Genomic DNA, 61,578 nt, shown 5'->3' on the forward strand with positions numbered 1-61,578 from the left:
CCGAGGCAGCCAACGCCACCTCCAGCACAGCCACCATGCCAAGCACCTGAGAACACTCAAGCCCCAAAGAGCGGTTGGGTTAATCACATCACCGTCGAAGAAGCTCAATAGGATGGTAGCATTCTTGTGGGTACGTTGCTCGTGAACTATCATCCCGCAACCATACTTTTTTATTCTAGTGCATCTCATTCTTTTATCAAGAAAGATTATGTCATGCATCATAATCTTGCCATCCAAATATTTCCCACGCCTTTCCGCATAGATGCACCAGGAGCCAATCTACACGCCTACCAATTTATTCCACTGGCAAAGATTCTGCTCGATGAGGTCACTATTCTTGTGAGCTTAATCATGATTGATACTAGAGGGATAAATTTCATATTAGGGATGAATTGACTAACCAAGAACAGAGCCCTCATCGATTGTGCCCGAAGGGTTATCACACTGAAGGATTCATCCGGTGTTTGAATTTCCCTCAACCTTCATAAGGGTGGTTCCCAGCTTTATGCCTTGGAGGGTGCCCTGGCTGTAGAGATCGATGCAGTATCTGTGGTGTGTGAGTACCTAGATGTATTTCCAGAAGAATTATGGGGAATGCCGCCTGACCAAGAAGTTGAGTTTGCTATTGAACTAGTACCCGAAACGGCCCTGATATCTAAAAGATCGTATCAGGTGCTTCCAAATGAGTTGGTGGAACTAAAGAAACAATTCAAAGAGTTATTTGAGAAGGGCTTTATACGTTCGAGCTCCTCACCTTGGGGATGCCCGACTCTTTTCATCAATAAGAAAGATCAAAGCTTGCGGATGTGTGTTGATTATCGTCCGTTGAATGAGGTCACCGTCAAGAACAAGTACCCTCTTCCTCGAATTGATATCTTGTTTGACGAACTCTCTGGAGCCCATTTCTTTTCCAAGATGGTAGGTTGATTACTTAATCACACGTCGAGATACTAGTGAGGCATTTAGGGCAAACAAGACAAGCATCACCTCGCTAGCACTCATTCCATATCTGAAGATTTCATGTTTCATAATTATTAGTTAGTTTCAACCAATTTCAGATTATCATGCAGATGATTGCTTTGCAGTACTATTTTTTTCAAAACTCATGCAAAATAGTTCATCAAGATGATCAAGGATTGGGAATCTGAGGCTTGTTCAATGCCTAAAAATTGAATCAACGGATTCGATAACATGATGTTCAATTAAGGTATTCCTTATGTAACTAGTGTTTATGTCTTAAGGTTACACCCCCGAAACCTCAAACAAGTCATATACGGACTCTAAAAGGCTTCCTAGATGTTTAAGTATTTTATTATTATTATTAGAACTTAAGTTGGGAATAAAATACAAATAATAATAATTTTCCTATTTTCTAGACATTTATTAATGTTTAGAAAATTAATTCCACATGTCTAATAAGCTTTAAAGATTTTTTTTCTAGAATTAAGAAATTACTTGTGTATTTTTAAAACATTTATTTACAAAATAGAAATTAGAAACTAGGAAAGAGTAAAGGAAAATCTTATTTAATTTTAAAATGGGATGGTCTATATTCTGGTTGAAAGTTTGGCCCAATAGGGTCCAACCCGAGTTGTTCCTTAGGACCCAACTCGATTGGCCCTTCGGATTGGGTTGACCTGTTAAGGTAAAACAAACTGGCCTTGCGGACCGACTCGGAATGGTCTATAGAGACCAATTCCGTTGGTCCCCAGGGTTAGCCTGGCTTGCTAAGGCCCATCACCATCTGCCCTCTCCCCCCCCCCCTGCTGCCTTTTTTCTCTTCCCTGGCTTGGTGGTGGTCCTCAGCCATGAGGCCTTGGAGCCATTGCCGCCTATGCCGGTCGGCTTCCCAAGTGTTAGTTGCCACAATGGAGCTGAAGGAGCTCCTTTGTACCTCGTGCTTAACTTCATTAGCCACATCTCCTTCCTCCTCATCTACGGTGGGGGATCGACCTTAGGGCCTTGCATCGCCGCCACGCTGGTGGTGGTCCAACTACCATGATGTCGCTGTTGTTGCCATGAGACCATGTCACTGTTGTTTCCATGAGACAACAAGGGCTTGACCTTAAGTCACTCCGACGACTCATGGTGGCCGTCATCCATGGAGCTTTTGGTCCCCTATGGTTTGGTCTCTTGGTTCCCTTTAAACTGTCCGAATCCCCTTTGCTAATTATGCCCCAATTCACTCAATAATGATGCAATGTTGATGATCTATATACTCTGTGATGCTCCATGATATTATGATGTGATGATGTGTTGAGTGATGCTATGATGTTTTGCATGAACTAGATGAACTTGTCATGTTTCAATTCGAAGTAAACTGAGAGCATTGTTGCCTAATTTGTTTGATGTGATTATGCTAAAACTAAGCAAGAATGACACTATGCACTTGTTAATCTCTAGCTAGTTGCGATCCTTTTGTAAGCCTATTCCTGCTAGTTGCTCATGATCAGTTAGAGATTGATTTTAATGGTCCTTTAATCATGGCAGTGTGAGATGACTTGATCTATATGCTACACTTCAACTCCTATCATGCTAGTTGATCAAGAATCTCCTATGCATACTAGTACAAGCACGTCATCATCATGTCTTTGTGCCTGTTCGTTCACTCTCTTATGCAATCTCTCATCCTTGAACTCACCTCACAAAGGAAGTAGATGCAAGATGAGAGAGATGCTTGATGATGCTTATGTTCTAGCTCCCTTGATTTTCCTCCTTCAACCTTGATCCTATCGTGGCATTGCTTATGCACTAGCCATGATCATCACAAGAGAAAGAGAAGAAAGGGAGATGGATAAGCTCACCCATGACCTTGGCCAAATGGAGATGGTGGCTAGCCAAGGGGGCCTCCCCCTCTATTTATGCTTGAAAAATAACATGCTTTTAAATGATTGTTTTTGTTTTTTGCATGATTGAGAAATTTGATGGTTTGACACATCACCATTGCATGGCTAATGTCATGGTAATTGTGTGACACTTGTGTAGTTATGTGTCACGGTAAACTTGGCTTTCAAGGAAAGGGTAATTTGGTCTGTGACCTATGTGGCATATTTGATAATTTGGGCTCTTTGGAGGCTAAACTTGTAGAACAATTATTAGAAATAATTCTTTTTGCTATTGTAAACGGGCTTGCCCATGAGACCTTAGGCTACGTCGGTATGGGTTGGTTTCCATCTTGATTCATATTGGTTTCTGCTTTTCCTAAAGCTAAGGGTTTTTTTCGCAAAGCAAACTTGTCTTGAAAAATGTTAAAGGACTATTGGGGCACGAAAACGTGCCCTAGACAGAGCACGATGAGAGCCTCTTCCCTTTGAGGTGGCTCAAGTTTGGAGATGAACTGAGAGCCAAGAGGAGAGGAAGAAATTGAGAGAGAGTTGTGGGAATGAATCCAGAGAGAGTCCAGCACCCCTACATGCCCCATGGGAGCTTATTTTACAGAGACAGGGGCAAAAGAAATTACCATCCGGACCCTAAAATTATGTTACAAATTTGTAGATATGAGGCTATTGTTGGCCATTTGCTTATTTTACATGGGCTATATCTATTTGGGAATTATAGTAGCCTTTGTATACCATTGTACACCATCGGGGTACCCACAGACTGGAACTTTTTCCCCAACAGCACCCCCTCATCCGCTGGTTCTGAGGTTCTGAGGGGCAGCAGATGCACAAAGAATTAGCTCTAGCCCCTTTGAAGTCAAGATATCTTGGGTGGATTTTTGTCATTGCAGCGTGGACATCTTGGGTCAAGAGCGGAGAGTGAGATCTCGATGGAGTCGCAGACCAGGGACAACGGTAGTTTAGCTCGACAGAGTTGCACCACCAGAAGCGTCATTGCGGTGGGGCTCGATGGAGGCAGGGCCGTCCGGAGCCCTGCAGCGGTGGCCTGAGGTCGAGTCGACGGCAGGGCTGAGGGACATAGTTCAAAACCCCCTCAACGGTATATGCGGTGAGGCTCAATGGAGGCAAGGCCATCCGGAGCCGCACGACAGCAGCCGGAAGCGAAGTCAACAAGCGAAGCTGAGGGAGATAGTTCATGACCCCTTCAGTGGTACATGCAGTGAGGCTCGGTGGAGGTAGGGCCATCCGGAGAATCAGGATGGTGGATGAAGGCAGAGTCAATGGCGATCCTGAGGGAGGTAGTTCGCAACCCCCTCAATGATAGACGCGGTGAGGCTCGATGGAGGCAAGGCCGTCCAGAGCCCCGTGGTGGAGGCCAGAGGTGCAGGCAACGACGAGGCTGAGGGTGGCAATCCACTACCCCTTCCATGGTAGACACAGCGAGGCTAGACGGAGGAAGGGTTGTCCAGAGCTCTGCGGTTGTGGCCAGAGGCGGAGTCGATGGAAAGGCTGAGGGAGGTAGTTCATGACCCCTTCACTAGTAGCCACAATGAGGCTCGGTAGAGGCAGGGCCGTCCAGAGCCCCGCGGTGGTGGCCGAAGGCGAAGTTGACAGCGAGGCTGAGGGAGGCAATCCGCTACCCCCTAAACGGTAGATGCGACAAGGCTCGACAGAGGCAGGGCCGTCCGGAGCTACACAATGGCAGTGGCTGGAGGCGCAGGTGACAACGAGACTAAGGGAGGCAATTCGCACCACCTCAGTGGTAGAGGCAGCGAGGCTTGATGGAGGCAGGGTCGTATGGAGCCAGCAGCATTGGCCGAAAGCGAAATCAATGGCGAGGCTAAGGGAGGCATTCTATGACCCCCTCAACAGTAGACGTGATAAGGCTTGACGGAGGCAGGGCCGTCTAAAGCCCCGTGGCGGTGGTTGGAGGTAGAGTTGGCGGCAAGGCTGAGGGAGGCAATCCGCTACCCCCGCAATGGTAGACGCGACGTGGCTTGACAGAGGCAGGGCTATCCAAAGCTGCACGGTGGAGGCCGTAAGCGAAGTCAATGGTGAGGCTGAGAGAGGCAGTCTTTAACCCCCTTAATGGTATACGCAACGAGGCTTGATGAAGGCAGGGCCGTCCAGAGCCCCACGATTGTGGTCGAAGGCGGAGTCAATGGCGAGGCTAAGGGAGGTAGTTCGTGACCCTCTCAGTGGTAGACATGGCGAGGATCGATGAAGGCAAGGCCATCAGGAGCCCCACGGCTATGGCTAGAGGCAGAGTCAACAGTGATACTGAAGGAGGCAGTTCACGACGCCGTCAGCGGTAGATGCGGCGAGGCTCGGCGGAGGCAAGGTTGTTTGGAGCCCCATGGCAGAGGCTGAAGGCATAGGCGATAGCGAGGCTAAGGGAGGAAATCTGCTACCCCCTCAGGGATAGACACAGCATGGATCGATAGATCTAGAGCCGTTCGGAGCGCCACAACGTTGGTTGGAGGTAGAGTCGACAATGAGGCTAAGGGAGGCAATTCGCGACCCCCACAATGGTAGATGCGGCAAGGCTCGACAGAGGCAGGGCCATCCAGAGCCCCACGGTGGTGGCCGATGACAGAGTCAACGGCGAGGCTGAGGGAGGCAGTTTGTGATCCCCTTAGCAGTAGAAGAGTTTAGCGAGATCCCACAACTTGGGAAGGACTAGCCAAGCCTTTTGACTCCTTATAAGAATTAAAGGTTGCGAGCCATTGGTTGGCCTAGCTCGCAACCTGTTTCATCGTTGCATAGTGCTTACCATTTTGACTTCCTAACTCCCCAGCCCCCCTCACGTTTTTCGGCCGCGAGCAAGCGGAGGGCGTGTCTTGTATCGTATGTGCAGTGTGTATCACACGGAGCATCATTCCCCTACCCCCTCGTGTCTTTCAGTCACGAGCGGGCAGAGGGAGCATCTTATCAGTGCCATGAATGTCGATGGTGTGTGTGAGGAATGGTGATATCCTAAGAGGGGGGTGAATTAGGACACCTAGAAACTAATAGCTCCAAAAACTTTACAAGATAAATATTTCTCAATTTGTATCTAAATGTGCTCTAAGTTTATCTAGTGTGTCTACTCTATCATTCAAGAGGATTGCAACTTACTCTAGCAAGGTAAATTGTAAGAAAATAAATGTGAAAATATAAATAAGGTAGAGAGACAAACTCGGCACAAGAGATTTTTATCCGGTGGTACCGATAGCATGACTGTCACCCCTAGTTCACGTTGGAGCTCCACCAAGGATATGCTCCTGGTCGGCACCCGATCATGACTCTTGAGCCACCAAGGCAATGTCTCAAACCAGAGGAGCCACCAAGGGAAGGTCTCACCACTAACCTCTCTTCCGCTCACTTGCCACAGTGATCACTTCAGAGCTTGAGCCACCAAGGCAAAGGGTTTCCGCGTCCCTGTATATATGTCTTGCCGTCGCTTCACACCAAGTCAGAGAGTCAACAAGCTTGAATAACTCTAGCTCAAGTTGTCAGTGAGTCACCAAGACTCCAAGGCTCCGGCATACCACTTGGTACAAGCTAGCATCACTCCTTGATCCTTTCTTCAAGCTGTAGCTCCTAGGTACAACTCACTCTAGGCCTATAAGCACTAAACACTATCTAATCTTGTGCTTAATCACCTTGGATGATCATTGGTGGCTTAGATGTCTTCTCAAGTGTCTATGAGATTCCCTAGACTCCAGCAGCATGCCACACCTTTAAATGCCTGAGTGGATAGATATTTATTACCTCAAACCCGCCAACTAGTTATTTTCCTAATTGCTCAAAAAAGTTATTAACACCAGATGATTCGATGAGAACAGTAGTACTAACACCGAATCATCCGGTGAGTAAAACCTCAGAAACTGGCCATTGGAACTTCACTCAATGCCTCTGTGAACACCTGACACTCCGGTGTACCTTCAAATTCATCACTGGACCTTTTGGTGAGTTATCTTGAGCCATCCGAGACTTTGCAGCATCTGTGTGTAAAATACTCCAGTGTTCATTCCATTCACACCGAACTATCCGCTGAGTTAAACATTCTCTTCTTTTCTCTAGAAATGCTCCGCTGCAACTATTTATGTGATCACCGGACTACCCGGTGAGTTGATTTTTATTCTTTAACACTTGGAATCGCCTCTGTAAGAAATACTCTGGTGCTTTATACCCTTCATTACCAAACTATCCAGTGTTATCCTCAACTTTCTCCCCCTTTGTCAGAATACTCTGGTGAGTTCAACGCATAGAACATCGAACCATCTGATGGTTTGATCTTCAGTCTTCTACACTTGCATTCTTCTTTGCAGGAAATACTCCGGTGTTACCCAGTGCAGATCATCGGACTATCCGGTGTGGTCTTTAGCCTTTCCCAGTGCAGAAATACTCCGATGAGTTCATGTCCTATTCACTTATCGGTGTATTCAGAACCAGGGGTCCCTAAGTCCCGAGACCAGGCCGGCCATCCACCACATGTCACCACCCTGCAAGGTAAGAAGAAGCTAAGTCCCGGGAGAAGGTGCTCGGGGCCGCCGCCTCTGGTTCCCGAGCACCCTAGTTCCCCGATGATCCGCAGAGCCCAAATACCAAGAAGGAAGTGCTCGGGAGAGAGTACTCGGGGCTGCACGTGGCAGCCCCCGAGGACTCGGTGCCCCGAAGGTCCCACCGAAGTGCTCGGGAGAGAGTGCTCGGGGCTGCACGTGGCAGCCCCCGAGGACTCGGTGCCCCGAAGGTCCCACCAAAGTGCTCGGGAGAGAGTGCTCGGGGCTGCACGTGGCAGCCCCCGAGGACTCGGTGCCCCGAAGGTCCCACCGAAGTGCTCGGGAGAGAGTGCTCGGGGCTGCACGTGGCAGCCCCCGAGGACTCGGTGCCCCGAAGGTCCCACCGAAGTGCTCGGGAGAGAGTGCTCGGGGCTGCACGTGGCAGCCCCCGAGGACTCGGTTCCCCGAAGGTCTCACTCAAGTACTCGGGGGAGAGTGCTCGGGGCTGCACGTGGCAGCCCCCGAGGACTCGGTTCCCCGAAGGTTCGCGCAAGATCATTCGACGACCCGAAGGGTCCCGTCGTCAGGGTGTCATCCAGTCAAAGGCCCAATGCCGCATTTAATAGGCACGCGCGGCCTGACATCCTGACATCCTGACATTCTCAGCTGCCCACGCCCCAGTGTCAGACCCTGCCATGCACTGGCAGGAGGGGGGGCGTGGGTCCATTAAATGCACGGGTCCCGTCCCGTTTCATCCGGGTGCCTCGGGATAACGTTGCCAAGATCAAAGTGCTCCGTCTGCCACCCTGCCATGGCGGAAGAACAAGACAGGATGGGCGCCCCGGACACATCTGAGGCTGCCCGATGGGCCCCCTTTATGGCACCCGAGGGCTTCCACAGTGGCGGGTGGTCGGATGCGCGCCGCATTTCTCCACCGCCCCTGTCACTTCGTCGAGATGAAATGATTACGCCTTTCTCCGTGGCACCTTGACATTCGCATCCCCTCTTTCCCATTCAGGATATGTTGAGGTCGGCGCGCCTATAAAAGGAAAGGATGGAGAACATTAAAAAAGAGAGGACCCCCCGACGAACAAGACCGAAGGAACCGAAAGTGTGTGAAGAAGAGGACGCAGACGCTCGAACCAGCTCAAGCCAAGCTAGAACACGAGAGCCTCAAGCTCTTTGTAAACGGCTCTCCCCTTAGAACCAGATACATCCTTGAAGAATTCCCTTCAAGGATAAATATAGCGCTCACACAGGAGTAGGGTGTTACGCCTCTGTGCGGCCCGAACCTGTCTAAACCCCGGTGCACCCATCTTTTCCTCGCATTAGGGCAATCATCTCCCGCCATCCATCGCATTTGTTTCCGTTCCCGCTTATTTTCCAAACAAGCTTTTCCAGGATCATCCCCCCGGCCGAATCTCTAAAAAGGGGTCTCTCGGGATCCCAGCGACAGGAGTTCACCCTCCGACATCACTGAACTATCCGGTGAGACTATCAGCCTCTGGACACAATACTACAGTGAGTGCAAACTTCTCTACACTAGACCATCCGATGAGACAAATCTTCCTGAGACTTTTACAATTCAATCAAACTTTATCCCGACTGTGGTGGCTTCTTGATGTATTGCATCCATAAGACCTACTAACATATATTCTTGACAAATATGTTAGTCTCAATGACTATTGTCATTAATTACCAAAATCACAATCATGATCTAATAAGATCATTTTCGCTACAATCTTCCCCTTTTTGATGATTAATGACAACACAATCAAAGCAAGTTGCAAATAATAAATGATACCAATCGTAAAAAGCACAAAGCCTTACCATATTATTTGGATGCATGTTCTTACCATTCAGTCCCCTTTTATTGCGGTTCATTCTTTCTCTATTGCCACTATCTCCCTTAATCGACATATGCAAGAAAGCCTTACCACATTACTTGGATACATATTCTTACCATTTAGTCCCCTTTTGTTGTGTCTCCCTTTTTCTCTATTGTCACTATATCCCTTAATCGACCCACGCAAAAACTTCTCCTTTGTCAACCTAGGTGCCTCATGTTGTTTCTTGTATCTTCTTCTTCCTCTTTGTCATCTTTAGCATTCCTAGACATCTTGTATCTTGCTTCTTGCTTTGGTTATTAAACTTCTTGCCCTTTATCAACAATCTTAAAAAGGGCTATAAGCATATGTTAGACTCGAGGAAAAACGTTACAGCACATGTGAGAGAGCTTTATAAATCATGATCCAATAATACTAATTGAAAAGATATACCAATTGTAAAGATAGGAGACATTGATATCAATTGAAAAAGACAATCAAGGATCATAATTCATGAAACTCACATGATATAATCTAAAGTCCCATTTTATGTATGCATACATATAATGAGATCCACTTGTGAATACCACTTGTAGGAATGCAGTAATATATGCGCATCTAGACAATAAGTAGAGGTAGGAAGTTTAAGTCATATAATGCATGGAGGTAGCTTAAATATAGAAATGAATTGACAATGATACAAATTGAAACCTTTAAGCATTGCATACTTCTGGGGATGTATTGATTTCTCCATAAGACTATAAAATATACATCTATCAACACATGTTAGTCTTAAAATCACAACTTATAGGATATACTCCCCCTAAAAGTGTACATATAAGTGTTGAATACTTACGAGATATATACACTTGTTATTAATAATAATGGAAAAGGTACCCTATAGATTGGTTTATGGTACATAAAAGATACCAATTGTAAAACTAGTGCTATGAAAAAACTTTTAACAAATAAACCATGTAGATTGCTCATAAGAAAGAGAGAAACACAAACAACCTAACATATGAAAATCTACACTATGCATTGGAATAAATTGAAATATGCACACGCAAACCTAGATAAGGCAAATGAGCTACAACAATTGAAAGATTTTGCATATAGCTCCATTACCCTTTTTTACCTTTGAATAGTGATTTGGGTATATAATGATCATGATCTTCATCAAAAACATCCAATTCGATACACTTGGCTTCTTTGCTTTAACCTTCACTTCATTTTGTGAGCCAAGTCTTCAAATACCCATAGCCGCCTCGGGCTTCAAGTTTTCTTTAGAACCCAAATCGATTGGAGCCCATTCATATTGGTGATAAATTCCTTAGGCATCCAAATAGATTGGTTCCACACCCGGTCTTTTCTCCCAACCATATGTGTAACCACCCTGCCATTATTCTTCTTCTTGATCATATAGTGGTTGCTCTTAGTCTTGATCTTATAGTTGGGTTTGGTGTAGATGTTAGAAGTCTTGTTGGAGTGGTTCGTGATTTTCTTCTTCTCCTTGATCTCCTTCTTGATTCACTTGTATTGGAAGGACTTGTGACCTTCTTGATGACATTTGAAGCATGTCACGGTGGACCCCTCTGCAAGCTTCTTCACCATGGTAGTATAGTTATCTTGAGGAGGTTAGACATGGTTCTTGCCCTTTAATCTTGTCAAGTCCTTCTTGAGCTTTTCTACTTCTTATTTGAGCCCTTCATTTTCTTGTGCAATGAGTTCATTAGATAGTTCTAAAATTAATATTTTCAACACATATCTCATTACAAAGAGGTGAGCTAGATAAATCCATTAAATCATCACAATAAGTGCAAGCATCTTTCTTAGGATTAAAATTAAATAAAGAGATAGATTGCTCCAAAGGGGCCTTAGATTGAGATTCAATGCAGTCAAATTTTGTCTTAAGCTCTCCATGCTCCTTGTTTAGAAAATTGAATTTGCTCAATAATTATTAATAATTAGAAACAAAGGTAGCATGAATGTCATTGAGTGTATTGAATTTTTAAGTTCTTTAGATTATTTATTAAGTGCCCTTTGTTGCTTATTGATCAAACAAAAGAGTTCATCATAGGAGGGAGAATCCTCATCGGATTCATCATCACTTACATCGCTATTCATACCTTTTGCCATAAGGTACTTGTGTGACGACTTGCGTGATGATGACCTTAAGGAAGAGCTTCTCTTGTAGGAGTAGGTGGCGAAACTCTCATCACTTGAGCTTGAATATTCATCTTCACTCACCTATCTTCCCATGCTTGCAAATGCTTTGGCTCTTCCCCTTGTGTCCCTCTTACTCTTAGTATTCTTCTCCTTCTTAATATGATCAATAGTTTTGATAAGTCTTTCATGGAGATTCGATGATCAATCTTTAAATTGATCTTCTTTATGTTCTTCTCCACTTGAGAGATGAGCTTGACGACTTCGGGATTCATTTCTTCATCACTTGATGTGCTTTGCTCATCATCTTCATTGCTCTCTTTATTTTTATCTTTATCTCCATCATCTTTACTTGAGATTGACTCTTGCTCTTGCCTTCTTATCTTCGCCTTCATGTGTGGGTATGGTGCTTGCTTGCTTGTGAGAGCAAGGTTCTTGGTGTCGGATGAGGAAGAGGCTTCTAGCCCTATGTTCATGGTTATCTCATGGGTGGTGATCTTGCCGAGCACTTGACTTGAAGTCATCTTCTTAATGTCGTTGTTGTCATAGATGATGGAGATAATCAACTTGTACTTTGGAAGAAGAGCTTGAAGTATTCTTCTCACCACTTGATCATCATCAATTTGCGTCAAACTTAACTCATTGATCTCATTGATAAGAATATTCAAACGTGAGTACATGTCATTAGCACTTTCATAGGCAAAATATTTTATGCTATTGAGCTTAGTAACAAGCACATGATATTTCTCATTACGCACATCTTTTGTGCCTTCATGTATTTCAATGATTCCAAATATAATGTGTATTGGAGAGAGAATAAACACGATTAAATACATCAATATTTAAAGATGATAAAATATTACTCTTCACCAATGCATCTAATTGTCTCTCTTTGTTGGTGATGTGAGGTTTTATCCCTTCCTCGTTGACTCTCCAAACATCTAAACCTTTAGCTTGCAAATAACAAGTCATTAGAATTTTTCAACGGGGAAAATTAGTGCCGTCGAAATGAGGAACGCTATAGGTATCCATCCTAACCCTCGACGTCACAACTCTAGGCGATTAAACATATCAAGAGGATGAGGCTCTGATACCAATTGTGAGGAACGATGACGTCAGAAGAGGGGTGAATTAGGACACTTAGAAACTAATAGTTCCAAAAACTTCACAAGATAAATCTATCTCAATTTCTATCTAAATGTGCTCTATATTTATCTAGTGTGTCTACTCTACTGCTCAAGAGGATTGCAACCTACTCTAGCAAGGTAAATTGCAAGAAAGTAAATGCGGAAATGTAAATAAGGTAGAGAGACAAACTCGGCACAAGAAATTTTTATCTCGTGCTATCGATGGCATAAATGCCACACCTATTCCACATTAGAGCTCTACCAAGGATATACTTCTAGTCGGCACTCGATCATAACTCTTGAGCCACCAAGCTACCAAGGCAAGACCTCAAGCCGGATGAGCCACCAAGCCACCAAGGCAAGGTCTTACCACTAACCTCTCTTCTGGTCACTTGCTGTCGTGATCACTTCAGAGCTTGATCCACCCAAGCAAGGGTCTCCTCGTCCCTATACACGTGTCTTGCCGCCGCTCCACACCAAGTCAACACTAAAGGTCAACAAGCTTGAGTAACTACGGGTCAAGTTATCGCGAGTCACCAAGGCTCCAAGGCGTCATTATATCACATGATACAAATTAGGATCACTCTTTCATCCCTTCTTCAAGCTGCAGCACCTAGCTACAACTCACTCTATGCCTATAAGCACTAAACACTCTCTAATTTTATGCTTAATCGCCTTGAATGACCACTTTAAGCACTTTGGTGGTTTGAATGTCTTCTCAAGTGTTTATAAGATTCTCTGGACTCCAGCAGCATACCGCACCTTCAAATGACTGAGTGAAGAGATATTTATAGCCTCAAACCTGCCAGCTAGCCGTTTTCCTAACAGCTCAAAAAAGCTGTTAACACCAGATGATTTGGTGAGAATAATAGTACTAAGATCGGATCATCCGGTGAGTATAACCTCAGAAACTAGCTGTTGGAACTCCACTCAATGTCTCTGTGAACACCGGACACTTTGGTATACCTTCAAATCCATCACCTAACCTTCCGGTAAGTTATCTTGAGCCATCCGAGCCTTTGCATCTTCTCTGTGTAAAATGCACCGGTGCATTCATTTGATATTCATTCCATTCACATCGGACCATCCGCTGAGTTAAAACTTCCCTTCTTTTTTCTGAAAATGCTCTGTTGCAACTATCTCTATGATCATCGGATTATCCGGTGAGTTGATCTTCATTCTTCAACACTTGGAATTGCCTCTGCTAGAAATACTCCGGTGATTTATACCCTTCATCATCGGACTATCCGGTGTGGTCCTCAGCATTCTCCCCCTTTGTCAGAAATACTCCGGTGAGTTTAAGACACAGAGCATCAGACCATCCAATGAGTTGATCTTTAGTCTTCTGCACTTGTATTCTTCTCTGTAGGAAATACTCTGGTGTTACCCAGTGCAGATCACCGGACTATCCATGAGGTCCTCAGCCTTCTCCCCCTTTGTCAGAAATACTCCAATGAGTTCATGTCCTATTCGTTGGACTATCCGATGAGGCTATCAGCCTCTGGACACAATGCTCCGGTGAGTGCAAACTTCTCTGCACCAGACCATCCGGTGAGACAAATCTTCTTGTGACTTCTCTAATATCAATCAAACTTTGTCCCGGCTGGGTGGCTTCTTAATATATTATATCCATGAGACCTACTAATATATATCCTTGACAAACATGTTAGTCTCAATGACTATGTTATCATTAATCACCAAAATCACAATCATAGCTTAATAGAGCCATTTTCACTACAGTGTGATTTTTTTTTACAGCGAGGCAAAAGGCATTAACATGTACACCGAGGCCTAGGGCCGTCAAGACGTTATTACCATGGGAGTGGGTTTTTATTTTTATGCCAAGGTTAGAGCCGTCGAGGTGTCTGTTGAGGCCTAGGGTTGTCAAGGTGTTATTGCCACGGTGGTGGGCTTATGTTTTTACACCGAGGCTAGAGCCATTGAAGTATCCGCTGAGGCCTAGGGCCATTGAGGCGATGTGTCACGCAATCGAGGCCTATATCCTACGAGGTGCAGAGCTAGTGCCACTATGATGGGCTATTTTATGGCATCGTCGTGGGCTTTTACCGAGGCTCGAGATCATCGAGTCGGTGTGTCTCGCGACCGAGGCCTATAGCCTACGAGATGAGGAGCTAGTGCCACTGTGATGGGCTTATTTATATCATCGTCGTGGGCTTTTGCCAAGACACGGGGCCATCAAGACAGTGCATTGCGCGACCGAGGCTTATAGCCTATGAGGTATGGAGCTAGTACCACTGTGATAGGCTTCTTTATGTTATCGTCGTGGGCTTTTGCTGAGGCACGGAGCCGTCGGGGCAATGCGTCGCGTGGCTGAGAGCTATATGACCTACGAGGTGCGGAGCTAGTGTCACTATGATAACCTTATTTATATTATCATCGTGAGTATTTACCAAGACACAGGACCGTCGAGGCAGTACGTCACGCGATCAAGACTTAGCCTATAAGGTGCGAGACTAATACTACTGTAATAGATTTATTTATACTATTACCGTGAGCTTTTACCGAGACACAGGACTGTCAAGGCGTTGGTTGCACGGGGCCTATAGAATTTTGGGTTTATGGCATGTAACTCAAATGCAACCGGTAGCCTGGAGCAGCCATTCGAAGCTTCACATGGGTGCTCGAATAACTAGGTACTCCTTATTGATAGCTAGCAGCTAGCTAATTTAATTAGCAGGCAACAGGCAAGGTAGTGCCTGCTATATGGTGAAATGGCGCGTGCATGTTGGCGCTTGGTACCACAGGGGTCAACATGGGCCGCACCATGCACAGCAGCTAGGAAAATTAAAAGGAAGGCCACCTCAGATTGATGTTTCCTGTTTGACTACGCAGCAAAGAGCTGAGCGTTGCATGTAAGCTTGCATGCATTAGATTGTCTTTTGGAGTTTGGGTTGGTGCACGGACACCAGTAATGGTAACACAATTCCATGCATAGTAATGGCGTACCTGGTGGTTTGTACGAGGAAGCTAGCTTCACTTGAGTTAGGTACTTGGTTCGACTCCTCGCAACTCTATAGTTTAGTGAAAAAATATTTTTAAGATGTAATAATTTTTAGTACTATTCAACCGTAATTATATAGTATTTTTTATAAACTAGAGGACAACTATCTTGCTTTGGGTACAAACAAGAGGTCAACTAGCTGATATGAGATAATGATGATCGGACAACATCTAATAAATATTGCAAGCCTTTTAACCATGTTTCAACTTGCATGCTTTAGACTGACTTAAGTGTACTGTTATCTCCGTTTCGTAATGTTTATCTATATCTATTATTACGTACAAACTAAGAAATATTAAAATTAAGTGAAAAAATACATAGAGATGACTATACTACCCCTAATCAATGCAAGGATAAAAGCAAATAACTCACCAATATTCGAGTAAATGTATACATACACTCAAGGGCATAGCAAGAAAATAAACTATAAAATATCTTTGTTACCACAATAAATAAACAATTTGAGATAGATATTCTTGAGACTATAAATAAATATTACAAAGTGGAGGGAGTACCTTTTAAAAGAAGTGGCTAGCAGCCATCCAGCATGAAATATTTTAACACTACCTCATGCTGCATTTCTAAATGCAAAATAACATAGCGTTCATTGTAGTCCTGGCCGCATATAGCTCATACAGTAAAAAAAAACAGTATAAATTATACACGTCGCAGTTTAGCAATGAATGCCATCGTGATGGGCGCATGGTATGCCACCAACTAGTCGCAGAGCAGGCACAGTAGCCGCACCACTATGTCATAGCAAACGTGAGGCACCATCCATAACAAAAAGCTGCTGCTATCATACGACACAATACTCAACTACCAAGTTCCGTGGGAATAAACAAATGTGCAAACTTTTCAAGTAAGAAAAAGGATGCCAAAGTACTGAGCCAGGATGTGCGAACATACGAGACGAATTAACCTCGCTAGTACTGTACGGGCTAACGTGTGGGTTGTGAAGACACCAAAGAGAATTTTGGCGAGGACAGTGAGGTCGGCTTTGTTGGAGCCAAATGTGCCTGCAGGGCCTGTCTCAGGCACCCTCGCGCGCCTGTGCGCGCCCGCCCGAGTGGAACAGCAACGATGAGCCCTCGTGCGCCGCGGTGACCTCGCCTTGCTGTGGGCCATAGGACATGCCAAGCTAAGCGCACACGGCATGCAGGCAGTGGTGCACCAACTCGTCAAAGCATGGTGGCAGTGATGGGGGCCGCTTCGTCCGACGAGCACATCGATGGTTTGTAATGCATCGAGAATATCGAACTCGCGGAAGCCGATGACATTCCCGCGGACACAGGGCCACGCGACACTGGCCGTCCCATGTCTACCGTTCCATACGACGAGCCACGTCGGCGTGCCCATGCGTGCAAAGCCTGGTCATGGCAGCTTGGGCTGCTCAAGCATACGAGCGTGGTGGTGGTTCCAGAGGCGTTAGCGCCGCTGAGATTGCACAAGGCCTCTCCCAGTGCGAAACTGCATATCAGTTTCTTAGCTCCCTTCACATCATCAAGAAATATCTCAAGAAATAAGCTCTCCAACCTTGATTTCTAATGCTCTCAAAATATGAGCCACGTTGTTTAATGCTATTGGTTATGATAGTAGCATGGACACTACTTTCCTCTCTAGTGCAGTTTCTTTGCGATATCTATCGGTTGGATTTCGTGTCCATCTAGTATCTTCAAGAAGACATCAACTCCTTCTCTCTCTTCATTGAAATCATTGTCACTTAGCTTTTATCCTACGTGGACGTGTAATTAATGCCTAAGACATCAGCCAGCGTGGAGCATTGAGAGTGACCTAAGACGGCAAGCTATGAGCCCAAGCTGACTCACCACACACTAGCTACGGCAGCCGCACATGCACGGGGTGGTGCAACGGCAGGCTCACACACGCCTGGCCGCAGCTAAGACGCAGTGGCTAGCAGTCGCCACCTGACGCGATGTAGCAGCAGGCAGCCTCCTCCGGCAAACACCCTCGTCCTCCTCTTTTTTTGGTAGGATTTTTTGCTCTCTCCCCTATGCGGCTTCTTTTGTCGATGTCCCCTATGTGCGCTCCCTGAAGGTGGCTCAAGCTTAAAGATGAACTAGGAGCCAAGAGAAGAAGAAGTCAAGAGAGTTGTGGGAATGAATCCAGAGAGAGTCCAGCCCCCCGCCAGCCCCTTGGGAGCTTATTTTATAGAGAGGAAGGTGTTGGATATGTGTCGAATAATTGTACGGAGTTAGTTACGTATAGGACTTGTGTTGTATTAGCGGTACATGGTGGAATCCTAGTAGGACTCTAGTAGAATCATAGTAGGACTCCTGTCTCTAGGTCTCCTCATAAATATGAGAGGAGGGCCGCTGTTTGTAACCAGGATGGCATAATGACAGGTTCGCAGGGGGTAGTGTGTCTGCTGGGAACCCCTGAAAGCGGCTGGTGTTGCTAGATTGGGGAGGAGCGCCCGCAGTCATGCCCCGGGGATGTAGGCTTCGGCTGAACCTCGTTGACAAATATCGTGCCTCTGGTGTCGTCTGTGATCGTGTGCATTATCTTGATAGATCCATCCGTTACTTCCGCTGATGGCTGATTTCCTAACAAGTGGTACCAAAGCCATGGTTGGATCAGATCTAGAGGTGGTACGTGGAAGATCACGTGGAGGTGCGAGGATTATGCTTCTACATGGTGTCGTGCAACGGATGAACGGTGCGGATGAATACGGCACAAGATGGAGCATAGCGGCGGCCGATGCGAGCAAGAGGCGCGTGTGGCCGTGGCGGTACCAATGTCATCAAGGAGTCGTAGACGAGCGGCGCGTACGGGCACGTGCGCGTGTGGTGACAGGGCCACGAGTGCGGCGGGCACCATGGTGAGGTGGCGGCGGTGTCACGATTCAGATTGGTGATGGTCAGTGCATCGGCCGACATTGGGCGGCTAGCGTGGCGTTCATGAGGAGGCGGCTTGTCCGCTCGGCGTGGCGTGTGAGTCGGTAGGAATTGGCTCTAAGTCCTGGTCGGACACGATATCCATGAGGAGGCGCGTGTGTGGGCGGGGCGTTGTGCCTGTTGGAGCGCATGGCGCTCGGTGCTAAGGCAGGCCACGTCGGCTGTGGGTGGTCGGTCAAGCAGCCACCGTGCCACCGCGCGTGCTGCACGCATGGGTGACGGTAGCTCGTTGTTGCGGGTGACAAGGAGCCCGAGGACGCGTCCATGCGGAGGTGTGCAGAAGGCTTGGTCATGAGAGATTTGCAAGGGAGCCAAAGGATTATTTGCATGCATGTGGTCTTTTGGGAGGCTTCCTGCGGGGCTGCATGGGCCATGCAGAAGCACATGCGCGTGGATAGGCATGCAGGCGCTTGTCTCACGAGGAGAAGCCAGGAGATAGGCAAGAGGATTCGGGTGGTGCGGTGCGGGCCTGTAATGCGTGGGAGGTCGTGCGTCGTGGAGGACTCAGAGCGGGGCTGGTGCATGCAATTTATGACGTGTAGGGATCCGACTCGCTGGAGTACGTACACGGCTTCATGTACGAGTCGGCCAGCCACACGTAGACAGATCTCAGAAAGAGCAGACAGAGGAGCACAAGACCAAACCAAGGCATTGCAGGGTTTGGGCAAGGATGTATCAGGGCTGCTCGGTCGTGATCTCGGTGACCTTGGTTCACGCTGGGCGGTTCGATGACGACAAGTTGGTTTAGAGACAGATCTCAGTAGACAATTCGCGGTGGGGCGAATAATCTGGTATCCGACGAGGTGTGACTGATGTTTCGATCAAGCGCCGGATGGATCGGCGTGCAGGTGACAAGGTGTGTCGTGTGGACGAGCACGGGATGCGTAAGTGTTAGAGTGCGACGGAGGTCACAGACACGAGGTGCGCAGGTGTTGGAGCACGACAAGAGGTCACAAATGTTAATGAATATTGCAACAGGCGAAGGAGGAGAGACAGTCGATCGGTTGGCCAGATCTCAGGCTAGTGTTGCGGTGCTCGGTGATGAGCATGGGCTGTCGATGGTGTTCGATCGTGATGCGCATGATGACTGATGAGAGTTCGACAGTGGTGGTCAGATAGTTTGCGGGTACATGGTAGACAGTCTAGGGAAGGCTAGCGGACAATTCACTTGGATGGTGAACATACCGTGGTATAGGGCGGATAGGCTGGCGGCGACAGGCCAGTCATACCATGGGTAGCAGAGATGAAGAGACTGGCAACAACGACATAGGAGTGTGAGGGCTAGTGGTGGTTATTCTCTGTGGCGTGACAACACGTGGCGCGAGCTCAAGATGCAGGATGGCATTGGAGAGGGCTTGCGTGTTTCCAAATCAGCAAGGGCGCGGATCAATTCGAGTTGTGTGCACGGGTTTCTGAAGTGTGGATCGATGGGCGTGAAGAAGCTTCAAGGGTTGAATTGGAAGGAAGTAGAGATTATGGATATCTTTACTTGCAACTGGAGTAATCTGGTTGGTCTGGGACTGCAAGAGGCTACGGTGTAAGACGTCGAAGAATCGTAACCTAAACAGTTAGGTGAAAGAGCAATGCTAGTGTGTCAATTTCTATATGTGACTCGGAAAGCAACAATGAAGTTCTCAGTATCAAGAAGCAGTCAATTGGCAGCGTTGATGTTAGATCCAGTTGGCTTGTTCATGTGACGCCCAATAAGGAGCAGTTTTCTTCATGAAGTTTGGTGATTCTGGTTGTATCTACTTATGTGATGATACGGGTTACCGTGATGTTAGAATAAGGTACTATCAAAATCAAGATCTATAATGGAGATGTGTGCTTCGGGGAGTCAAGCATGTGTCAAGACTAAATAGGAATCTGATTTTGCTCAAAGGAGAGTGTGTTGATAGAAGAGAAAGGTGCTCAGTTGCAGGTGGAGTCATGGAGATTGAAGTTGCAGGGATAGCATCTAGGAGGCGGTGAATCTGAGTAAAACTCATCGGGCAGCTCTCTTGAGCGGCAAAGGCGACAACTCAAGTCCGGTGTACATGGAGGTTCGCGCATGACAGCTTCAAGGTGGCAAATTATTCGCCAAGGTGGAGTTTGTTGGATATGTGTCGAATAATTGTACGGAGTTAGTTACGTATAGGACTTACGTTGTATTAGCGGTACATGGTGGAATCCTAGTAGGACTCATGTCTCTAGGTCTCCTCATAAATATGAGAGGAGGGCTGTTGTTTGTAACCAGGATGGCATAGTGACAGGTTCGTAGGGGGTAGCGTGTCTGCTGGGAACCCCTGGAAGCGGCCGGTGTTGCTAGATTGGGGAGGAGCGCCCACAGTCATGCCCCGGGATGTAGGCTTCGGCTGAACCTCGTTAACAAATATCGTGTCTCTGGTGTCGTCTGTGATCGTATGCATTATCTTGATAGATCCATCCGTTGCTTCCGCTGATGACTGATTTTCTAACATAAGGGCAAGAGACATTACCATCATACCTCTAAAATTATGTTACAACTGTATACATATGATTATTAGTTATTTGCTTCTTTTACATATGCTATATCTATTTGGAAACTATAGTAGCCTTTGTATACCCCATATACCATCGGGGTATTCACCGGATGGAGCATTTTCCCTAACAAGACTATCAGCTGTGCTCGGATCAATAAACACAAAATAACATCAAAATGCTTTTCACTAGGAACCAGACATTTTCCTATGGCTACAACTTCAAAGCTGGGGCCATGGATCTTAGGCTCTGTTTGGGGGAGTTTTTGGCAGCTTCTGCTTCTCAGAAAAGCTGAGAAGCTCCCCCAAACAGGCTGAATGCTGAGGAGCTTTTTTGAGAAGCAAAAGTTGATTTCTGGTGAAATGAACTAAAAGCTGAAAAGCTGGCTGAAGGTGGCTTTTCTGAAAAGCTGGTATGCTGAGAAGCTAAAACTTAAGCCCATAAGCCAAACCGCTTATCTCAGAAGCCATAAACAGCTTTTCAGAAAAGCAGCTTTTCAGAAAAAGCCTATAAACTCCAACTCCCCCAAACATGATCTTAGAGCCTTTTGGAACGTAAGATTATGAAAACCTATGAATAGAAAAAATTCAAAATTGAAGAGACTTACTACTCGGGATCCAACAAGAACTTGAAAGACGTAAAAGTTTTAAAAGAAGCGATTATGCAACATAAGACGACTTAGGAGTTTAAGACACTAAGGATGTTCGTATATACGAACCAAACGGTATTGTTATAAAAGTATTTCTAAAGATAAATCTATTTATATATTTTTTATGACTAATTCTGATAGTTCCAAACATTTTATGGGTAAACTAAATCGTGTAGGACGTTAAATAAATTGCTTGCAGTGCCGGCCTTCTTTCTGGAATTTCGATAGCTCCGAAACACACTCTTGGAGTGACGTGAAGAAATCACGGGGATCCTCCGCACTCTGCACTTCCCTCCGTTATCCTATCCTTTTCGAACCATCCAAATCCGACTCACTCTTCCCACGGGACGGCACACGGTGTTCCGACGCGAACACCAGGCTCGGCCGTCGCTTCCGCCCATCCCGTAACGGCGTCACCGCCTGCGCGCCGCGGCCTGACCCACCCATCTCCGCCCCGTGACGCTCAGGACCCCACCCATTTCTCCCCCGTTCCCGCAACCTTCCAGTAGAAAAACTCTGAACCGGCCCACCTCCCTTCAGAGCTCACTCCCTCGAACCTGCTCTGCTGCTCCCAACCCCCTGAATTGGAGGCCCGCGCCCTCGCGAGCCCGCACGGAGATGGCCGCGGCGGCCGTGGGGAAGCGGGTGCACGACACGGGCTGGCTCGCGGCGCGCTCCACCGAGGTCACGCTCACCGGCGTGCAGCTCACCACCACGCACCCGCCGGGCGCCGAACCCGACCCCGCCGCGCCCTGGATTCCCGCCGCCGTCCCCGGAACGTACGTGCTCGTCCTCCTCTTCCCCTCTCCTCCCCGCGAGAATTCCACCGCTGGTATCTCGGGTTCGCGAGGATCTGTGCTTCCATGGATTAATTTTTTGCAAGCTTCGTGGGTAAAATACCACGAGAGCGTGGTCCTCACTTTAGCTAACATATTGTTGGATGCTTCGGATCATCATGCAGCGTGCTGGGGACGCTGCTCAAGAATAAGCTGATCCCCGACCCCTTCTACGGGCTGAACAACCAGGCCATCGTCGACATCGCCGACTCCGGGAGGGAGTACTACACCTTCTGGTTCTTCACCACTTTCCAGTGCGCTCCGGTACGCAGAAATGCACCAGCTCAGCTCCCCGTGCATTGGACTGTTGGAGTGTTGGTTACTCGTAGCATGGCATGAATCCTACTGTCGTTCCGTGATTCTAATGAGTTGATAATTCGGCGCATTTGAGCTGTCTCTCCCCTGCTAAAAGACATGCTTTACTGAGGACAGTTCTTAATTCAGCATAGTTGTACTGTAGTGTGTTGATAGCTTAAAGCCTTAAACTGTAGTTTTGCTCTAAAAAAAACAGCTGTACTGTAGTGTTTAGTGTTGTAGTGGGGAAGGTAGTGTCTGCTGTTGAACTGACTGTGTGTTGATAGATTTCTCTTGTTGCATTGCCTTATAGATTAGAGAAGACTGGTGCATTAAGCATGTTCATTTCCCCCCGGCAGAATCATCTTCCTTAGATTAGAGAAGACTGGTGCATTAAGCATGTAGCTAGCATAGAGTACTCCATTAACTTGATATTACTGTATAAGATATGTTTCTTGGTTTACTTTGACGCAAACCAAATTCGAGCAATCTAACGCGTATGTTCAATTGATAAACTTTTCATTCACTTCTGATTGTGCATAAGCCTTTCATGAAAGTGGTATTGTAGCAGCGGTAGATATTTGCTCGCCTTTTTCCTTGTTCAAACTATCAGCTTTAATGAATGTCAAATACTGAGACTACTCTTAATTGATGTAATCATGTAACTCTTGACTTCTTGCCTTCTACAACTGATATTTTAGGACATTTCAGCACATGTACTTTTTATGGTAAAATCTTGGACTCTTGGTGCCTAAGCAACATATTAATATCTTTTTTGTTGCCTTCATCTTTAGTCAGGAAATCAGCACATGGCTTTAAACTTCCGCGGAATAAACTACTCAGCTGAAGTGTACTTAAATGGGCACAAGGAGGTTCTTCCAAAAGGAATGTTCCGAAGGCACACCATTGATATTACTGATATTCTCCATCCTGATGGTAACAATCTGCTTGCTGTCCTTGTTCATCCTCCTGATCACCCTGGTAGAATTCCTCCTCAGGGAGGTCAGGGTGGTGATCATGCGGTTCGTCTCATTTCCCTCAGGTTGATTTTGTGTACTTATCCTTTCACACATGATTTGCATTATTGTGGAGAATGGAATATCTCATCAGAAATGTAGGGTCCAAGATTTGGATTGCCTTTTGCCTCTTTTTGCATGAAGCTTTAACTAGAATTGCATTGCTTGCAGTTCAGGAGTCCTGTAATGATACATAACTAATTCCACCTTGAATTGTTATATTTGTTATTTGAGATGTTACTTTCATCAAAAGTGCTGAAAGCTAAGGTGGAACTCAAAATGGCTTGCAGCATACTCTATTTTCAGAAGTCATGTTCTATTGTTGGGTATTCTAATGAGTTTGGGACATGCTTTTCGGTTTGCTTACTAAGCTCTACAGGCTGCAATAACTAGTTAGTTGCACCTGTGGAAAGTGAATGTTCCATAATCCCATTAGCTGGTGGAAAGCTCTTCTAAGTGAATATTCCATTATGATCCTCTTGCACAACTGACTATTGCACTTTGCCATTTGAATGTATTTACGCTAATAGCAGAATTCACTTTATCACAACTACTCTTCTTTAAAAAGAAATAATGTTGGTTAAAGGAACTACTAACACATGATTACACTTTTCAATGTGGTCATTTCAGATTGGCAAAGATGTTGCTACACAATATGTTGAAGGATGGGATTGGATCTGCCCAATAAGGTAGTTGAGATTTCTGTGTGGTAATGCTACATGCATGATATATTGATATGTGGTCACCTTAGAAGTATCATCACATGGTTTGACTTTCTAAAATTATTAATAGATTCAACAAAGATCAGAACCCATATACTGAAGACTACTGTCAATATCTCATTTCTTGTGTTTTCAGTTCATATTTGACAAATAGTTCAAAATAGCTGCTAACTTTAGTTTCTCCTGCACTTATGATAACCAATCACAATAATTATTTTGTATCATCAAGTTTTTCCTTTCCTGTTTTTGACCTGGTTGTCCTTGTTAAGGGTATGGTATTATACCCGTAACAGTACTTATAGGAATTCGCAACATCAATATTTTCCAACATTTCTCTCTCTCTCTCTTTTGGCATCCTAGGGATCGAAACACGGGTATCTGGGATGAAGTATCAATTTCCATAACTGGGGTGAGTCCATGAATCCTTTTTCTCTTTTATTAGTATTTTCTCCATCTTGTTGTCCTTTGGGGGTATCACCATGGATATACAAAGAGTAGATACAAAAAGAAGAAACTAGTCCTTGATTGTTGAGAGCATTCAATCATTTAATGTACTCCTTTTTTTTACGAAGATCTTTTAAAGTAATCCATGGACTTATATTCATTACTTTTCGCTGCAGCCTGTGAATATAACAGACCCCCATCTGGTTTCAACTTTTCATGATGATATTAAGAGATCATACCTACATTGTACACTTCAGTTAGGGAACAAAAGTTCTTGGATTGCAGATTGTGCATTAAAAATACAGGTTTCCACTGAACTTGAAGGGAACATTTGCTTGGTGGAACACCTTCAAAGTTATGCAATAACTGTCCCTCCTCACTCAGATCTAGAGTACACTATTCCTCCTGTAAGTTAGTTTTCTTATATTTCAAGCTACCTATGTATGCATTACTTAGTTAATTTTCTTACTTTTATGATGACTATCATATAGTACCACAGCCAGTGGATGAATTTGTTTGTTGTGTGTTGCTTAAATCGGTTTAATTGCCCACGAGATTGTTTCCACTGCTTACCTGATCCAACAATAGAGATGATAGACACTATGGATGACAGCTATATTTTTTCTGCTTGTTGCCATCAGTGATGTACATTACAGCACTACAATTCCAGAGTGGCCCATATTGTTGTGTACTTGTGTTAATAAGGAAGACCTGGTTCATGTCCTACCTCTTAACCAGAAAACATCCAATGTTGCTTAAACCATGGTTGCACAATTCTCATCTGTAGGAAGGCAAAAGAACCTAGGTGTAAGCATACTTTTGCCTTAATATTCTTCAGTTATTATTTTTTATAGCAGGAGGCCCTTTAAAAGGCTCAAATATGCAAATTGGTTGACTTTGTTATATATAAAAATATGAACATTTGTAGTTATTCTTCTATAAGCCAAAACTGTGGTGGCCAAATGGCATGGGAAAGCAGTCCCTATACAACATTGAGATTAGTGTGGATGTCAAAGGATTTGGCGAGTCCGATTCCTGGAGCCATTATTTTGGATTCCGCAAAATCGAGAGTACAATTGATGATTCTACTGGTGGGAGGTACCTAGTTTTTTATGGAATGCCTCAAAAAATGTGTCTAGAGAATATTTGAGCTCTTGAAAACTTGTAGCTACAAATGCAACTCATCTGCAGGATATTCAAGGTAAACGGTGAACCTATTTTTATCCGAGGAGGGAACTGGATATTGTCTGATGGCCTTCTTCGATTAACAAAGAAGCGATATATGACCGACATCAAGTTCCACGCCGATATGAACTTCAATATGCTTCGCTGTTGGGGTGGTGGATTAGCAGAGAGGCCTGATTTTTATCACTTTTGTGATTTGTATGGTCTGATGGTAAGATTAAGTTTACCTCCCTGTCAGTTGGTTGTCATATTTTCTTCTTCAAATTATGAATATTAGGTAGAGATGAAGAATGCAATTTTTCCCTTTGAAATAATGTCAACCATCTTTACTTCTTTCGGATTCTGTAAAATATGGGTTACCAGCTGGTTACTGGGTTTCCCTTCCTTTTACAGGATTAGGAAAACCTGTTAGTGTATAGCATTAATCATTAGGTACTCTTAAATTTACTGCTATGTCCACATTGTCTAGTTGAATTCTTGTTCTTTATTTAACAAGAAGACATTGTTTGGCAATATTTTTTACTCACTGATTCACCCTGGTCTGCCACCGTGCCTGCATGATTGCTTACAGGATGGAACCATTTTTTACAGGTTTGGCAGGAATTCTGGATAACTGGAGATGTTGATGGCCGAGGAATTCCCATATCAAACCCTAATGGCCCTTTGGACCATGATCTCTTCCTTCTATGTGCTAGAGATACTGTCAAATTACTCAGGAATCATGCTAGTCTAGCTTTATGGGTTGGTGGTAATGAGCAAGTCCCACCAGTTGACATCAACAAAGCACTGAAGAATGATTTGAAGCTACATCCTATGTTTTTAAGTTTCCAGACATCAAAAAATGAAGAGAAATATTTATTTCAAGAATCAACTGACCCAAGTAAATACCTTGATGGTACTCGGGTGTATGTCCAAGGATCAATGTGGGATGGTTTTGCCAATGGGAAAGGTGACTTCACTGATGGTCCATATGAGATTCAATATCCGGAGAGCTTTTTCAAGGACAGTTTCTACAAATATGGGTTTAACCCTGAAGTTGGGTCTGTGGGGGTTCCAGTTGCTGCAACAATTAGGGCCACAATGCCTCTAGAAGGATGGAGCATTCCAATTTTCAAGAAAAGAATCGATGGGTACATCAAAGAAGTACCAAATCCAATATGGGATTACCACAAGTATATTCCCTACTCAAAACCAGGTAAGGTCCATGATCAGATTGAACTATACGGACACCCAAAAGACCTTGACGATTTCTGTGAAAAGGTAATTTAGTACTATAATCATTTTCATCTGTAGGAGCTTTATGCTTCGGCTTCTGAAGCCTTGTACTTTTGTCTCTAATGGCATCTTTAACTTCCAGGCACAATTGGTCAATTATGTTCAGTACAGAGCACTTCTGGAAGGATGGACTTCCTTCATGTGGAAAAAGTTTACAGGTGTTTTAATTTGGAAGACTCAAAATCCATGGACTGGACTGAGAGGGCAGTTCTATGATCATCTCCAAGACCAAACTGCTGGGTTTTATGGTTGCCGTTGTGCTGCTGAACCTATTCACGTCCAACTGAATTTGGCCAGTTATTTCATAGAGGTACTTTCTCTGACTCAACATTTTCTCCTAACCAAACTGCCTAGAAATTAATACATGGAAAATGGCTTTGTTAGGTGGTAAACACTACAGCTGATGAGCTCACAGACGTGGCTGTGGAAATTTCAGTATGGGATTTGGATGGTGGATCCCCGTATTACAAAGTTACCGAGAAAATAGTGGTACCACCAAAGAAAGTGAAGCAAATCATTGAAATGAAATATCCTCAGATGAAGAATGCCAAACCTGTGTATTTTCTGCTACTCAAACTCTTCAGGCTGTCAGACAATGGAATACTCTCCAGAAATTTCTACTGGCTACATCTTCCTGGGCGAGACTACAAGTTATTGGAGCAGTATCAGCAGAAAAAGATTCCACTAAAAATTTATTCCGAGGTTTCCATCTCAGGCACGAGACACAAGGTACGAATGACTGTAGAGAACAAGTCAAAGAAATCAATAACAGAAAGCACAAGCCCCTTGTCATCGATGGATCTAGGTGATTGTGATAGTTCCTACAGTAATGTCAGCGAAGCTACTCGGGAGGGACAGGAAAATGGTCTGTGGAGTAAAATATGCGGTGGCCTTGGCATCACAAGGTCAGGCGACAACCTGAGAACAGTTGAGGTGAATGGGACCGATTCAGGTGTCGCCTTTTTCCTCCATTTTTCGGTGCACACCTCTGAATCATCCACCACTCACGAGATATACAGAGACACGAGAATCCTTCCAGTCCACTATTCAGACAACTTCTTTTCGCTCACACCAGGGGAGAAGACGTCCATTGACATCTTGTTTGAGGCTCCTCAGGGCTCCAGTCCCAGGGTCGTTCTCGAAGGCTGGAACCATCATCTGAACCATGCCATGCTGATCTAACACGCGCTTCTGTTGAGATGCGATCATGAGCAAGATCCGTGTAAAATAAGAACTTACCCAATAAAGTGCAGAGATCAGATCTTGCTTGTGAACTATTGCGGTAAGACGGGACAATTTAAGGTTCATGTGTGTTGATGCGGGTGGTGTTGAACGATTCTTGGGGCATTATCGTTGCGAGTATGTCGGCCCATGGGGCAAAACCAATGAACGGAGCGGCTCAGCTAGTGTTTGGACCAGAGGGCTTCAAGGACTACATCGTTGCCTCTGTACTTTTCCATTAATGCCTGGAGTCGTGTGATTAGTCGTCCTTGTAAGTTTTTTTTTTTTTTTTTTTTTTGCGAATGAGTCATCCTTGTAAGATCGCAGTACGAGTAAAGTGATTGAGATTTATAGATCGACGCAAGTCAAAATAAGGAGATGCTTCCTGGATGCTTCGTATAAACGTGTAACTTTGTTCGGGGGATTGAATGTAGCTTGGGGATAGTTCGTACTAGCTCGGTCTTAAAACCGACAGTCGTTAGATCTACTACCGACAACAGGCTTGGCCATTCGCTAAAGAAAAAAAGAGTGAGCTTTGACCAATAGTTGGTAAGGCTTGAGTTATAGCAGTCCCGAACACCAATGGTTGGAGTCGCAATAACTCAATTCTCCATGGTTAGTAGCCTTGGTACATTTTCATCTGCTGGAGTTGCATGGGATTTTTTTTGTGCGATGAGCATTGGCTTGATTTCAACATTAAGCATAACAAATCATAATGGAACCAATTGTGCAGAACCGTGAACCTTGGATAAGCTGAACCTGGACCAAATTCTTGAGCACTCACCCATCCATCACCGACACCGCCAACGTACGGACTACCACCGGCATCCAGGACGGGGGGCCAACGGTCGTATAGCTGTCAGACCCCAGTTCACAGCTCCCACCTGTGTCTTTCACCGGCGTGGAACACCGAGGCGCGAGCATCACGCCCTGCCTGCGCCTTGCCTTGGTTTCCTTCCGAGTTCCGACAGCATGGCTGCCGCGTGTTTGCAGCTGCGCAGAAGAGCGGCGAGGTGGGAGCGGACGTGGTCACGTGAATGGCGATGGCAAGGGCCCAAGCGCCACGTGCTGCTGCCGCCTCCGTATTCACGATGGTGAAAAGCGCGAATGGACAAAACTATCTTCTCCCTGCGAATGGACAAAGCTGCTATGACCCTGCGTTTCCTTTTCCTCTTTCGCATCAAAAGAGAAGCACAAGAGCTTCACTGTCATTTTCGTGCTGGCATTTGCTTTTCCACTCCACATGCTAAGAATAAAATGGCATGCACTAAAATGACCTGTGAAGAGAGACTGGATTTCTATTGCTCTTTGTTACGGAATGTTGTTTCTTACATCATCAGGACACCCAAAGAATGAGAAAGAAAGGAACAAAGAAAATGAAAAAGAGGGGAGGAGAAAAGGAAAAAAAAAAAGGGAGAAAAGCTGCTATGACCTACTGTAAACAAGAAGCTGTTTCAGGAGAGCTGGCCCCAACCATAAATTATTCTTCCTCCTCTCACCTAATAACAACACGAACCGAACGAATGCATTGTGCACGGAGGCGACCCCTACCAATCTCAACGAACCCAATCGTATTTACAGGATCTCATCTCCTTTTTATCCCTCTTTTATACCCCTCCTCTTCCTCCCAACCAAAAGAAAGAAGAAAGAAAGAAATCAATAACCTGTGACTAAGTAATTAACACCTAATGAAACTTGATTAGCATCTTCTACCTCAGTGCCGCGCTCGTGCCCTTGGCGCACGCCGTACTGTTCTTGAGGTGCTGCCGTGCCGTCCGGAGTAGCTCGCCGAACCTCTTGATGTTGACGGTGACGTTCTGTCGGTCCATGTACACCTTCTTCATTTCCCACCAGCCGCGGCTGCTGATCACGGAGGGGTCCTGCACCACGGTGCTATTGAGGCCGTACTCCGCGGCGAGCGAGCTCTCCTCGGGCGCCACCTTGTACTCGAGGTACTCTAGCCCGAGCTGCTGGGCCGGCTTGCCGTAGAAGGCATCGGCGGCCCAGTCGAGTCCGACGGGCACGATTTGGAGGAGCACCGACCCCGAGCGCATGAAGAGAAAGTGGGTGACCGCGGCACCGTGCACGGCGACCATGGCGTCGGCCGAGGCCAGCGCGGTGTGGATGGCGGGGAGAGGGGTCTGCCGCCGCAGGTTCATGACGTGCGGCGCGAAACCGGCGCGGCGGCAAGCGGTCACGACGTGGGGCAGGTTGAGCAGCACGCGGTTCTGCTTGCGGATGAAGATGAGCAGCTTCGGCTTGGCCGAGCGTGGGCACGGCCGGGACGGCGGCGCGAGAGGGAGCGGCACCGGCGCATGCGATGTCGAAGACGATGACGGCATCCGACTGTAGCCCTGGTGAAGGAGCGCCTGGAAATCCTTGATGCCCTTGCCTGCATATCGTCAGCATTTGCGTTGGTACAACAGCACAACAATCTAATGCAAATATATATATATATATATATATATATATATATAACCTCAAGTGACATATTCGATTAGTGACATTGGTCGCGCACTTTCTCAATCCACACGGTCTAATCCGTGCTTGCATAGTTTCCAAGAATCAAGTACCGAGTATGATTGCAACAATTGCACATCAACATCGGTGGAAACGGCATGACGCCGACGCATGCATCCTTCCCAACTTGTTGCCACTCACTTCCCACGAGCAAGTGACGACGCAATCTAACACAAGCAAGCACGGCTAGGGATCACAATAGGTCGGATCGGGTCAGCGGAGCAAAACAACGTCGGACTTAAAACCCGACAGTTTTAACCCGATCTGAGTCCGAAATAAGAAACTGGTGAAATTTGGAACCTTCTGCTATATCCATCGGATGCCCATCGGGTTAGAGCAGGGCACAAAGCCATGGCGGCTCTGGCCGTGCTCGCCGGCGACGAGCTGAGTCATAGCTCGGCCAAAGGAGGGCAGCAGCGTGTCAAGCACGTGAAGGCAAACTCACATAGGGGCATTCGGCTGACAGGCCCTACCGAAGTGCGGTCGACAGCAGTGAGGAGGCACAACGGAGCGAGGTCGCATGGCGGAGGGCCGATCGTCATCGAGCTCGAGCCAAACAGCTACCGGAATTAGGCTAACAAGTGAGTTGGGTTAGGATTTCAGAGGACCTATGCGCAGGTATAGGTGAAATGAAAAACTCGAATCTAACCTAGCCCATTTTAGATACCCGATCCGATAAACTCACGAGTACAAATTTAGATTCGAATCTAGACCCGTCAAGTATAAAACCTATGGATACCAAACCTACGGAGCCAATTACCGTTGTAAGCACAGGCGACAACCGTTTTCGGGAAAGTTGTGTTCCGTGACACACACAACAACCGCCCCTTTGGCCTCTGCAGATGTCATGTTTAGTTCCTGCTTCGAGTTCGCGACATCAATAGTCCAACTGGTTGCTCCAGCATAATGCAATGGCATGCGCGTGCCTAGTTACATCGCGTTCATTCATAGCACTCACCTATCGTATCGTTTCACTAGTCATCACTACTACTAGTAGGAGTACTACCCAGCAGGAGTACAGCCATCAGAGATCTAGGCCGTAGTCGACAGGCAGGCATTAAATCTGTCTGGATCTGCAGCCGATCGGGCCGGAAACCATCACGTCCCTCGTCAGTCTGGACACTACGGGTGCGTTTGTTCAATGGACGAGTTTTTTTTTAAGTAAGAAAAACATGTCGAATAAAATTATATTTATTAAAAAGAAATATATTTAATTGATTATATATATTTAGATATATTAAGTTGAGTTTCTATTTATTTGATTGAATTTAAGATCATATAAGTAGATACAAAAGTTAAAATTATAATTAGTTATTCACATAAAAATGATTTTTATGATAGACAAATGAATCTGTCTACATGAGCAGATACAAAATATGCATCCAACAGGCTAAGCTATAGCTGGGCTAGACTTAGAACCGTATATTTGTATCCGTCAGATAAAACTATAATAATAAATACAGATAACCAAACGAGCTTTTTTTTTAAGATTCATTGCATCCGTTGAGCTATGAAGAGATGCGGAAACCAATCACACCTTAAACTCACCCAAGCAAACTCCATCAATCCCCACATCCAGCAGGCGCATGCTCCATTCGGGCGTCGTTCGTGCGAGTTGCACCCAATTGACCCGCTTTATTGAACGAGGACAACACGCGCGCATCCACTTGGACAGAACAGCTAGCTCCGCGTCGCCGATCCGTAACCTACGCGAGGAACGGGCGCCCCAGCTAAGCTTGGTGCACGCGCTCCAGAAACGGGGTGTGCACACGGGGTCCCTGGATTGCTGGGGTCCAACAACCTTAGGACTTCGCGGTCCGCACAATGCATACCACCAACCCTGAACCAGGATTTAATGGACTGGATTCGATCGTGATTGGTTTGGTGGTCTTAAAGTCCCAAATGGGGCCGATTCTTTGATGAGAAGCTTCAGGTGTCACCAAGGTTAATTATGGGATTCATCTGATGCCTCAAAGTGTATACGTTTAGGCGTTTCCTCAGTAAACACACACGCATCTATGTACTTGACACTAACATCAAATCAAGGAGATCAAATCTAGGACTTGAACTCGTGTAGGATGTACACCCGCACTCCAAACCATCTGGCCATAGGCCAACCTAGATGACATGCAATCAGTCATCTTCAAACTTAAAAAACATTAATCAAAATTTAACTTCGAAGACTAAGTAAAAAAAATATACCTACTATTTTTAAACGGAGAGTAGTAGTAGAAAACGCAAACAACAATGTCAACCATTATTGATGTTCTACGATCCATGTTTGCAGCCACGATTGCCCTTAGTCAACACTAGTTTTTTTTTCCCGAGGCTATTACAGTGAGCAGACTAAGTCAATCAAATATTGTTTACCCTATATGCTAATTTCTTTTTCAGAAATGCACTGTGCGCGCAAATACAAGTACCATCAATGCCCTGCAAATTCGCCAGCTGATACTTCATATCAACGTGGAACAGAACTGAAGTACTAGCTTTTCTTTTCTTTTCTTTTAAAAAGAAAACAAAAGAACTACCAGTCGGTTTTTTATTTATATTTGTACTTCAGTGTTTTTAATACATTTTCTAAGTAATAATCCTGATCGATTATGCGCGGAGTGGTGGATTAATTAGTAGGGTCCTTACAAAAGATAAACCCTAGTAAGATCTAAATAGAAAAGATTAGAGATAAACCTTGCAAAATTTAACCTCATATTTCCTTTTTTCTTTTTACTAGCACCTGTTAGCTCAGTATCCACCGAATTGTGCCGACGGAAGCCCATCGACACAATGGGCACCACTGCAGTTTGCTTTGAAACCATTCACTCTACCAGCTCCACCTCTCTCCTCTCCTCCTTTTTCCCCTTTTAACGAGAGTACTTTATCCTTTTGAGAGCATTTTTAGGTAGTCTGGTGTCCTTTCTGCCGCAATCACGAGGTCCCGGCCTCTGTCATTGCCAAAGAGCTCTGAGCATTAGGTCAATCTGGAACCTTTGCATTGGGCCCAGAGTTACTAGTTAGATTCATCTTTTTTTTTCCAAGCCTCGGGCCGGGTAACATGCATTAACTTTGCGATCAATTCAACTAAACCATCTGTGTTTAATTTAGCTGCATGATATAAAGTATGCACGGTGTTTTGTGTTACTTCTACATTTTATTCCTTTAGAGTGCATGCCTAAGTTAAAACACTTCACTCTGTTAAATCTGATTAAGCAAGTGCATTCATGACAAACACTAAGCTTTCACTCCGAAACAGAGAGTAAAGTACTATAACTAAAACCCAGCAGAAGTAACGACCGATACCTTATGCAATTTCTCTTCCGTGTGCCGTTACTTCACATCACCAAAAAACCCATGTTTCGTGCCGCTTCTGGACGAGGCTTTCTGCTAGCACGAGTACTGAGTACTACTGTACGTGACAAGTACCAGTGACCGTTACGTCACGACTACAGCATATAGCGCAATGCTACGCTAGACAGCAAGGCGTAACGGAATGCATGCATGGTATCTCCGTGCCTTGGGCCCACAAGGGCACGTATGTCTGGACCCATTGCTCAGAGGGTTCAACAAAAGGTCGAGGCATTTTCAGGTCACCCGCAAGGCAATGGACATCACCACACGCTTCACTATCCTTGGTGAAAGGTGACCCAGGAAGATGGCACACAAAGTCGTTGGTGGTGTTCTTGTTAACAAACCCCTCTCCCTCACACACACACTAATGCTGTATCTTAAGTCACATGGTCCAAGAAATTTTGGTCACCCTCCTGGCCTCCCATGCTCGAACACATCACACTATCACAGGCGTGTCAAAACTAAAGATCTCTTGATGCTCCGCGCTTGATAGTAATGTCGCACCTACCGATGTCCATCCGGAGCGTGTATGCTCTCTGCTCTCAGCTGGCACAAGCAACAAACTAAAAGTCTAAATCGACTCGAGCCTTAGCGCTTTGGTAAGATCACTCGGCTACCCAGGCCAGCTCCTAAGTCCTTACATAGTTACATGTCCTAATCAAACCCAGTGCATATGTATTCTCTTATTGTATCAGCTTGATGTAACAATAAAAATTGATAAAACTTTTTAAAAAAAATATGAAAGGCTTGAACTTTATTCCTGAGGATCCGGCATTTCGATATATATATCGTACAGATTCTTCCACAGCAATACCAGGCACGGACAAAGCTTGATGTCCTGCTACATGGTGTCCCCTCTAATGGTTTAGATACTCGAATCCATCAATTCAGACTCCCAATGACGCATGGGAATAGTTGATCAGGACTAGAACCACTGCATTTAGGACGAAAAGACAGTGCCTTCCTGCTAATTATTTCTGCAATGTACTAAGAAACTAATGTTTCGAATTCATTGCTTAGTACGTACTATGTTCTAATCACAACCAGCAACCCAGAACGGGATGGAAAACAAGAGGACGTTGGCCTTGCTGTACAGGACCCTCATGCCTCACCTCATGACAAAGGACAGGCATAAATATACTGGGTCCTAAAACTGGACAGCTACCTAAAGAGGGCAAGCATGTGGCCGTAACAACTAAAAAAAATCGACACCAATGCGAGTCACGAATGCATGCCCTGCCCATAGCCCATGTTGATATTATTTTCAGAGCACAAGCACCCAGCGCCAGTAGTTATTTTCTGCAATTTGGAAGTACGGCTGCCCCGGACATGTAGCGCAGCGAGATGATTCCTTTGCAGAGACAGGCCCTCGCCCCCTACACGTCCGGTCGATCGATTTCGAAAGAATTCTAACGCGCATGCAGCATCTCCGCCTCTCCTCCAGTTTGCTGCCAGGCTATTATACTAACCGCACTCAGCGTCCTGCTAGTGTAACGTGCTGTAATGGCGTAACTTACCATGTCAGAACACTAGTAGTTTACTACTCCTACAGCATCTCCAAGATCTGACCCGTAGCAACAACGGAGTTGTCTTGTACTAGTAGTACGTACTACAGGGTTTTAATGGGCCATAAATGAGTGTGAACAGCATATAAAAACTCAGGTCGGCCAGAGTAATTGGACTGTGCAACCGACTGGGTTGCGAGCTGAACGTAGAGGCAGTTACGTTTCCGTGGAGCCCCCTGGTATCCCATTATTAATCGACGTGCAAATCTGACCTAAGCTTCGTGGATCCGCTACTTATCCCTGCGCTTTCATCGAATCAGTGCGGCCACTTTCAAAAACCAAACTCTCCTGCTCTCCCATAAAATCTATCACTACATCCCAATTAAATTAGCCCACTAGAAGAACTTGAGAAGGAACTTGTTAATGCCCAATCCAAGTGGTGGCGCGCGATGCACAGGCGTTTTTCTCCCCCTTATCGGCATCTAGGGGCGGATCCGTAGTCCACGCACGAGAACGGCAGTGCACAAGCACGCACGCTCGAAGTGGTGGTGGAATGCAAACACCGGTCTGTTCGCTAATCCCACGAGGCATCGGCGTTGGCGTCGGCGTCGGCGTCGGCATTGGAATGGACCCTCCCTCATCATTTGCGAGGAGCAAACCCGCTTTTTCGCTAACGCTTTTGCAAAAGCCGCCTTTTGATTTGTCCATGTAATGATCTCCGCCATTACTATCTCGCGCTCATGATCCGTCGCCCGTAAGATTCCCGCGCGCCCCCCATCGTGCTTCATCGTCTTCCCTCCCTGCCCTCCGTATCCTTTTCCTCTCCAGACCAAAGCCTTTCGCCGTGCCGCAAATGCGCCAGTCCTTAGGCAAGAGCCCATGCCGTTTCGACAGCGAGAGTGCGCGCCTAACGCGCGTGGGGCAGAAACGTGCGCCGTGCCCGGCACATAGCGGCGAGACGAGCCGACCCTGCGGCATGTCGCGCCGACGAGACAGGCGATTCGCCGGTCGCCATCGCTTGCGAAAATGCGAAGGAATCGGCAAGCAAAAAAGAGAAGAGGGTAAGAATGTAAGATGACGGATCATGGAAGCGGCGGCTGTTGGAGTGCGGCAAGGACAGAAGCGTCGGATGCGTCAGCAGCAATCTACCGCCCCTCTAAACACCTAAACGAACTAGTACCACCGCTCTAACCACTACTCCACTGCAGAGCGAGCCTAGAGGAGAGGCAAAAAATGATTAGGGCATGGCGCTAATTGGGAGGGAGGGGAGTAGTGGCTAAGTACGACGCCTCGAGCTGTAGGGGCAAACGATTTCTCCTCTCCGACCGGCGGTAGCTCGCACGGATCTCGACCGGCGGTAGCTCGCACGGATTTTCACACGCCTTTTTCCGCTCCCCTTAACCAGCACGCTAATTAAGCGGCCGACCCCGAAATCCTAACGAAATTTTAACTGCGCAATTGAGAGACATTCCTAACTAACAAATTGACAGACAACGCGGAGAATGCAATGCAATCAACATCTGATGTGAAATGGGCAGATAGATAGCACGGGGAATTTACGACGAATCGAGCGGGGGGGGGGGGGTGGGGGAGATTGGGGCGTACCATTGGGCATGAGCTTGGGGTCGACGACGAGCTCGCCGTGGATGCGGAGGCCGACGATCATCTCGTCGAAGCAGTGGACGCGGCGGTCGTAGCGGAAGTCCACCACCTTGTGGTTGGTGAGCCGCTCCAGGACGGCGCCGTAGCGGCCCAGCCACCAGTAGTGGTACTCGAGGACCACGAACACCACCTCGCCGGCGAATCGCTGCGCCGTGATGAACAGCGGGATAAGCCCGTCGCTGAACTCGTGGTACACGTTGCCCGTGTACCCGCCCGTCGAGAACACCACCGCCGGGACGCCGCGCGGGTGCCGCACGTCGCACCGGCGCCGCAGGCTGCCGCCGCCCGCACTCGCGTTGTAGGCGCCGGGCACGGGCAGGATGGTCACCTCGTCGATGGTGCTCATGATGCTGTCCTCGAACTTGCGCGTGTACGGCCGCACCTTCTCAGGGGCGCTCCCGCGGGGCGCGCCGTACAGGAGCACCGACGAGGTAGACGGGTCCGTGCGCACGTCGCCGCGGAGGTAGCACACGTCGCTGCGGTAGTGGCTCCGGTCGCAGCACAGCACGCCCTCCTCGCCCTGCCCCGCCTCACCTGCGCACCAATTCGATTCGATTGTAGCATAAGCGAACGAGCATGTCGAACAGGATAGCTAGCTGATCTCCAAGCAACTTACCGTTGATGAACGCCGAGCAGGGCAGGGAGGCGACGGAGCGCGTCTCCTCGCGGGCCTTGAGGCTGTTCTGGTTCGACGGCAGGTGGGTCTTGAGCGCCTCCAAGTCCTCCCGCCTCTCCACGCGCTCTGCGGAGGCACGAATCGCCGTTTCAGCACAAAGGGTGAGAACAATACAACAAGCTAGAAATACAGCAATCCATGGCGGTGAGAGCAAGAAGGATTTGGAATCGAGCTGGCCGTGGTACCTGAATCGGCGGTGGTGACGACGAGCGAGGAGCTGGGGATGTGGAGCACGGTGAAGACGCTGTACACGGTGAGCACGAGCAGCGGCACGAGGCGGCACACGTACCGGCTCCTCCAGCCGCCGCCCGGCTTCTTGTGCGGCGGCGACGGCGGCGGGGACCTCCGGATCCACGACGAGCAGCAGGAGGGGGTGGAGGGCTTACTGGGCTTGTGATGCTGCTGCGGCAGCTGCATCGTCCTCTATCTCTCGCTCTCTCGGCTCCCTGATCCTCCTCCCTTCCTCTCACCGCCGCATGCTACGCTCCTCCCCCTCCCGCGCCGCCGCTCTCCTTGCTTGCTTGTTGCCACGCGCGCGAGCTCGGCTCAGCACTTGACCTCACACGCCGCGGACCGAATTGGGCGCGCGCGGGATATATACAGCACGGGGGACTTCGCGTAGGTGGGGGGGAACGGTGGAGAGGAGGCGATCGTGTTCATGGGGTGGAGTCGGGAAGGGAGGAGAAGAAGCGGAGGGGAGGTGGACGGTGGAGGAAATGAAGAAGAAAGAATACAGAACGACCGGGGACACAGGGTATTTTGATGACGCTAATTATGTGCGACCGCGGGTGCTAATCGGAGTTCCAATTCCCCTTCCTCGCCTCGGTTCCTCCTAGCTGTCTGCAGCTAATTTGTACTCCAACAGGTCAAAATCATCCGGTGTGTTTTACACCTGCTCAAACATCGCGCCGACAAGGGCTTAGGCACGACCCTAAAACACGACGGCCGAGCCTGGTCTTGCCTGGTAGTGCTTAGCCTGAGGCCCAACACAAACCCAAAAATTACCACTTAGTTACTGTAAAAATAATAAAGTAAATTTCATAAAACACCAGGTTTAAAAACCATATGTGACACTGAACACCAGTTCTTATTAGTTTTTTCACATAGCACCGGATACTGACAGTTACAACACAAAACATCATATTTTAATCTTTACAGTGACACGCGTGCAGATGAGGTGGCAACCACGTTGGTTAGATCCACTTGTGAGTGAAACGCAAGCTTCATATCCACAACGACACCTAAGTAGATTAGGTCGTACCAGAAGAAGATGAATGCATAGGGGTGAGGACGTGACAATCGAGCCACGAGGCAGGGACGGATTGTTTCACTCATAGGTGGGTCCAAACTAACATCTACCCACGTGTCGTTGTTGATGTTAAAATCCGATGTTTTGTGTTATATACTTGGTGTCATGTGAAAGAAAAAAAAATAAAAACTGGTGTTTTGTGTTACTCATGTCTCTTAACCTGGTGTTTTGTGTTACTCATGTCTCTTAACCTGGTGTTTTGTGATATTTGCTCAAAATAATAACATTTTAAGATATAAAAGATAGACTTATTCTTCCCGAGGTTGAAAAAAACACTTTTAACAAACTTCCTATAAAGGACACTTTTTTTAACTCAGTTCCTATAAGGGACTTCATATTTTGTAGCCAATCGTCTCTAAAAAGGTACTATTAGATTCTAATCTTGATCTCATTAGTGCTAACCTCTAGATTGAATACCTAATCACCATAGCGGAAGCCTTAGGACATACCAGCGTTTTGACATGCCATTAGATGTAGGTGAAAATCGTGACCGAGAAGTAGTCATTCACGTTGGTGCCTAATTCATGATTAAGTTGTTCTAACTCGAGCCAAAAACATCAACGATAATCAAAACCAAGCCTAATTATCCCCAAAACATGTATATGTGTGTGTGAATTCATGCTTTTAATTGATTTGAACTGGATTTAAACATGTGTGCCATCAAGCTTGATCATTGGCCCTAAACCATAACAAAAGTGAACCTAATTTCATCTAAAAGGCATCAACAAGACCATAATTGACATCAAAACATGACTAATTGGGTTCAATTCAAGATTAGCCCAGCTCCGATGCCAAATGTTAGATTCTAATCTTGATCTTGTTAGTGCCAACATCTAGATTGAACACATGATCACCACAACAGAAGCCTTAGGACATACCAGTGTTTGGAGATGCCATTAGATGTAGGTGAAGGTTGTGACCGAGATGTAGTCGCTCACATTGGTGCCGATGATCATCGGCTTGATGAAGAGGTTGACGTAGTGGATGTTGGTGTGGTGAAGGAGCTTGGTGAAGATGACGCCAATGCGGTGGCGACGATGATGAAGATTGTGATGGCGGCCTTCGCCTCACTGCTGCGCGCTAATGATCGACTTAGGGTTTTGCGTTATGTGTCTTAGACTGAGCCTCACGGGAACCCCCTTTTTTATGCCGCACATGGCGAGATGGGACCGCAATCAATTGTTGGTTGCGCTTCCGATCAAAGTGTCAGGTGTGGCGTCGTACCCCCTTAGGACTCGACAGGTAGTTAGGATGATGTTAGACCGAGATCAATCCAACATGTATCTCTATTGGAGTTGGACATTATTGACGTGTTGGGCACACTCAGAAATGACATTGAGCTTTCTGATATTGTTTTGATGATGTGGTGCTAGCCTAAGAGGCATGTCTACAGCTAGCATGTCGTGTGGCCTAGATTGAGTTGGAAAACACTTTTTGGAAGCTTATTAAGTGCTTGTCTAATTTTGTGAGGTTCTTGCGATAGATCAAATGCGCATTGAAACATTGGTTATCATGTTTTTAGATTTTTTTTTTGTTATGAAGCGTATTATGTTTTCCATACCCACGGCTAACCCGTGGGTACGTGGAAGGTTAAAACCGCTAGCTGACCCTTAACTCTAAACCAACGCTGCCTAGGAGTTAGGCTATGAAAACTAACTACTAGTAAACTCTTTTCTCTCAACTCCAAATTGATTTGTAAAATTCTAGAATATGTTACTTAACACCTGACTAGAATATAGAAATTTCGTAGGAAATAGTGTAGTTCCCCAATGAACCCCATCAAATTCCTACATTCCCAACGAAGGGCTAAAATCCTATATAGGGGCAGACAGTATATGTCCTAGGCAACCACCACTTTGCAATCTAGCACATGCACAATGAATTTAACTAGCTAAATAAGCGAGCACCTCACTCTTAGGCCTTAGGGCAAGTACATTGTTACACGTCAGTCATCTCATGCAATGCCATGTAGGTATTAGTAGAATTCCCATGAATTCACATAGCTTAACAACATGAACGTGTAATTAAACATCTGACCTTGATTCAGAGACGCCATCGGTGAGGTCTTTTGGGGTATCAGGGTTAGGCTAAACTCGGGAGCACGAGAGAGGCATCGAGTCGACCAACTTCCTCTTTTATTGTATAGTGTTGTGCGACCTGGGACTGAAACCATAACGATTCCACCACCGTTCATGGCACATGGTGGGTCCTCTTATCCTCCAAAAAGACTCGGATGAGTCTGTTGTGATTACGTCGTTCGATCACTAACTAACAGTAGGATTTCAAGTGAGGTGAAGGAGAGAAAAGGTGGTGAGAGAAAGAGGTTGTTTCGTGAAGCAATGATCTTATAAGCTAAAATTTAGTACTATATGACTACTTTCACACTATTATATGAGTTATTATTGTCATACAACTCATAATATTTATTTGTTTAATACACAAATTAAGAAATTATAAAATTACTATGACAGTTAAAAAACAACGTATTATAAAAAACATCTATTAAATCATCTCAAGATCGCAGGAGGCGGACTATAAAACTCCTAGCCGTTATCACCGGTCCACTGGCAACTGCTCCCAAGTTCAAAACCGGGTGACAGTGACCACACACTGTCACAAATATGGCAAACGGCAAACCCAATTCCGAGAAGTGGCTGGGGCACGGACCTACACAAACCAGCAGAGGCACAGACGCCGGAACACCCGGTCAAACGCACTGGCCTCCCGGGTGCCTTCCTTTCCACGGTGCGCGGCCGTCAAAACGGCTCGGTCGCAGCCCGCGCGCGAGTCCGCCAGCGGCACGCGACGAAGCGAACGGACGGCGCCTCAAGCAAGCAACCGGGGCCGGGGCTGGCTCACCACCACGCGCCCACGCCATTCCATCCCACACGCCGCACGGCCGCGGACGCCCACGAAAGGAATAAAAAGTTCCTTTCCATCACCCCCTACCGCGGCCGGGAAATTCTTGGATTTCAGCGGACGTTCTACTTTGCCCGAAGCAAGCGTCATGAGAATGGTGGAATTCGTCACGGCGCACCACTCACCGGCAACGTCTCCGCTCCTTTCCTTCCCGCAGCGGCAGCGGCAGCAGGGTTGTTTGCCTGGTTGGGCTACCTTGCCAGCGCGGGAGGGTTACATGGTGCTGTGCGCTCCACTTCGGCGGGGGAACCGAATAATAATGAGATTATGCAAGGAACCGGATAACTGAGGAAAAGTATAGTGTGCTTGGTTATGAGATCTGACACGGATTAGCACTGCCCTCTAAAAAACGAAGGCTGATTAGCTAGTGGAGGATGCGGCCCGGCAAGGGCGGACTCAGCTTAAAAAATAAACAGGAGGGTATAATAGTGATTGAGACTTTGCAGTTTTACCAAAAAAACTAAATCTATTAGAAAGCAAGAATTTGAATAGAGACACGTGGCTCGCTCGCTCTATGCTAGGTCTGCCCATGCGGCCGGGGCAGATCGATTATTAAACAATCGGTGGTTGGGCGAATTGGAGCGGGGATAGATTCTCGGCTCGGGTTTGGGGAGTTTGTGGAACGCATTGGGTTAGAATAACACTAGCGGTTTAGAGACGCACCCATACTGGACTTCGTCACGGGAGATTTTTATTCCAAGGCTGCTTTTGTTTCTCGACGAGGTTGTGCGTGCGTGTTGTTTCTGGAGAGATGGCGTAAGCTAGTTTGTATGTTGCAGGGAAGTCGTGGTTTTTGTTGAGAAAAAAAAAGATGATGGCGATGATGCATTGACAGCGTACGTGCTGACCGTACGTGTGAAATGAAGTAGGGAAAACACGATAAGAAATTCCCCGGCAATCACTGACCTACCTACTCACGGGTTCTCTTGACAAGGATTCTGTATCCGTATGTATGTACCTTATGATCCCATCAAACGTCAACGGTAGTCTTCGGCCCAGAAACGCTAGCGATGCGTACTACGGAATCACTCTGTTAGACTGATACATAGTACTCCACTCGCGGTGATCTGTGTACTCCACTCGCGATCTCTCGACCGTTTACGGACGAACCACCTATGCGAACAGTGCAGCACAGCGGCAGTGTACTTGTTACTGCTGGCTGCTGCACCAACGGAGCGGTGCATGCATGGCTCGATTCATGGCGCCTGAATTCTTCCACGCATTCACGCCACCACTGCCGTCATCACTTGTCACTCTTGCACTCACTCCATCGCCGATTCGCCTTCCCCTCGATCTCCTCACAACGGTCACACGGCATGTACAGTAGCATAACCACCGCCGGCGTCACGAGCCACGACTCACGTACGGCTGATCGGCGGCATCGGTATGTCCAAAAGTGAATTCCTCGGCGGGGTAGGATCAGAGATCACCCGTCCGGGCTTGTGCAAATCCGCAGCGCATCGATCGCGCAGGCGCCGCGGCACGGAAATTATTTGCGGCCTGCCGCTGCTGGTGACGGACCCACGCTCGCCGAGAGCAATAAACCGACAACGGCGTCCGCCGTAAGCTGCACACGGAGCGGTTGGTGCCTGCCTGCCGTCTGCGCCGAATTCATTTCACCGCGTGCAGTAATGGAGTGGAGCGAAACTGAACCGAAGCAGAAAAGGTTCGACGCGTTTGCATCTTTTGTTTGAATCTTAGCTATAGCATAGTTATAAATTTATTGTTTATATTTGTGTTTTTATGCGTAAATGTTCAGCTACAGTACGATTGTAACTTTTTTATATAATATTTTTTCAGATCTGCACAATACGTTTAATTTTAGTTAGACAAATTAAGTAAGAAAAGATATTATCTAGCAGCTCTAATAACAAAGTTCAGTCATTAATGACGGATTATATATGACTTATCATTATTAATAGGTTGTAACATCACCTATCACTTATTACTGACCCAGAGAAAGCTATCATTGATGACAAGTCATAACTGATGGGTTGTAACGTGATATGTCACTGATGATTAGCTTAGGACGATCCATCACTGATGAGTTAGTCATTAGTAACGGGTCACAATTTTACCCATCATTAATATCATTAGTGACGGGTAACTTTATGACATATTACTGATGACCTATCATAAGTAATAGGTCATAGTTTGGTTTCGACCCGAGGCTACATAAGTGACGAGTATGTTACATTTTTCACGTAGTGAGTCCTGTTCAAATGGGCAGTGCCTACTAGGCCAGTCTGAGTGAAAGTGCATCTAGGCCATCTATGTGAGTTTTGGCTAATTGATGACAAACGATTAAGAGACTAATAATTTTACTGAGATTATGAGCAAGTTTAAGTCCTTTTTGGAGAAGTTAAACAACATTGGCGTTCCAAAAAAAGAATACAGAAACGACATGTAGTTACTCAATAGGCTTTAATTCCTTTTATTATTGAAATTGAGTTTAGAAATACCGTATTATTAAGAGGGATGTGTAATTATAGTCTTAATGATGTCTCAGTGCTCAACGTATCCTTTTAGATAAAAAATTGAGAGACACGATCACCCACAGACACCGGGAAAATGGGAAGTGTTGTCTGAATCTGGAGTCTCCGGGTTAGCCTAAACACTTTGGATTCTGGTGCCTTACCCGGTGTCTCCGGGTAGAGCTCCGGGACGGGACTCTCGGTTTGGATTTATTTTTTATCCCAGAGTCTCCGGGTTAGTCCGGATACTCAGGTTTCTGGAGCATTCAAACCCTCCGGGCAGGCTCCGGACTGTGCTTTCGGCTGAGTGCTAAGTGTTACCCGGAGTCTCCGAGTAAACCCGGATACTCCGGGTCAGTTCAAAAAGCACAGTAACAACTATTTTTTAAGAGGGTGGGTGTAAATACCCCTTCACCTCTCTCTTCATTTGCTGCTGAACAACTCGTGGACAAAATCATTCATTGTCATTCAATAGTCCTCCTAACTTCTCTAGAGCTTTGATTCTTGCAAGATTTGGAGATTAGGGTTGGGAGAGTGAGATTAAGTGCTAGAGAGCTTAAATCTCATACTTGAGCACTTGAGTTCATCACAAAGCCTTTGATTTTCAATCTTTACTCTTGGACCTTTGAGCTCCTAGATGGTTGGTGTCGCCTGAAGAGCACCCAAGCTTGTAGAGTGCCCCTGAAAGTTTGTATTACCCATCGATTTGAGTAAGCAACTCTAGCTCAATCTTTGTGGTCGCTTGGGTGAGAAAAGGGTTTAAAGAAACCCGACTCTTTATGAGCTCCTCAATGGAGGCGTAGACACTTCTTTGTGGAGTGGCCGAACTTCGGGAACAAATATGTATCTCATTTACTTTCTTGCATTTTCGCTGTACTAGTTGAATTTGAGCGATTTGCTCCGATCTACCTGCTCGTGAGTTTGTGGCTGCAGGTTATTGGTGAAAAGATATTTAGGCATCTCTTAGAAACTGTGGTAACTCATAGAGCAATCTAGACTTGCTTAAGTTTTCTTTGAGTTTGAAGTTTCTATATAGGCCGGATAATCCAGGTGAACTCGAAGACTCCGGACCTCGGACTATCCGGATTGAACCGGTGTATCCGGGTACTATTTAATCCGCTGCGAAGTTTTTAATTATCAAGAATCATCTATTCACCCCTCTAGGCGACATCAAGTACCTTCACCAAGGCACGCCACTGTTGGCATGGCCCAGGCACGGCACGGCACAACCCAAGATGAGACGTGTCGAGCCGACACAGCACGAGGAGGCCGGCCATGCCTAGTTCGTGTGCGTGGCACAATGTGTAGGCATAGGCACGGCCCAGGCACGGGCATGGCCCGCACTGCCCTGGCTACCCCTCACCCGGCCACCTTGCCTCGCCAGGTCGGGTCGCTACCACCCCACCGCCCCGCCTGGCATGGCTCGTTGTGCCGCAATTGTGCCCGGGGCGGCCCTTCACGACACTGTGCTTCACGTGCCGTACCATGAGCCGAGAGCGCGGGACACGAGCTAGCATAACATGACCCATTAGACTCACTGGACCTGTCAGGCCATGTTGGGCCATGTCGGGCTAGCCCGGCAGACCCATTTGGATAGCACTAAACTGAAGCACTGCAATAGAGCTTTGCAACGCCAGGCTTTAGCTCCTCGCAGTAATAATTTATGTCCCTGATTGCACCAGCGGTAGCGTTACGTGCGGATCCTAGCTAATCAGGAGCCTAGTCATCACGACATGTCGTGCGATTTCCCGAGTTCGAATGCTCGGCCGGCCTACTATGGACGATGACGAACGTTAAGAGTGTGTTTGGTTGGATGAATGAGAGATGATCATCTCACTTTTTAGGGTGTTTTGGATGGATGAATGGGTGGATGGGAAAAGGGAACATATCTTGAAGTGCTGGATGGGGAGATCCAGACAAAACAACCAGACGAAGCCATCTAGCCCCCCCCCCCTTCGCGTCTATACGTCGTTCGTGCTCGTGCTATTTTTTAATTTAATTCTCGATTTTATTTGAGAGTATAAGAGTGGTTCAAAAATTATAAACATTTTTATGAGTAAACTAGAACTCACTAGTAACCCATTTTAATTGGTTTGATCTAAAAATCCTAAGCCAATATTTAAGTAAAATTCTCCAAAGAATCCGACTTTTGTAACTTTTAGCAATTTTTAACGCCTCAAATAAATTCCTAAATTTCAGGAAAAATTCACTAATATTCTTCTCATGTGATTTACTAATTTATAAAAATATTTCTAACCCTAGGTTATTTGGTGAAAAAGTGAGTTACTTTGTAATGCTTTATTTATATGCATTTTTATCATTTCATGTGATATTCTCTTTTCAGTTTAATTGAATTCAAACATGCACAAATTTATCCAAATGCTGCACAATCAAGGGATAAGTTCACCAAAAGATTATCATAGCCAACTCAGCTCATCTAATTCATCCAACTAAATAGAAAACTGACTCATCATATCCATTCTAATGCCACCAATCCAATAGAAAATTAGCTCATCCCATCCATACTAACTAAACAGAAAATTGAATCATCACATTCTAAAAAATAGGGATGGCCCTATCTTATGCAACCTTTTTCTCCAACCAAACGCGCCCTAAATGATCGAGTTTGTGCCCGGTGCCGGTAGTGTAACACACTACGTGAAAAAAGATTAAGGATGACGGATCATAATGGACATAGGTGACGGGTGGTGATTGTGACTTACCCGTCACCTATGAGTGTCTCCTATGTTTTTAGGAGTAAAACATAAGTGACGGGTAACCTCTTCACCCGTCACTTATGTTAGAACATAAGCGACGAGTAACTGAGTTCCGTCACTTATGTCTTTCACCCATGTGCTAGGGAGAAAACATAAGTGACGAGTAATCTCTTCACCCGTCACTTACGTTCTAATATAAGTGACGGGTAACTAAAATACCCGTCACTTATGTCTTTCACCTATGTGTTGGGGAGAAGTCATAAGTGACGAGTAACTTTGTTACCAATCACTTATGTGTTCATATAAGTAATGAATGACTTACGTATAACATAAGTGATGGGTAACAAAGATACTCATCACTTATGTGTATTTTACCCTACATGATTTTATTGTTTACTGGCTGCGTCCTGGAGAATAGCCAGGATTTGGCAGTCGTCTTCTCTCTGCAAACAACAACAACGCATCCAAATCCATATCGACAAACACACTTATATAAAAACTTACTTCATCACAAAATCACAAAGGTTACAAAGTTTCCATCAATTTGTTATTGAATCATAAATATTACACAGTTCCAATCAACTTATATTATATAAGATCTCTAGGGTTTCTATAGTGTAACTCGCCATGTGGGTTGATGACTTCAGATATCATGAACTTGACGATCCGTTGTCGAATCCTCGGGAGTGCACCATCGTCGAGAAAACAAGCTAAAAATCCTGCATAATTTGACATGTAACTAATGTCATATTATCATAGAATTAAACTAATTACTGAAATTAGTATAGAATAATCTTGTATTGAACTTACATCAGGGGATTTGATATCCTTTGCTCTGATCATGAGGAGCATGTTCCACACAACATAGAATACATAGGTGTTGCCCGGTGGTTGGTGGTGGCACTGTGGAAAAGAAAATTAACGTTTAAATCAAAAGGGAAAAAGCTCGAAGGTATATATGTTTTGTAGCACTTACCATGAACCCGGTCTTGTGTGTCAGTCTACGACTGTCAGTCGCATTGTAGTCAGGATCAGCTTGAAGTTACTTGTCAAAAGCCTTGCATAAAGAGGAATCAATTAGGGAATATTTGAATGTTAGAAAAGTTAAATATGTAAACTAAGCCAGGCAGAACTAACGCACCGAGGAGTCCTTTTACAACACTATAATCATGATCTCTAGGTTTGCCTTTTGGTCCTACTAGTCTTGATGAGTCGAGGTACCACACCAAGTTCTACTTGAGGCAAATGACCAGTAAGATCCAATGATCACCGGTGTTGTGGGTGCCCAATAGATAGTCAATTTTGAAATAATGTTGCATTGCTTTGGCCGTATAGTCCATAGCATAGTCGGGATGAAGTTGGATAATCGAGACTGTAAGGGCCTCAGGGTCAAGAAATTTGATGGCTCATTGTTCTTCCTTGTTTCTTTGATCAAGTGCCCACAGATAAGAATATAGTTAGATTTAAGAAATAGTGGTATTAATTAATGAATGTCTATTTTAAGGACTTACAATGTGAAGATCCATAATAACGATACGTCCATGGCATCAAGGTTGAAGAGGTTGTATAAGTCATTGAAACCCACAACGAAGTAACTGTCATCTTTTAAAAAGTGTCGTCATTTGTATTGTATGACTATGACTTAAGCATTGGTGTCTCTAGAAGTCTGTATGTAGTTATTATGCAGGTCGACACATGCTTGTCCCGCTCTTGTTAGGTCATCTACCGTCAGCAAGGGCTTCCCATATTTTAATTTTGTGTGGGCACTAGTCCACACTGCTCCAATATCTGTGGACTTATTTGTCGGTATAATGGCCTTCGACCTTTTTGGCATGTGCTTCTTAGAGCCTTTCTTCTTGGCCTCCTTTTCCTTCTTCTTTGGGCTCTTTGGGGGAAATGATATTAGAGCTGGAAGCGAGGCTGCTGGATGTAGAGGAGAAGGTGGTGAAGTCGACTTGTTTGGAGAAGGAGAAGGTAGTGAATTTGCCTTCTCTGGAAGTGAGGGGCACAGTGGTGGTGCACTAGAAGCTTGTCCAGATTGGGATGCACTGGAGACCATGATATCGCCTCTCTTTCACTGGATTATTTACCAAAGAGCTTCACCTAGAGTGTGACTTCCTCATTGACGAGGAGCTCTAACACGTGATCGGTGACATTGCTATGTACCATGTCTACCATAACCACGGTATAGCCAACATGTATCGGGATCGTATATAAGATACAAACGTCTGGAAGCACCTGACCCCTTATAACCTCGATGAGATACCCGCCAGGTCTGATTACAAGGTTGCAGGGTATGGGCCCTTCTAGCAGGTCAATAGTATCTGGTTCAGTCATAGCAGTAGCTACTTGTTGATCGATCTCCTTGGAGGTGCAACTACTCTTCACCGCAGTTTCGGGGCTAACTTCTGCTAGGATTGGTAATCTCTATTCTCTGTGCTGCAAGTGTTTGCATGATGTTTATGTAAACTTTTCAAGTGATGTCCTGTGTTAATGCATCCATGTCAACTGCACCTGACCTATTTCTCTTCTTGTGCATTCTAAGGTCTTTGAGAAAGTCGTATTTCTAGCCCGGGTAACTTGATGTACCTCTCACTCGACCTGGGTGCTCCAGGTTTCCCAGCGCCGCTAAGAGAACATCATGTTCACTGACCCCGGTGAAAGAACCTTGGCTACCTTTGACTGCCTTTTCTTTTACTTTTTCTGCAACAAACTGGGTTTCACTATTTCTAAATGTGATTTCTCCGCTTTCAGATAACTCACCTCTTGCACACAAATATGACTGCAATCCCGGGAATTACAACCAAGGATTCTCGCGATCTTCTTTGGCTAACTTTTCATCATCTACCTAACATTTCACCCTTTTCCCCATGTAACCGGTTAAGCCGATCATGTGGTTGTGCTTGTTCCTAGCCCGAAGCTGCTTCTTCTCCTTACTCTCCTTTTTGAACTGCTCTGAGTTATTCATCTGCACAAAATCATCCCAATCTTCCTATTTCAAGTGCTTGTAACTCTTGAAGGGTACCACCCCTTTAGCTAAGAACCGATTAACAAGCTTGTTCTTAAATCTTTGGTGAAGTTTCGCGATTGCTTTCACTACTTCATTGAACGCGGCAATCATTTGATGCTCACTTATGTTTCAGGGTACTCCAGATACTCCTTGATGATATTATCGAACAAGTCCCTCTTAGCTTCATCATTGAGATCATCGAATTTAGTTATTATTGGCACCCTCTCCCGAGCATGAGCCATACGACCCTCCGATATCTATTCAAGTCATTTTCATTCGTAGGCAGCCGTCAACATCGATTCCCATGACGGTAATCTTATTCGTCGGCCACTGTGTTTGTGACCTTGGCTTTCGGCCTCGTGCACCATTACCCGTTGTCTGGCTTAGAAAGTGCGCTTCCTCCATCTGGAGAGAAAACAAGGGGAGTTGACGTAAACAAAAAATATTCCTACTTTTAAGAAGTATAAAATGCATTGAATCATATCAATACCTCTTCGGCGGGATTGTATTCTTCACTACTTGCCCGACATTTGCTCTCCCGCTTGTATGGAACAGGGCTTGGGCTGTGATACTGTCTTTCACTGCTACTGTAGGAGGATGACAGGTGTGGGCTTGAGCTCCTATCTGCCCCATCTTATACCGGGGCGGCATCTAGTATTAGCATTCTCTGTGCTTGTGGTTTCTGAGGGATGACAGTTCTCTTCTGACCCATGAAAATCAAGTGTAGTATATTCTATTCTCAATAGAGGAAAGAAAAGGAATCAATGTTAAGAATAGAGTACCATCAGTTTAACTACAAGAGCTATAGAAAGGCAGCTAATTTCGACAATTTCGTCTATGGAGAACAACTATAAAACCCAGACACCGCAAAAGCCTGAAATGTTACTGCATAATGGTCATTCCAGAAATCGAATAACAGCAAACTATCTTCAGTTTTACAAACTTCCTGTTCCACATTTTGCAAACAAAAAAAAAACAATCCAAGTAGTGTAGAAGATCTTCTCCTTAGGCGGTTCTAGATGATCTTATCCGTCTAGCATTTCTCCATCATGCAGTTCTGCTTCTATGTGTGATCATTGGCATGACGGGAGCTGCTCCTGTATGTACGCACCATTTTCTTGTGGGCAACCATTGAATCGTGTCCTATGCAGAACCAAGGGTGGTTTTCACCTCATGATGTGGCTGTGTGGGTGCCTGGAAGGCATCCCTTTAATGCTAATTAAATAGACTTAAAATATCCTCATAATTTCATTAATTTCAATCTAAAAAATGCATATGAAAAATCACACAGTAGCTATATATTACCCATATGAGTAATAGATATATGAAACAAAAAATTGAAAAACATAGATATGAACTAGATCGTCTAATATAAACATTCAGATGGATCTAAAATCTGGTCTACACATTTTACATGAATGTACAAAGAGTAGATTGCAATATATTTCTTAAATTAGAGTTTAAAATTGGACCTCTAGCTCTAGAAATATGCATCTCCATAAATATTCAAACTTTCAAAATCTAGAGCATATTAACAAATGAAACAAGCAATCAAATCAATAGTAGAACAAATTACTAAACTTGGACCACCAAAAGGAAATGGATGGACAAGATGTGTCCCAAATTTGAAGCCTCCAAGCACGAAATGGTCTGCCAAATTTGAGCTCCTCTACTTAGCTAGGCCTTGAGGAGAAAGCCGAAGGCAATATATGCTACGGTGTATCACTATCAGTTGATAACTCAAGCTGGCAGTGGTATCCTCATTATCACTGTCTGTTCATATTATGAACCGATAGTGATGTATCGTTGCTTCACTGATGGTTTAAGCCCTCGATGATTGTTTGGTCATAGGAGGTTATGAACAGGCGGTGAAACTTTATCACTACCGATTTAAGTCGAACCAGTAGTGATAGCCAGTCATGGATTATGGTTTTTGTGGTACTGGTAATTCAATTTTTTAAGGTATTTTCAGAAGAATTTCTTGTTCATCTAATGGCTTGTCAATTTCTTTTATGGGTGTCTTGGAGCAAAGCAAATGGAGTAGCATTGTTCATTTGTTTTGGCTAGACCAAAGCAGTCGCTGGCTGCAAGCTTTAACGAAAGTGAAGTATAGTGCTCGCTAGTATTTGGACCTTGGACCTTCTTTTTGTCGGTCTCAAGGGTCAGGACTCGGATACTACATGGAAATGCACACTCGCATTGTGATAAAAGTGTGTTGTACCATGAACCTCATGCATAAGGAATATGGAACGTGTAACGTAACCTCGCAAAGGAGCTGTGTCATTTCTCAACCATCGGATCCGATCACTACAACAAATTCGATGTTACATGACAAAGCCAATACATCATGGGAGGTAGCATTTTTGTCATGAAAACTTATCTATGACGAAAAATCAACGCCGCGAGGGTTGTCATAAATAGTGCACCATATAATGTATCTTGTGATGAAATTTGTTTGTATCGTCACAAACCTAGCACCTAGTTGCCTACCTGGGCAACCCATTATCTGTGATGAAATTCAATTGTCATTGATAAGCACCATTCAGTGACGTGAGTTGCTAGCTTACCACTTGATATTTATGATGAAATATATTGTCATAAGAGGCATGAAAATATAATATTTCATATTCCATTTGTACAGTGAAATTAAACTATATTTAAAAGGCATCATGTAGAAGCTTCAATATGACAAATTCCAATTTATTATACTCATTCACAAAAGAAATATTTGTACATCTATTGACATCCATACAAAATTTATAGCATCTATACACTTCCATAAATCTATTTACATCCATACAAAATTTACAGCATCTATACCAATCCGAATGGCTCTTGCAATGTGGATTGTGAAGTTAGACTCAAAGTGATAAGAGAATGAACACTGAGATATGTGGCTAAGACAATACAAATCATGTTTCTAAGAATGGTATTCAATTCACTTGTGCATACAACAAGACAGATTATCATCAATATACCGAGTGATGAAACAGACAGCTGCAACCTAGTACTTAACAATTGTAATAATGGACAAGAAAAAAGTAGCATAAAAAGAATGTCAACATGGAGGCCTAATTGTTACCCAGTCTGCATTTAGATCGATAGTCTGCAAATCCTAATAAGAGCAAGGTAAAAAATTCAGTCTGCATAAGTTTGTGAAGATATTGGCACTTCTAAGAAATTAAATATAATGACGTCTGATTCAATTTATATAGACTTGCTCTCAGTAGTAAAGCAAATGTCTGAGAGGTACTGTGTCTGCAAAGGCTCAATTCACATGACGTCTAAGATACTAGTAGCATAATAAAACATGCTACCTCTAATACTAATTCAATGTCTCAAAATTCTCAATTTGAATCACTAACACATGGGCGTAGTAAATATTTGTAGTGAGCTTTTAAAGAATAACACAGAAATAGCCAATCTGTGATTTTTTTTCAATACCCTGAATGAATCGTAACCTCACCAAACTGAAACAATTGGAATACATCTGAAGGGGGATAGTCACTGGTCGGTGAGGATGATTCTACAGTAGGAGGGGATGGGGACGAGGGAGTGGAGCATCAGCCATCGAGGAAGAAGAACATGAGCAATACCACAATGAGGAATTCCACCCCGATGGCGAGGGCACGATGGACCATGAACCCTACCTGTCGTTGGCTACCCTTCCTAGATCCTCACCTCCACATATTGGAATTAAATAAAGGGATTTAACAGATATGAATAGGAATTGAAGGAAGAACAGAGAAATTAGAGAAGGGATTCAACTTGCGACCTGGCCAGAAGAGGAAGGAGCAGTATAATAGTTGAAGAAGGGGAAGTAGAGGTACTTGTGGGAACCGTGACGCTAGGCAGTGCTAATTGATGTGCTCTAGAGGACAGCGTGATGATGGCCATCGGCGAGTAAGGTTGATCTCGCGGTAGCTAGGGTGGGGGGGGAGGTGCGGAGAAGAAGGTGGTAGGTGAGAGAGCGCTGGCCTAAACTTGACTCTTGACCATGGCAGATGCTATGGATATAAGCTACTTAGCTCTCGCTCTTTTTTTTCACAGGATAAAAAAAATTGAATTCAAGTCTGCCAATTTTTTTTGTATGACAAAATATTTGGTATATGAAAATCTTTCATGATACAACTAAAGAATCATCATAGTTTATATATTTCTAATGACAAAACCCATTTGTATTTATGACGATTATTCCTCAAACATCGCAAAAGTTATTGTCCATTTTACCCGCCCATAGCATTTCTGATGAAATCGTTGAGTCATCATAAATAATTCACTATTTGTGACGTTTCTACACTACGTCACTAGGTTTTTTGTCATAAAAGTTGACATTAGTTGTAGTGGATTAGGGTGAGGAACCTCACCTAGGCAACAATAGATAGCACGATAATGTTTCTCGAGATTCTCCTCCTCTTTCTTCTCCTCCTCCTTCCCTTCTTCCCTTCTTACTTTTTCTTTCTTTCCTCTCCCTTCTTGATCGAGCTGTGTCGGGGATGAGGAGGCCAGGCGATGCATAGGGAGGCCAGATGGTGTTGGGAATGATGAGGTCGGGCGGTGTGTGGGGAGGCCGAGCGGCGCGTGGGGAGGCCCAGCGGCACGGTGGGGAGGCCAAGCAGCGTGTCGAGGATGAGGAGGCCGGGCGGCGTGTGGGGAGGTTAGGCAGCATTGGGGATGAGGAGGCCGGGCCATGTCGGGGACGAGAAAGCCGGGTGGCGCATGGGGAGACCAGGCGATGCGGTGGAGAAGAGCAGCAGTGAACCCTAGCAAGTGGTGAAATACGGGAAATGACTAAGGCAAAATGAGACAGAGGAGGACGCGTAGGGACTTCATATATATACATATATGGTCACAGGTGACGGGTTTAGAATTTCACATGACACCTATTATAAATCACAGGTGACAGATTATAATCTTAACATGTACCTATGACTTATAATAGGTGACATATGAATATTATAGGTGACAGGTGAAATTCTTAACCCGTCACCTTTTACTTATGCCCTATCACTTTGATAGAAATCTTCCAAGTTCAAATTCATAAATTGTTTTGTCGAAGCAAACACTTAATATTACAAATTTAACATTAATATTAAAAATTCAAATAACTTGAAACCTAAAATACAAATTTTACATAATAATATTACAAACTTAATGTATAAATTCAAAATTGACATTAATATTAAAAATCTGACATTCAAATTCAAATTCAAATTCGCCATTTTCGTGCTTTCTTAGTATGGATCCCTTCGTTATGGTCGAAGTGTAGGTATGGAGTTTTCTCGGTAGGCGAAAAGCGTGGCACGACTACAATAGAAAAATGGGGGATTTCATCGAATCGATTGAACTCCCCCTCATCAACGATGTTTGCAACTCCGACGATGTGTTTCTTCCCAGCGAGAACCACATGGCATTTCTTCTTTGTTGTGTGAGTCACATAAAAGACATGGCGAACATCTTTAGCAAGTACGAAGGGTTCAGGCTTGTATCCAACATGTTTAAGATCAACACTAGTGAATCCATACTTATCATTAGTGACGCCCTTTGCTCTATGTACCCAACGGCATAGAAATAGGACTATCTTGAATCCCAAGTAGTTTAGCTCCCAGATCTACTCTATTTGGCACGTTGTCATAAGCATTTATACGGACACTACTGTTCTGGTATATGCTCTTCTCATCTTGGGCAACCGTGTAAAATATGTATCCATTTATATCGTACCCCTCATATGTCATAATTGTGTATATAAGGTTCGATGCTAGTTTTTTTTATCATAGCATTTGTAGGAGTACTCAATTATCTGATTCGATCTCGGAACCAAGTAATGAAACTTTGCATATATTGCCTCGCAACCCAAGCTTCGGTTTGCCCTGGATTCTCTTCAAGTAGCATCTACTTGTGCTCATCAACATATGGGCATAGTTCACACATTTGTTGCAGCACAAGGAATTCCTTCAGATCAGGAGTTATTGCCCTCTTCCCTAGAACCCCTACACCTGCGAGCCTCCCCTCATGGCGAGACTTAGGCATGGCAATTGGGTTATTTGGGTCAATGTAATTAACAGACCACTCCAATATCTCCTTCGTTGCGTAACCCTTCACGATGCATCCCTCAGGAAAGGCTCGATTCCTTACGTACGACTTGAGAATGCTCATATATCTTTTATATGGAAACATGTGATGCAGGAACACGAGGCCAAGGTAATGCATTTCCTTCACAAGATGAGCTGTGACATGTATCATGATATCAAAAAAGGATGATGGAAAATACACCTCAAGAATACATAGAGTCTCAAAGTGTCATTTTGCTAGCTCCTCTAGCGTGTCTAGATCGAGCACCTTTTGTTCAATTGCAATGAAGAAAAAGCACAGGCTCAGGATAGCCTCACGAATCTTAATTGGGAGAATGTTCCTAATAGCTACCGCAAGCAGTGACATCATCATCACATGGTAATCATGAGACTTCATCATGGTGAATTTCATTTTTAGCTCTTTCACCAAAACAAGTCTTGCGATGTTGGACGAGTAACCAAAGGAAACTTTCACAATGTGCAAGAACTCACATAATTCTTTTTTCTCTTTCTTGGAGAGAGTGATAGCTGCTGAGGGTATGTGTTTTCCTTTACCGTATCATGTGCATGGAGCTCTGACCTTAAGCCTATTTCTTCCAGGCTAGCTCATGCGTTCTCATGATCCTTTCTTTTTCCCTTTATTTGGAGCAATGTACCAATTAGAATCCCATAGATATTCTTCTTTTATACATGTTGTCGATAGAGTGGCAAATATCTAATTTTTTCAATACTCTAGCTCGAATAGTATTGATTTCTTGTTTCACATTCCTTTTTATTCATCATCCTTGGAGGATCATTTTTGCTTACCAAGGACAACACTGATATTCTTAACCTGATTGTGGACATCTTCCCCGCTGAAATACCTTGGAGGTAACATTTTCTCCCTTGTGCCATCAAACTGCTTGTCCATGTTTCGGAAAGGAAACATCGATGCCGCATGTAAACTATTTTCTTTCAGTTGTTCAACCTCAAACTACATATGTCTTAAGCAAAGTTACGAAGTGCTGGCAGATCATTGATGGTGATGAACAACTTGGCATACAAGGTAAAGTACTCTTGCTTGTACTAATCCCAAACCTCGATGACTTCCGACCAGAGTTTCTTAAGATCATCGACTAAAGGACTAAGATACACATCGATATTGTTATCAGGTTCTTTCGGTCCTGATATCAAGATTGACAACATAATGTATTTTCACTTGTTACAAAGTCAAGGTGAAAGGTTGTAGATCGATAATACAGCAGGTGAGATGCTATTTAAGGTACTCATATTACCGAATGGATTCATGCAATATGTGCTCATAGTAAACCTAATATTTCTCAATTCTTCAGTGAACCAACCAAATATGGAATCAACGATTCGCTACTAAGTGGAATCCGCCGGGTGCCATTTCATCGTATCATTCTTACAACCATCCTTATGCCAACGCACCAATTGGACCTACTTTTTATTAGCAAACAAACGCTTCAGATGAGGAATTACAGAAAATACCACACCACCTTCCTAGGAGGCCCTTTACTTTTCTTGCCTCCTTCCCTGTCATCATCACCATTTCTACGCTTATATCGATGGGTTCCACACACGAGGCATTGATACAGCTCTGCATACTCTCCATGAAACAAGATGCAATCCTGCTTACATGCATGCATTTCTCCTATTTCCTGTCCTAAATGACAAATTATCTTCTTCGCGTTGTAGACACCCTTAGGGATCAAGTTCCCCTCGAGTAGTATATCCCTTAGCAGATTCAGCAATACTTCGAAACTCTTGTCAGCCAAACCATGGGTTTTCTTCAGCTGTAGAAGCTTTAGTTTTCCAAATATCCGCATGTACTTCTCCTTACAATTGGGATAAAGTGACATCTTGGAATCTCGTATAAATTCCTAGAATTTAGCAAACTCACCATTATTGTACTCATCATGTCGCTCGATATCACACACCATCTGGTTCACATTCTTCACAAAATTCTCGAGATCATTATCATTGAAACTTAATATGTCATCGTCCCTGATCATGATCCATATCACAAGGTAAGTCCTTGAGCCACACTGTTGGAATTAAGGGTCTGATCCATCTCTCCCTCGTTAAGGCCTTTATCGCTATGTTTATTTTAACATGTATAATTCTCTTTAAATTCACACATGACCAAGTGTGCAAAGACATTGTCTAGTTTCGGGAACTTTTTATCATTCCTGCAATCGCGACATGGACAATACATTGCCGTTTTATCGTGATCTTTCATATCTGCAAAAGCATCACTTATGAAATACTTCACCTCGCTCAATTACTCTAGACAAGTCTAGATCTAAAGGTACATCCAACTTCTGTCAGCCATCTACAATATAAAAATATTCATTCTTCATTAATAATTACCTTAATTCGGTGATTAAGCATGCGATTAAAAATTCTATACAATTACACTAGATCTGTGGTATGAAGCGGTAGATCGGGCAAACCTAGTATCAAATCTAACATAAATACAACTCACTTGTACTAAGATTTTGAATAAAGATGCAAAATGGTCGATTACAACTCTACAAAAAATCAAGATTAAGTAGGGGTTAGAGGAGGAGGAAAGGGGGAGATACAAACCTTTAAAGATCTAGCAACAATTCAAACTTCAAATCAACAAGATATTGAAAAGTCTCTGGTGAAACCGAACAAAATCGTCAGATCTACTGTGCGCGCAGTACTGTTGAGTCTATTATGCGCGCATAGTAGATGGTCAGCTCTTACAACAGAGTTAAGTCATCAGTGGTGGGTCGGAATATAGCCCGTCACCTGTACCAGTCATAAGGGACGGGTCGTAACATGACCTATCACTTATAACTCCTGCGGGGAGACCCATCACTTATGACCAGGTCATAAGTGATGGGTCATAATATGTCCCGTTACTTATAACTTGTGTAGGGAGACCCGTCACTTATGACTGGTGTAGGGAGATCCGTCACTTATGATCAGGTCATAAGTAACTGGTGTAGTTGTGATCTGTCACCAATGTGATAAGTAATGCGTAATATTATGACCCGTCACTGATGACCTGCTATCTGTTTTTTACATATGACACTCAATGTTTTGCCATATAATAAAAAAAAGGATGTCAATTTAAGCAGCGGTTCTCTCGATACCTGCGAGAGGACGTCGATTCGAGCTCAATCCTGGTGTCCCCTCCATGACTCCATAGTTCATCCTTTCTTCCCAACCTTCTTATTCTCGTGAGTCGCATCCATGAAACCTGAGCTCCAGCGAGCCTCCATGAAATTGGTCGATAGTAGTCTTGTAGAGCATCAACAGGACACGGTAAACCACATCTTTCGGTAAACTCCAATCTCCATTTTTTGTGTTGGTCCAACATGCAAGAGCTGCACCCGTACCCATGCTCATGGCCTCCTCCTCAAGGTCTCCTCTACCTCGATCCAAAATTGCTCCGCGCAACCATCTAAGGCAATGACAGGGTTCGATTTTTCGTCAAGGCTTTGATTTGTGTGGTAGGGTTTGGATTTGTAGTGTGGCTACGCTCCGATCTTTCAAGGTGGTGCTGAGCTCCATTGCTGCCACGTTTGTGCTTTCTGTGTTCCAATTTGCACTCTCCAGCAATGAGGCCATCGGGATCGCCTAGACGCTATCGTGCCGCAGCTGCCCACTAGATGACGTCTTTTGGTAGTCGTGCTAGGACATGAGCCATCACCACTAGGATTGATCTATTTCGCGTGCTGCCTCCTCGATGGACAGGCAAAATAGCCGGCCGTCCAAACATGACTTGGCTTAATTAGCTAACGTGTATTCCTTTTTTCCACTTGGTGCTGGAACATTGGTTTCCTAATACAACTATCTTTTTGTAACTTTGGATTTGGATTCTAACGTGATACAGCTACCTATTCGTAACCATGTTGGATTTTAATATTTAGATCTAGTTGAGATCTAATGTTATGATTATGGTCCACGACCATCAACTGTGTGTATTTTTCTCTTTTTTCAGATTAACATGGTAGTTTCATAGGTTTGAGAGCAAACATGGTGAATCCTTTTTCTCCTCAAATATTAAAATAATAGATTACTAAAATTTTGATTTTTTTTTTCAGATTTGAAACAAACTCAAACAAATTCAAGCAAATACGGGCTAAGTATCCTAAATAAGTATAAAATTTAATTTTGAAGTTTTTAGGATTTTTTTAGTTGTTTCATTGCTTGTTCAAATTTGAACTCTTCTAATTCCTAGAAATGTTCATACCCTCCTAAACTCAAACCCTATCAGGCTACAACCTCTCTCCCTCTCTCTTACTAGTCCGGCCCAACTACCACCTCCCCTTCCTTTCCCCTTTCTTTCCCTGACAGGTAGAATCCCCCATTTCCTCCTCCTAGCCCATCCTGGCCCAAATCCCAGCTTCTCCCCCCCCCCTTCTCCTTTCCAACCCTCATCGACCCACCAAGGCCCATCTCCCTGTAGCTCCTCACACCATCGCTGACGTGTGGGCCCACCGCACCATCTTCTACCTAAAGCCACACCCCGTGTCCCTGCATCGCCCATAACGCATTGCCGCCATCTTTTTCTGAATCCTTGTTGTCTTGTCCCATCACCACACCAGTACCAATCACAACCTACATGATCTCACGTTGAAGCCATCACTTCATCTCTTTGGCATGCCAGACATCACTCCACCATTTTGACCTGGGAGCCCACCGCCTCGGAGCACTGTCGTCGTGTCCCATTGACCTCCTATCTCGCACCTCTCCTCCGTCGAAGATCACTGAGGAGACTGAGCCGCCGCTGCCACAACCTACCTCCTCCTCTCTGACCACCCTCTTACTTGCTCGAGCCCATGGTGAACTCCACCCGCCTCTCCTC

General features: G+C 45.0%; 2 protein-coding genes across 2 annotated transcripts; one reads left to right on the forward strand and one right to left on the reverse strand.

Moving 5' to 3' along the window:
• Positions 1-22,035: 22,035 nt before the first annotated feature.
• LOC133884359 (mannosylglycoprotein endo-beta-mannosidase) lies at positions 22,036-28,914 on the forward strand. The gene is made up of 11 exons (XM_062323735.1): positions 22,036-22,310; positions 22,493-22,631; positions 23,456-23,683; positions 24,308-24,366; positions 24,760-24,808; positions 25,020-25,250; positions 25,772-25,941; positions 26,035-26,239; positions 26,620-27,288; positions 27,386-27,613; positions 27,688-28,914. The coding sequence occupies exons 1-11, from the start codon at positions 22,150-22,152 to the stop codon at positions 28,483-28,485; spliced, it is 2,937 nt and encodes a 978-aa protein (XP_062179719.1). The 5' UTR covers positions 22,036-22,149; the 3' UTR covers positions 28,486-28,914.
• Positions 28,915-29,797: 883 nt separating this feature from the next.
• On the reverse strand, positions 29,798-39,071 carry LOC133884466 (xylan glycosyltransferase MUCI21-like). The gene is made up of 5 exons (XM_062323892.1): positions 38,418-39,071; positions 38,173-38,298; positions 37,500-38,090; positions 30,238-30,916; positions 29,798-30,148 (listed from the first exon to the last, which is right to left on the reverse strand). The coding sequence occupies exons 1-5, from the start codon at positions 38,647-38,649 to the stop codon at positions 30,121-30,123; spliced, it is 1,656 nt and encodes a 551-aa protein (XP_062179876.1). The 5' UTR covers positions 38,650-39,071; the 3' UTR covers positions 29,798-30,120.
• Between the last annotated feature and the right edge of the window lie 22,507 nt (positions 39,072-61,578).

The sequence above is a fragment of the Phragmites australis genome, chromosome 11 (genome assembly GCF_958298935.1).
Source record: "Phragmites australis chromosome 11, lpPhrAust1.1, whole genome shotgun sequence".
Taxonomy (NCBI): Eukaryota; Viridiplantae; Streptophyta; class Magnoliopsida; order Poales; family Poaceae; genus Phragmites; species Phragmites australis.

Excerpts from the sequence above, each read along its gene's own strand:
- LOC133884359 (XM_062323735.1), top strand. The coding sequence starts at position 22,150 with ATGGCCGCGGCGGCCGTGGGGAAGCGGGTGCACGACACGGGCTGGCTC. Across the intron at positions 22,311-22,492 it reads CCCGCCGCCGTCCCCGGAAC|CGTGCTGGGGACGCTGCTCA; the intron begins GTACGTGCTCGT and ends ATCATCATGCAG. Across the intron at positions 26,240-26,619 it reads GTGATTTGTATGGTCTGATG|GTTTGGCAGGAATTCTGGAT; the intron begins GTAAGATTAAGT and ends CATTTTTTACAG.
- LOC133884466 (XM_062323892.1), bottom strand. The coding sequence starts at position 38,649 with ATGCAGCTGCCGCAGCAGCATCACAAGCCCAGTAAGCCCTCCACCCCC. Across the intron at positions 38,299-38,417 it reads CGTCACCACCGCCGATTCAG|AGCGCGTGGAGAGGCGGGAG; the intron begins GTACCACGGCCA and ends GTGCCTCCGCAG. Across the intron at positions 38,091-38,172 it reads CTGCTCGGCGTTCATCAACG|GTGAGGCGGGGCAGGGCGAG; the intron begins GTAAGTTGCTTG and ends ATTGGTGCGCAG.